Raw genomic sequence first — 71216 nt, 5'->3', positions numbered from 1 at the left:
TTGTACCTCGCGCCCTTCCAGAAGAAATCACAAGACCATTCTACCAGCTGTCACTTGTACGAACCAGACGCTGTTTCCTGGTATGGGCAAACTAACTACTAGAGTCAATTTAGTTGGAGACAGTGTGGTGAGAGGCCAACTTACGGAGTTTTGTGGTCGGAATACGTTGACACGGCAGCGTTTCTGTATCCCCGGAGCCAAACTGGACGATATTGAATCAGCTGTCGATGCAGTTTCAGTAAATGCGAAGGACGACACAGTGTATCTGATCCATGCGGGAACCAACGACCTTCAGTCAACTCAAATTCAGGACCTGTTAGCAAAATACCGTCAAGTCATTCGGAAATACAAGACCAAGTCCCCTCACATCATCGTCTCTGGAATTCTACCGAGTCAATACGTTCGCCGGATACAACAACAGTAAAGCGTACGGCGTCAACACTAGTCTAAAGCAGTTATGTAACGATGAAGGCGTAGGGTTCACGAACGCATGGCATCACTTCAACCAGCGCCCAGATTTGTTTTGGGAGGACGGACTCCACTTGAACGAGGTTGGTTCGGCGCGGCTAGGAAGGCTCCTGAACGATGCAGTTGAAAGCTTCTCGAAAAGCTATTCAAAAAACTGGAGGCGAGGGCAAGGCAAAGGCAACCCTTGATCAACCGAACCGTAGCGTCGATGCGGCTTGCAAGAAACTGTGTAACCAACGACGCCTCCGACAAGCGAACTCATTCAACACGACGCGGCCAAACCAGTAGTCACATTTCCATTTTGTACACAAATGCACGCAGTCTATTACCCAAAAAGGACGAAATTAGGGCGTATATTGCAACTGAGAAACCAGATGTGGTAGCCATCACAGAGACTTGGGCCAACTCTGCACATCTAGTATCTGAACTGTCATTTCCCGGGTACGAAAGCTTCCAAAAAAATCGAATGCACAAGAAAGGAGGAGGAGTAATTTGCTACGTAAAAGTACGCTCCCTGCCATAAAATAGACAAACAGGACGCAGAGAATTACGACTCCGTCTATGTGGAAATAACTGCGAATAATAAGAAACTAACACTTGCGACCGTATACAGGCCTCCAAAACAACAAGCAGCCGATGACACTGCCCTGTACGAAGAGCTTCACTCTTTAACACAAAGTAAACAAGCAATAATAATTGGGGACTTTAATTGCCCTAACATTGACTGGGGACAATTGACTGGAGATCAAGAGGGTAACAGGCTTATATAAATGGTGGAGGATTTGTTCCTCACTCAAGTTGTAACTCAACCAACAAGAGAAAACAATCTGCTGGATCTGGTATTAGTAAGCGACCCCGACCTCATTCGCGACTGTGAAGTTGGTGAAAAAATTAACGGTTGCGATCACCACTTAATCCGTTTCAATGTCTACATAAGTCACAAACTCGTAGACAATCCGTCAGTGATACCAGACTACAAAAAAGCAAATTTCAACCTAGCCCGTGAGCTGCTTCCCTCTGCGACCTGGGACCAACTTCACCTAACCGACAATACAATCGACAACGTGTGGAACAACTTCAAAGATAAGCTTTTGGGAGTAGAAAAGGCTACAGTGCCGACGAAACCCAGGCGAGTAAATGGTGCCGTAGATCCACCGTGGATGACCAGAGAAATAAAAGGGCGGTAAACTTAAAAAAGGAATTATAACCTAATGAAAGAGAATGACACGGCCGAAGCCCGTACTCAGTACCACAACAGCCTCAGAGCTTGTCGCACCCTTATTCGGAGTAGTAAACGCAACTACGAAAAACAAATAGCGCGTGACATCAAGACAAACTCAAAAAAATTCTTCACATACATCAGATCGAAAAAGAAAGTAAAATCCAATATTGGTCCCCTGACAGACGAGACTGGAGCTGCAACTCAGGACAGTAAACAGATGGCCAGAATCCTCAACAGTAACTTCGCATCCGTATTCACAGTCGAGAACATCGAAACCATGCCCGAGAACCCTGACCCGCCGAGGGAAATCACGCCCCTGAAAATTGACTCAATATGCGACCAAGAAGTGAAAGAGTATTTGGATAAACTCGACACGAACAAGTCAACAGGACCTGACGGTTTGTCCCCGCGGTTATTAAAAGAGCTTAAACAACAAATACTTCAGCCACTCACTAACATATTCAACCAGTCTGTTCAATTGAAAAAGGTCCCGGAAGACTGGAAGATGGCGAACGTAACACCAATTTTCAAAAAAGGAGACAAAAGCGTTGCATTAAACTACAGGCCCATAAGTTTGACATCAGTGGCAGGAAAAATACTCGAAAAGATTATTAGAGACAAACTTGTTAAGTTTCTAGAAGACAATAATGTAATCTCCGACACCCAGCATGGCTTCAGAAACAAGCGCTCCTGCCTAACGAATTTATTAGACTTCTTCCAAGGTATATATAAGAACTGGGATGCCCACATCCCCAGTGATGTTATATACCTGGACTTTCAGAAAGCCTTCGACAAGGTACCGCACGAGCGACTCCTTAAGAAACATCACTCGGCGGGCATCGGAGCCAATCTGATCGCGTGGATAAGAGATTGGCTCACCGACAGAAAACAACGAGTACTACTCAACGGACAGCCTTCCGATTGGCTTCCAGTCACTAGTGGAGTGCCTCAAGGGTCAGTGCTGGGACCCATTCTCTTCATCATATATATCAACGACCTCGAAGCAGGACTGAAATCCACAATATCGAAATTTGCTGATGACACTAAGGTGGGGGGAAAGGCCCTCACAAAGACCGACTGCGAAATCATTCAGAAAGACCTCAATCACATTATCGAATGGTCGGAAAAATGGCAAATGTCTTTTAATGTTGACAAATGCAAAGTCATGCACATTGGGTCCAGAAATAGTAACCACACATACATCATGAATGGGAGGCCTCTGCAAGCGATGCAGGAGGAAAAGGATCTTGGAGTCACTATCAGCAGTGACCTGAAACACGCGAATCACTGTAAAAAAGCATACAACAAAGCCAACACTATGCTCGGGTTCATAGCGAGGAACATCGAGTGTAAAACGCCAGACGTGATGCTATCCTTGTATAATTCCATGGTAAGACCGCACCTCGAGTATGCAGTACAGTTCTGGTCTCCTAATTACAGAAAGGACATTGATTTACTGGAAAGGATTCAACGACGCGCCACGAAAATGATACCAACCTTAAGGGCTCAACCGTACGAGGAACGACTCAAGCGACTCAATCTCTTTACATTAGAGAAAAGACGCCTACGAGGAGATATGATTCAAGTCTTCAAGTATCTGAAAAAATTCAATAACGTCGATTACTCCAATTTCTTTGAATTGCAAACCAACCTAAGAACTAGAAATAACGGTTTACCCATTCAGTCTAGTCGATGTAACACAGACATCGGAAGGAGTTTCTTTTCAAACCGAGTCATCCGTCACTGGAACAATCTTCCTTCAGAAGTAGTAAATGCGAATACTATCAACTTCTTCAAATATAGAATCGACCGTCACTTCGCTGCGTCGGGAGTAAACTGAATATTGAGTTGCTTTCATCTGCTCCTCAATATCGAGGCGCTTTCATCTGCTCCTCAATGTCGAGGTGCTTTCATCTGCTCCCCAGGCCCCAGGCTGTCGAGCAGATTAAATCACCAAAGCGGGCAACCTCGTAATGAGCCAATAGGCTTTCTGTTGCCTGCGTTTCCATGTTTCCATGTTTCCTCCTCCTCCTCTCATGTTTATTAAGTATATTTCAGTTAGTCTTCATTCCTCTTCTCTATTCTCCTCTTCTCTCTCCTCCCTCTCCTTTCTCTTTTTTCTTTCTTTTCTATTGTACCTCACACTTCAAGTCCTCTTCTTTCCTCCCCTTTCCTCTCCTCTATTTTCTTCTTTTCTCCTCTCCTCTTCTTTTATTCTCCTCTTCTTTCCTCTCTCTTTCTCTCTTATGTTATTTTCTCTTTTACGTCTCATTCGTTGTTGTCTACTTTCCTCCCCTCTCCTTTCCTCTCTCCTCTCTTCTTCTCTTCTCTCTTCTCTCTTTCCAGTATCTCTTCCGTTACCGCCCTGCCCTCTCTCCTCAATCCATTCTTTTTTATCTTTTCTTTCCTCCTCCTCTTCCTCCTCCTCCTCGTCCTCCTCCTCCATTCTTCGCTTCTTGCTTTCTTCTTCTTCATTCTCGTTCTTTCCTCAATTCCTCGCTTCCTTACCTTCTCTCTTTCTTTTCCTCTCCTTCCTACACGCATTACTGTCCTCTTCCTTCTTCCTCAGGCTCCTTCTCCTCCTCTTTCCCTTTCCGCTGTTTTCCCTCCCGTGTTCTTAAGAGAGAGAGAGAGAGAGAGAGAGAGAGAGAGAGATTCACCTTTCTTTCTTTATCCTTTTTAAACTTACTAGAAAAACCCTGTGAATAATAAGATAAGGTAGAAATGAATGAGTATCTACTACTACAACTACAACTACTACTACTACTACGACTACTACTACCACTACTATTATTACCGCTACTACCACTTCTACTACTAATGTTACCACCGCCATCACCACCACCACCACTACTACTACTACTACTACTACTACCACCACCACCACATTTAGTCAGCCTCACTCAACCATTACTAGCGGCCGCGGGATCACACTTATTACCATTACTTACGCTCCCCTTCCCCCCTCTTCCCCGTCGCCAGCTGCTTCCCCCTGTCCCCCTCCCTCCCACCCAACCCTCCTTCGCCATAACACAGAGCCATGGAGCCATCCCTCATTCCTGCTTGCTCTCCTCTCTCTCTCTCTCTCTCTCTCTCTCTCTCTCTCTCTCTCTCTCTCTCTCTCTCTCTCTCTCTCTCTCTCTCTCTCTCTCTCTCTCTCTCTCTCTCTCTCTCTCTCTCTCTCTCTCTCTCTCTCTCTCTCTCTCTCTCTCTCTCTCTCTCTCTCTCTCTCTCTCTCTCTCTCTCTCTCTCTCTCTCTCTCTCTCTCTCTCTCTCTCTCTCTCTCTCTCTCTCTCTCTCTCTCTCTCTCTCTCTCTCTCTCTCTCTCTCTCTCTCTCTCTCTCTCTCTCTCTCTCTCTCTCTCTCTCTCTCTCTCTCTCTCTCTCTCTCTCTCTCTCTCTCTCTCTCTCTCTCTCTCTCTCTCTCTCTCTCTCTCTCTCTCTCTGCACTTTTCAGGGCTTAAAATGTCACTTTTTCTCGTGCATTATTTCAAAGCCCTTTACACTTGCTCACTGTGTATTTAGCATCACTAGTGGTGTGGGGCATATTCTTCGCCACCTGTGAGCAGCCACTTTTCCCTGCTGGGTGGACATTTCCCTCACTGTTGGCCCTGCTGCAGTGAATGTGTTTCACAGGCGGGACACCCTGGAGGTGAAGGTCCGTTGGTGCTGGCTGGCGCGTGACCTCCACCCCGACCTGCTCGTGGCTGGAGAGTACCGTTCTCTCTCACAGCCTCTCGCGGGGAGCCTCAGTCTCGCCAGGTGTGGTACTCCTTGTACCTGGGCCTTGTGGAACACCACCAGCGCAGCGACGTCCAGCGGTGCTCCAGAGTGTCTACATGTATAATATCCTGAGGGGGCGGCTGGGGGTTGTTCTCCTGTAACAGTCGCTGCACCCGTCGCTCCACCTTGTCCAGTCTCTGCAGGTGTGTGGCAGCGCTGGACATCCAGGTCAGAGCCCCGTACTCCAGGTAGGATCTTACTTAGGCCTTGTAGAAGAGCATAATTCCTCGCTTGTCGAGGAAATTAGCCACTCTACGAAGGGCAGAGACACGTAGGGAGGCTTGGTGGGTGACGTGTTTTAGGTGGCGGTCGAAGCGCAGCTCTCGGTCCAAGTCCACTCCGAGGATCCTGACGTAATCCTGGAGCGGAAGGGTGATGGGGCCAAACATCACCCTTCCTTCGACAGCTTGTGTGGCTGCCGGGGACTGAGAGATCACCATCGCCTGAGTCTTCTCAGGAGCAAAGTTCACCTGCCGCTCCCCACTCCCGTATCAAGCGTAGTTGCTGGTTGACCTCAGCAACCGCTTGCTGGCTTTCTTGGTGAGGGTAGGAGAGGGAGAGCGTGCAGCCGTCAGCGTATGCAGAGACTGCTGGCAGACTCCTGAGAAGGTCGTCGATGTACAGATTCCAGAGGACAGGTCCCAGCACAGACCCCTGAGGGACTGAGGCACCCACTGGGAGGTCCTTGGACTGCTGGCCGCCGACGACGACGTGGAGGCTTCTTCCTTGAAGGTAGTCGCTCATCATCATCAGCAGGTGTCCTTGGATGCCTTTGGCACGAAGCTTCTCCAGCAAGCCCGCGTGCCACACCCGGTCAAAAGTACCCGCGATGTCGAGAGCGACGACAATGCCATCCAGGCCGGTGTCTAGTGAGTCCTGCCAATCCCTGGAGAGGAGCAGCAGGAGGTCTGAAGTGGAGCGGCCAGATCTGAACCCAAACTGCTGGTCAGTGATGAGGGCGTTGTTCTCGAGGTGGCGGGTGATGGCCTCCACCACTATTCTCTCGAAGATTTTTCCAACTACAGACAGGAGGGAGATAGGCCTGTAGTTGGCAGCGTCAGATCTCTCTCTCTCTCTCTCTCTCTCTCTCTCTCTCTCTCTCTCTCTCTCTCTCTCTCTCTCTCTCTCTCTCTCTCTCTCTCTCTCTCTCTCTCTCTCTCTCTCTCTCTCTCTCTCTCTCTCTCTCTCTCTCTCTCTCTCTCTCTCTCTCTCTCTCTCTCTCTCTCTCTCTCTCTCTCTCTCTCTCTCTCTCTCTCTCTCTCTCTCTCTCTCTCTCTCTCTCTCTCTCTCTCTCTCTCTCTCTCTCTCTCTCTCTCTCTCTCTCTCTCTCTCTCTCTCTCTCTCTCTCTCTCTCTCTCTCTCTCTCTCTCTCTCTCTCTCTCTCTCTCTCTCTCTTCTTCCTGTCCAACCTTCCTTTCTCTTCCTGTTTTCTGCTGTTTTCTGTCTTCCTTTCTTTTCCCTTCTACTTCTTCTTCAATTCTTTATCTACTCTATCAATGTCTCTTTTTATCTTTTTTTTCCTTTTTCATGTTGTCTTTCTCTTCCTTTTTCTCTTCCTCCTCCTTCTTCTGTTGCATTTTTTCCCGTTTCTTCCCTTCTTCCCTTCTTCCCTTCTTTTCCTATCCCCTTTCACATTCTCCAGTACCATCTTTCCTCCTCCTTTCTCCTCCCATTCTTCTTCCCTTCTCTCCCTCTTCTTCATCTTTACCTCCTCCTGCCATCTCCTTTCCTTATTAATTCCTCCCATTTCCTCCTTTATTTATCTTTTTCCATTTCTTCTTCCTATCCAAACCTCTCCTTATCTCCTCCCACTTCTCCTCCCTTCTCCGCACTCTCTCCTCTCTCCTTCGACGCCAACTACCCTCCCTCCTCCTCCTCCTCCTCGCCCCGTCCCGTCCCGCTCCTGGCAATATCTCGCGAATAAGAACCATCTGTTGTACCGCAGGTGGCCAGACGAATGGGCCGCTGGGTTACTCTTGTCCTCCAATGAGAGAGAGAGAGAGAGAGAGAGAGAGAGAGAGAGAGAGAGAGAGAGAGAGAGAGAGAGGAAACATTATTGCTTGTTATCAATAATTTCACGCCGCCGCTCCTCCACTCATCTCCTCCGTCCTTCAATATAACCAATTCTCTTCCTCCTCCTCCTCTTCCTCCTCCTCTTTCTTGTCCTCCCTCCATTCATATTATTACTCCTACTACTACTACTACTACTACTACTACTACTACTACTACTCCTCCTCATTGTTCTACTGTTGCAAATATTTATTATTATTATAAAGTAATGTTAGAAAAAATACATCAGGTGAAAAAAATTCATGAAAAACTGAAGGAGGAGGAGGAAGAGAAGGAGGAGGAGGAGGAGGAGGAGGAGGAACAGGAGGAGAGGGAAGAAAAAGAGGAGGAGAAAGAAGAGGACAGGAGATCCTCATCATCTTCTAACCCAAATCTCTCTCTCTCTCTCTCTCTCTCTCTCTCTCTCTCTCTCTCTCTCTCTCTCTCTCTCTCTCTCTCTCTCTCTCTCTCTCTCTCTCTCTCTCTCTCTCTCTCTCTCTCTCTCTCTCTCTCTCTCTCTCTCTCTCTCTCTCTCTCTCTCTCTCTCTCTCTCTCTCTCTCTCTCTCTCTCTCTGTTTTTTTATTACAGTAATATATTGTAACTGATATTATTTTCGGCTTCATTAATATTCATTCTTATTTTTGTTGTAATCTTTTATTTCCCAAACACTCAATTACTTTCATATTTATTTCTCTCTTCATTCTATTACCCTTCCTTATCTCCTGCCTTCCTTCCTTCCTTCTTTTCATCCTTCAAATCCTCACTCTGTCATTTTATCCTACCACTCCTTCCTTCCCTTCCTTCCTTACTTTTTTCCTTCCTTCCTTCCTTCTTACCTTCCTTTCTTCCTTCCTTCCTTCTTGCCTTCCTTCCTTCCTTCCTTACACTTTTCCCTCAGTGTCCCGCGTGACGACCTGATTAACATGTCCTGAATATGAATATGGTGAGAGAGAGAGAGAGAGAGAGAGAGAGAGAGAGCAATCTAGACCTCACAAACCCCATATTCTAAAGAGCAAATAAAGTTTTCTCTTCATTAACTTATAAGAGAGAGAGAGAGAGAGAGAGAGAGAGAGAGAGAGAGAGAGAGAGAGAGAGAGAGAGAGAGAGAGAGAGAGAGAGAGAGAGAGAGAGAGAGAGAGAGAGAGAGAGAGAGAGCTTTTACAGACATTTATTTATATAATACTCTTTTTCTTTACACACACACACACACACACACACACACACACACACACACACACACACACACACACTCCCTTCCATCCTCCCCCTCCTCCCCTCTTTCCCTCTCCCTATCTTTTTCTTTTTCAATCTCTCTTATTATTTAAGTTGACTTTTGCAATGTTTACACGTACGCACAAATGTTCAACGTTACTGTTTCCCGGTGTTTTGTCAGTGGGTTGCAAATAGCTTTTGACATAAAGGGCGACGCCACCGCCTCTACGGTTTACACGATCTTTGTTGAAGAGTCTGTAGCCATCTATGTTGTATTCGGAACTTAAATCAATATTTGTGGTGTCGATTAATGTTTCGGTTATAGCAATTATGTCAAAATTTTCTGTTAAAGCAAGACATCTCAGTTCATCAAATTTGTTTCTTAGGCTACGCGCATTGAAACTAAGGATTTTTAAGTTATCTAGAGGCTTGGTAATAGAGGTGGTGGTACTTGCGGGATCATGGTTACGGGTTTGTTGTGATGCACGGCGTCTATTTACACGGGCGGGGTGGAGGGACGTGGCCGTGACTCGTTTTTTGTTCGGATGACTCGCACTGCTTCGTTGAGGAGCCTTCCGAGTCTGGCTGCCCCGATGGGAGAAAGGTGCAATCCGTCCCTGTGAAAGAGTTCATTTTGTCCATAGAAATTGTCCCATGCGTTTAGGAACTCCACTTCAAGCTCCCTACAAAGAGTCTGTAAGCGGTTGTTTAGGCTGAAGGCCTTACTGAAAAAGTCGCTCTCCGCCCAAGTCCGTGGTAGAACTCCTGAAATCAAAATGTTAGGGGATTTAGTCTTATACTGCTGGATGAGCCTACGGTACTTCTCCAGGAGTTCCTCAGACCGGGTCGTGGTGACGTCGTTCGTACCTGTGTGAATAACAAACAGTGAATCATTAGTAGCCTGGGGGGAGATCTCCTCAAGAGCAGCAGTTATGTCGTCGATCCCAGCACCAGGATAGCAATAGTTCCGTCTTCGACGATCATAAATTAGTGCGCGTCGACATTAAAGCTCAATCATCAGTGACTGAAAATAAAGTAAAGGTGCCCAATTTCAAAAGAGCTAACTTCGTAGAAATCCGACAAAAACTAACAGAAATACAACTATCAGATGACGGCAACGTAGAGGAAGCCTGGCTAAGCCTTAAAATCACTTTCACTCAGCAGAACACATTCGTCCCTTGTGCGAGAAGCGAATTAACACTAATAAAAGCCCACCGTGGTTTAATAGCGAAATTAAACAATCAGTCAATGAGAGAAAATTGTTTTACAGGTTAAAGAAAGAACAAAGCACGCCCGAAAACATTAGACTTTATAATGATGCCAGGCGACGAGTAAAAAGACTAGTAGGTCAGGCAAAGCGTAGATACGAAGAAAATATTGCAGCCAACTGTAAAAATAATCCGAAATCTTTCTTCAGTTACATAAACAACAGAAAGGCGATCAAAAGTGGTATTGGACCTTTAACAAACAGCGACGGTGCACTAGTGACTGACAGCCAACACATTGCAAACCTCTTAAACAATTACTTTTCCTCGGTGTTTAATACTAACAGTCTTCCTCTCGCTACCACCAACACCAGTACTATTGTAAATCTCGAGCATGCATTGCCTAATTTTGAAATAACAACCGATGAAGTCCTTAAAGCTCTCCATTCACTTAAAACAAATAAAAGTCCTGGACCTGACAAAGTATATCCAACTCTGCTGAAAGAAACAAAGAGCGAAATACTCTCCTCCTCACAACCGTATTCAATATGTCCTTGCGACAAGGCATCGTCCTTCAGATTGGAAAAAGGCTAACGTGACACCGATTTTCAAGAAAGGAGACAAAAAAGTACCAGGTAATTACAGGCCCATTAGTCTAACTTCGGTTGTAGGTAAGCTACTTGAGGGCATAATTAGAGACAAAATTGTGAATTACCTTGAAAGCCACTCATTGATTGGGGACTCACAACATGGCTTCCGAAACAAAAGATCCTGCCTATCGAACCTATTAACCTTTTATAACGACCTCTTCACTGTTTATGACGTAACCAAATCACTGGACGTAGTCTATCTTGATTTCCAGAAAGCGTTTGATAAAGTCCCGCATCATAAATTACTTTACAAATTAAAGCAAATAGGTATTGACGGTCAAGTAAACCAATGGATCGCGAATTGGTTGAGCAACAGACAACAAAGAGTAGTGATCGACGGATTTAACTCAGAGTGGGCGCCTGTCACTAGTGGCGTCCCTCAGGGCTCGGTCCTTGGCCCAGTGCTCTTCATTATTTACATCAACGACGTGGATGTTGGACTCAATAACCGCATTAGTAAATTTGCAGACGACACAAAGATTGGCAACTCGGTTCTCACTGACGAAGACAGGCAAAGCCTCCAAGAGGATTTGCACAAAATTTCAGCTTGGTCGGATAGATGGGAGATGCCCTTTAACGTAGACAAGTGCCAGGTCCTTCAAGTTGGAACGAGGAATAAGTTCGAATACGAAATGCGCGGCGTTAAACTCAAAAGCGTTCAATGCGTCAAAGACTTGGGGGTCAAAATCGCGTCAAACCTCAAATTCTCACAGCAATGCATCGATGCAGCAAATAAAGCGAACAGAATGTTGGGCTTCATTAAAAGAAACTTTGTATTCAAGAATAAAGATGTAATACTCCCGCTCTACAACAGTTTAGTCAGACCCCACTTGGAATATGCGGTACAGTTTTGGTCTCCCCACCATGCAAAGGATATTGCTAAATTAGAAGGTGTTCAGCGTCGGGCAACGAAAATGATCCCTTCCTTGCGCAACAAATCCTACGAAGAAAGGCTTTCTACCCTTAACATGTTCTCTCTTGAGAAACGTCGCCTCCGAGGAAAACTGATCGAATGTTTTAAAATACTTAATGGTTTCACGAATGTAGACAGATCAACATTGTTTATGATAGATGACACTTTGCGCACGAGGAACAATGGCGTAAAACTCAGATGTAGACAAGTAAATTCAGACTGCACCAAATTTTTCTTCACCAACGTTGTAGTGCGAGAATGGAATAAGCTTCCACCGTCAGTGGTCCAGTGTAACACGATTGACTCCTTCAAAAATAAGCTCGACCGTCACTTCCTTCAACTTAATATCAACTAGAGTAGAAATGCAACGTGGAGTCTTCTGATTAATGTAAAATCACTTAGGTTTAAGGACAGACCACCAAGTCTGGACCATGGGGTCTGTGTGGTCTGATTTTCTATGTAAATCTCTCTCTCTCTCTCTCTCTCTCTCTCTCTCTCTCTCTCTCTCTCTCTCTCTCTCTCTCTCTCTCTCTCTCTCTCTCTCTCTCTCTCTCTCTCTCTCTCTCTCTCTCTCTCTCTCTCTCTCTCTCTCTCTCTCTCTCTCTCCTCTCTCTCTCTCGATCTCTCTCTCTCTTTTTTTTTTTATTTAAACGTGTTCAGTACATTAGTACATGGCAGTATTATTTGTCTATGCTAAAGTTCCCCCGACCGTTGGGGAGCTATTTAAAAGCTTCTGCCGATTATATTATACAATTATTATACAATATATTATACAATTATATATATATACATATTTACGGTGGGTGTAGGAGTAGCCACCTGTGGGACGCAACCTTCATCTGCTGAGTGGACAGTTGTGTCACATCCACATCAGCAGTGAGGTTGTTCCACCACACCACCGCTGCGATGGAGAAGGCACGTTGGTGGGTGCTGGAGCGGGCCATTGGCACTTCCAGGAGGGAGGCGTTGCTCAGCACCGTTCTCGTGCTGCGCTCAGACCTCCTCCAGGTAGCCCTCAGGTCCGTCAGGTGGGGCACTAGGCCCACTTGTGCCTTGTGTAGCACCGTCAGGGCAGCGACGCGGCGACGGTGCTCCAGGCTATTCAGCTGGTTCGTGGCTGGTCTTGCCCTTCCTTCGTGTGGGTGTTGTTGTTGTTGTTGTTGTCGCTGTGTCTCCCACTGGCTCGGTCGGTGGTGCTGGGTGCCGTTGATGAGGCGTTCAGCCCTCCTCTGCACCTTGTCTAGCAGGTTGAGGTGGCAGCGGGCGCTGGCCATCCAGGTGAGCGGTGCATACTCCATCACTGGACGGACTTGTGCCTTATAGAGGGTGTTCAGGCCTTCAGCATCGAGGAGGTTCTTCATGCGGCGCAGGAGGTTCACCTTCTGGGAGGCTTTTTGCGCCACCCTTTCAAGGTGACGGTCAAACCGCAGCTGGGAGTCCACCTCCACGCCCAGGATGTCGACGCTGGACTGCAGAGGGATGGTGTCATTCCCGAATCTCAGTCTGCCGTGGAGTTGCCTCGCGTCCTCCCGAGAACGTGATATTACCATGGCCTGGGTTTTGTCAGGGGCAAACCTGACTTGCCACCTCTTTCCCCAGGCCATTATGTCTGCCAACTGTCTGTTGACGGACTCTATCACGTCCTGGGCTTCCTCCCTCTTGTATGTTCTGGAGAGGGTGCAGTCGTCGGCGTAAGCGCTTGCTGCCGGGATGGTTTGCAGGAGGTCGTTAAAGTATATGTTCCACAAGATAGGTCCGAGGACGGACCCCTGTGGAACGGAGGCTTCCACCGGGAGGCTGGTCGAGGTGCTTCCATTGACTGCTACGCGGAGGCTTCTACCTAACAGCCAGCTGGAAAACAGCCGCAGTAGGTCCCCCGTGATGATTAGTTGCTTTAGCTTCGCCGTAAGACTGCGATGCTACACGCAGTCGAACGCCCCAGCTAGATCCAGGGCGATCACGAGAGAGGGTGGCTGTCATCAAGGGCGTCATGCCAGGACTTTGAGAGGAGGAGGAGGAGGTCGGCAGTGGAGCGGCCCTTCCAAAAGCCAAACTGCTTGGGTGACTGTAGATGGTTCTCCTCGAGGAAGGCTGTCACTTGCTCCCCGATGATCCTTTCAAATATCTTGGTGATGATTGAGAGGAGCGAAATTGGCCTGTAATTGCCTGGCTCAGACCTAGATTTTTTCTTATGTACGGATGTGACTCTGGCCCCCTTCCACTGTGCAGGCCACACCTGCTCTGCAGGCAGCGCCGGACGATCTGGGCGAGGGGGCGGGGGAGCTCATCGGAGCATCGCCGCAGTAAGGATGGACTCACGCTGTCAGGGCCTGGCGCCTTCCGGGGGGTGACGCCCCTCAGATGTCTCCGGACAGCGTCCTCAGAGAGTAGCACATTCTCGAGGCGTGAGGCGATGAGTTGGGGAGGTGGGCGGCTGCCTGTCTGGCTCCTGGGTTGTCATCTTTTGACTGAAGTGACAGGCCAGCAGGTCAGCCTTTTCCCGGCTGGTGATGGCCAGGTCTCCGTCAGGTTTCCTCAGGGGCGGGATACGTTCCTGGGGGGTATGGCCTTGCTGTTCCTTCACCAGCCCCCACCACTGTTTCGGGTCGGTTTGGTTAGAGGACAGCTTTCTCCTCCTGTCGGCGTCCCACTTTTCTTTTGCCCACTTTGCTGTCCTCGTCATATTTTTGCAGGCTCGTCTGTGTTGGGCCTTTTTTTCCTGCGTGGGGTGTCTTTTATATCTTGTCCAAGCCTTGTATTTCCTTTCGGCTGCAATACGGCACCTGTACCCGAACCAAGGCTGGTCTTTTGGGCTGGATGAGTATGTGCGGTGGGGGACGTGTTGCTGCTGGACGGTATTGAGGACAGTGGTGAGGGCGGAGACGTCATGTTGTGGGTCACCGTTAAGGACTGTGCCCCAAGCAGTCGCTGCCAGGGCCTGCCTTGCAGCCGTCCAGTCCGCGCGGTCCCACAGCCAGATGACTCGCTGGTGTTCCTCTTCACGCGCTGGGGCCAGGCTGATGGTGGTGAGTATGGCATTGTGGTCGGAACTGCCCACACGGTCTAGTGGGCAGCACAGCACGCAGTCACTTGGCAGGTCTGTGAGCACAGGGTCCAGGGAGCCTCCTCGCTGATGTGTCGGGAACTCAACATGGTTGTGCAATCCATGCACCGCTGTGAGCTCGGTGAAGGCCCTCGCCACCAGGTGTTGATTTAGGTCGCCCACAACCATCGCGTACTGACAGCTGTGGGCAGCCATAAGGTCGTCCAGGTGCTCTGTGAGGTAGGTGAGGGGGGCGCTGCCTTGCCACTGTGGCCGGTACATGGCACAGAGTAGCAGAGCGCTCCTGTCCTCGAGAATGATGCGGAGGAACATCATCTCCATTTCCAGGGGAGTGTCTGTGGTGAGGGCGTCCATCTGCAGGCCGTTTCGGTGGCAAACAGCAATGCCTCCCCCCTGTCCTGTGTGGCGGTCTCGTCTGGCCCAGTGCGAGTACCCGGGGATCTTATCACAGGTGGCGGCATGTGTCGTCCAGGAAGGTCTCCACTGTCACCACTATGTCGATGTGGTGCCTGAGGACGAAGGCGTGTGTCAGCTCCCCGATGTTGGTCCTAAAGCCTCGTACGTTGGCGGACAGAATCTTGAGGCCGCTGGTGTCCGTATCGCCTTATCGGATCAGCGGAAGGGGTGTGTGCGGGTGATGAGGCCAGGTTGGGTAGGGCGGGGCGTGCACCGCTTGCTGGGCGTGAGCAGGCTGGGTGATGGGTGGCTCTCTCTCTCTCTCTCTCTCTCTCTCTCTCTCTCTCTCTCTCTCTCTCTCTCTCTCTCTCTCTCTCTCTCTCTCTCTCTCTCTCTCTCTCTCTCTCTCTCTCTCTCTCTCTCTCTCTCTCTCTCTCTCTCTCTCTCTCTCCTCTCTCTCTCTCTCTCTCTCTCTCTCTCTCTCTCTCTCTCTCTCTCTCTCTCTCTCTCTCTCTCTCTCTCTCTCTCTCTCTCTCTCTCTCTCTCTCTCTCTCTCTCTCTCTCTCTCTCTCTCTCTCTCCTCTCTCTCTCTCTCTCTCTCTCTCTCTCTCTCTCTCTCTCTCTCTCTCTCTCTCTCTCTCTCTCTCTCTCTCTCTCTCTCTCTCTCTCTCTCTCATAAATAGTTCCCGCATAATACTAGACTAACCCGCCCACTCCCAGCACAGACGCAGCCGCTGGAAGGAACACAGCCACAAGGAGTTAAGGAGTTACACACAATGAGCCCAAGAAGTTCTGTTTGTACATACGAGACTTGAATACCTAATAGAAACCTGGTAAATGGCATGTTCTGGAGGCTGGTAAAGGTGAAGGCAGACCACTCTTTATGTTCTTGAATTAACTATGCTATACTGTGCTACGTAATGAGCTCAGGAAGTTGTGTTTGTTGATACGATACTTGAATAACTGATGGAAAGCTTGTAAATGTCATGTTCTGTCGGCTGGTAAAGGTGAAGGCAAACCACTATATATGTGTTTGAGTTGACTATGCTATGTTTTGGTACGTAATGAGCCCAGGAAGTTCTGTTTGTTGATACGATACTTGAATAACTGATACAATGCGGGTAAATGTCATGTTCTGGAGGCTGGTAAAGGTGTAAGCAAACCACCATATATGTGTTTGAGTTGACTATGCTATGTTTTGGTACGTAATGAGCCCAGGAAGTTCTGTTTGTACATACGAGACTTGAATAACTGATACAATGCGGGTAAATGTCTTGTTCCGGAGTCTGGTAAAGGTGAAGGCAGGCCACTCCATGCCACTCTATACTCTATACGCTATAATCTGCTGTGCTATGCTAGACAAGGTGGTGTAAACACAGTAATATCACGAAGGGAAAGGTGTATATTTAGTGGCAGTCTTGACGTACTGCTCTGAAACTTGGCTCCTCACGAAAGAATTAGAATAAGAGTTTAGAAGCGCCCTTTCCTCCTCCTTCTCCTCCTCCTCCTCCTCCTTCCTTGTCCACCTTGTCTTTTATCCATTATTCCCTTCCCTCCTTCACTCCCTTTCCTCCCCTCCCCTTCACCCTCTCCTCCTCTCCCTCTCTCTCTGTCCCCTTGATTTCCATCCCTTTCCGTCTTTTCCTTTCCCTATCTCCCAGCCCTTACCAGCCGTCTCCTTTCACACCTCTCTCCCTTTTCTTCCCTTCTCTTCATCCCCCTCCTCCTCCTCTTTTTTATCTCCCTTCCCTATCTCCCTCTTTTCCATCCCTTATTCCCTTTCTTCTCCTCTCCTTCCCTTTCCCTCCCTTTTCCCAACTCCTTACCAGCCGTCTCCTTTCCCACCTCTCTCCCCTTTCTTCCCCTCCTCTACATCTCCCTCCCTTCCTTGTCCCCTTCTCTTCCATCCCTTTCTCACCTCTCTCTCTCTCTATCTTTCTCCCCCTTCCCATCACCCCCTCTTCCTTCCTTCCCCGGCCACAATCAGCGCCTTCCCCGCGTGCCTTTCCGTGCGAGGATGCAATGCGATTATGCGACCTTGGGGGAAGAGTCAGGATTGAAGGCGGCCGAGGAATGCTAAATACAGGAAGGGAAAAAATATATAATGGCCAGAAAGTCCCGCGCGAGTTTTAATTGTGCAGTTAAATTTCTTTGTTGTTTTTTTATGTTTGATGATGATGATGATGTGTTTTTAATGTTATAGTTAAAAGGTGCATATGTATTTCTTAACGGTCTATCACTCTATCTATCAATCTATTCATCTATCCGTCTATCTATCAATCTATCTGTCCTTAATGTCTGCATATCGTCTCCTCTTCCTTCTCCTCCTCCTCCTCCTCCTCCTCCTCCTTCTTTTTTTTCTTCTTCAACCTTTTCTTCTCCTTCTTCTTCATTTTCTTTTTCATCTTATTCTTATTTTTATTCTTATCTATGCCGCTCTATATCGTTTCGTTGGTATGAGAGTAGAGCGAAGAATATTTCCTTGAGTTACTGGTACAATTTGTTTTCTACGAGTCAACCCGGTGGAACGCAGAAAACGAGTTCATGGGTAACAAAAGTAACTTGGTATAGTTATAAATAAGTGGCCTCTGTTATTTATTCATCTATTTTCTTCAATTTGTTACCTATCTTACTACGTGACTCCCTGTTTACATTATCAGGAACACATGATTTACCTCACCACCTCATGTTTCTTTTCATTTTCAGCGGCTAAGGTACATTTTTATTTTCTTATTAGTATCTGTCACATTTCTTCTTCTGCAATGAAGGAACACACACACACACACACACACACACACACACACACACACACACACACGGACTGAAGCGTGCGAAACCAGGAAAAACTGCATGATTTTAATATGTTGAATTATCGTAAATTTAAATATATAACTCACTGTATTCATTGGTATATAGCTCCGGCTAAACTTTCCTCTCTTCTTGATTTCTTGTACTCAGGGAAATTAAGCCTTCATACCAAAAATAAGCTCATATGGTTCTATTGTTATCGTTCATGAGTAAGCCAATTTTATTTATTTATATTAATTTTTGTACACACCATTTTTATGACACCGGTATATCATTTTCCACCAAGAAGGGATTTTAATTTAAACTGAGCGGACTTGAGCAAGGGGAACACCACCTCACCAGCCAATCATGCGTTTCAGGGTCAGAATTTTCCTTCTAGCGTGATCAATAAGCCTTCACTGAGAGGTTGCATCACTGGCTGGCACGGTGGATAAGAGAAAACAAGGGAGGAATTGGAAGGAAAATCAATACCGTAATTGGCAGAGTGAGTTAGAGAAGACGGGAATGGAAGGAAAAGAAAGGGCTAGGTGAGAGAGAGAAAACAGGGGAAGAAAAAGAAAGCAAAACAGTAAATGAATGAGAGAAGAAAAGGGGAAGAAAAAGAAAGCAAAACAGTAACTGGCAGGGTGAGTGAGAGAAGAAAAAAGGAAGGATATAGAAAAGAAGAACAATAACTAAAAGGGTGACTTAGAGAAGAAGGGATCGAAGGAAAGGAAAGAAAAAACAGGGAATTGACAGGATGGGAGCGAGAAGAAAAATGAGAGGAAGGAAAGGAGAGAAATAAAGGTGAAGGAAAAGAAAGAAAAATAGTAACACAGGGTGAGTGGGAGAAATAATAATAACAAATAAAGAGAAATGATGATAATAAATAAACAGAGGAGAAGAAAACTAAAGAAACACAAGAAAAGAAGAATAAAAGGGACGGATAGGAAAGAAAAACAACAAAGAAAGTCCACCAATACAAAAAGATCACAAATGTACGCAAAAATTTACTTATTCAAACACGTCTCTACCTCTAATAAAAAAATAAAAAAATAAGAGAGGAAAAAAAAGGAACGGATAGGAAAGAAAAAAACAACAAAGAAAGTCCACCAATAAAAAAAAATCACAAATGTACGCAGAAATTTACTTATTCAAACACGTCTCTACCTCTAATAAAGAAACACAGTAAGAGGGGAAAAAGAAGGGACGGATAGGAAAGAAAACAAAAAACAAAGAAAGTCCACCAATACAAAAAGATCACAAATGTACGCAAAAATGTACTAATTCAAACACGTCTCTACCTCTAATAAAAAAAATAAAAAAATAAGAGAGGAAAAAAAAAGGAACGGATAGGAAAGAAAAAAACAAACAAAGAAAGTCCACCAATACAGAAAGATCACAAATGTACCCAAAAATTTACTTATTCAAACACGTCTGTCTTTTGTATTCCCATTGTCCTCCCGCCCCGCCCACGACTGCTTGGTGAAACATGAGCCTAACCCTTAATCCGGGGACACTTAAGACCAATGAGACGATAAAGACACTGCTGCGAGCCTGAAAGAATGCTAATGAGGTCTCCGGAGTGAAGTGAAGACGGATCCAGAGCTAATGAGATCACAAAGGGGTGGGTGGGTCAGGTGTCTCGTCTCACATAAGATGATTATTTACCCATTATTATTGACACGCTTATTCTTGTAGTCGTTTTGTTTGTCCACGTGGATGCTTAGTTTGCTTCCTATATGTGATTTTTGATATGATAACGCTGAGGTTGGTATTCTTAAACGCTCTAATGAGTTTTTTTTATAGGTTCATGGTACAGAAACTACCATATCCTACTTCCACCAGGGTCATTCAGCTACCCCTGGAAATGCTCCAAAGCCCCTACGAAAGTCTTGTCGAATATGTGAGCTTGGGCGCCGGTGTTAAATAATGCACCACTGAGTTTCTTGCTTCTTATGTTCACCCTAAATAGTAATATATGCTTTCATTACGGCTTCTCGCTCTAATAGAAAAATAAAGAAGTGTTGCAATGTAATGTAACGCTGAGTCTCTTATTTATATGTTCACCGTAAATGGAACATATATAAAAACAAGACAAGAACGAGAACGAGATCGAACGAGATACATTACATAATATTATAGAAGCGTGTACATGTCTTGATTCTTGAATCTTTTGGGTGTTTGTATTACGACTTCTCGCATTAAAATAAAAAGAAAAAAGTATTGCAATGTAGTTGTAATCTGGTCAGGTAGATAAGACAGGATATATAGAGCCCTTGCTTGGACATGGTCGAGCATGGTTGACTCAGACCTTACACATGCATATGACGTTATCTATGCTTTCTTTCCATGTCAGGCAAAGTAAAATTTTCCTCGTATAGCAGCAGGAGGTACGTAGCGTTATGAGTACCCTTTACCCTTAAAACGTGGCTTCCGAGGCTCAGTTAGTGGGACAAAGACTGTTCTCTGTTACACGACCACGGCACAGACGAGGCGTAGTAAACAGACGAGGGAAGCTAAGATGTGAGGAGTTGGTACAGAGGAATTATTGTTCCACGCCCTCATCCATGACGTCCCACACACACACACACACACACACACACACACACACACACACACCTCTTTTGCGCCCGGCTAACCAAGGGAGGAATGTTTATACGGATTCAAGGACATAATTGCTAGTATCCTTTCGAAGAAATAGACGGGATGGAGAGTTTTGTTACCGAAGGAAGAAAAAAAGTAAAGAAGAAAAGAATGGGAAAATAAATAAATAAACGTGTATATAGAAAATAAATAAAAATAGGTAATGAAGTAGGTTTGAAATTATTCTTATCATAGTATATATATCACATAGCATAAAACACACGAAGAAAAGAATAAAGAATAAGTAAATAAACGGATAGGTAGAAAAATAATAATAAACAGATAATGAAGTAGATTTTGACAAAAAAAAAGAAAAAAGAAACAAACAAAGAAAAAAAGAAGAAAAAAGGAAAAATGAAAAAAATAGAAGGCGAACAAGGAAGAGAAAATAATAGTAAAAGAAAGAATAAATAAAAAAAGATGTGTAAATAGAAAAAAATAGACAACAGTAGTAGCAGTAGTAGTAGTAGTAAATATCTCATAATACATTAACTATGATTCACAGTGACTCAATCAGTTCTCGCCGCCTCGCTTGACGGTCATTATCGGCGGCAATGTTATCTTATGTGCAACCAACAGCAGATTACATGAAGCACAGCGACAGGACATAGCCAGAGAGAGAGAGAGGGGTGGGGAAAGGGGTTGGCAGGAGAATATTATGACAGGGTTGAGCCATGTGAGTTGGCTGGTCACCTGGATAAAACGTTTTCTGTCTAATATTCGTCAACTGCTCTTCGATGGTAGCCAGGCAGCCTCATAAATTTTATAGAGGGGCTGCAATAAACATGTTTCTCTTGTGCCTATGAGGCCCTTTAGTATGTTATAGTTCATTATACGATGACTTACAGTGTGAACAAAGAGAACTTGAATGGATAAAGCTCCGCATCAGTCCTTTTAAATGGTTAAGTTCCTTTAAACAAATTTTAAAAAAATACCTTTGCCGCAAAGGATGTAGCTGCCGGATGTACGCTAACTCTCCATCTCGTGTGTTACATTATTTGATCATATTGACGCTTACTTAATGGACAGATATGTATGGTATGGTTATTACTAGTGTTCATATCAAGCTTTGGAGTGTTAAGGGAACGAGGGGGCTGCGTGGAAGTATAATAATGGTAGAGGGAGGCGGGTGGCAGCGGGACGCCTGCGCACACGGGGCTCTTGTGCACTCTGTCTCTGGCGGCCCCGCTGTCCTGCCTCAGCCTGAGCCGCGAGGGACTTTGTCGGATTACTTGTGCACTGGACGAGATGGCGGAGATGGACGACTTGTCTATGCCTGTGAGTATTGCATTGACCCCTTGTGTGCATGGAGGGACCATAGCTAGGGCCAGGGCGCCGTGCTGGGCGTGCATCAGGGTATTTAACTGGTACGAGTGGACTCTGGCTGTGGCGGTGAAGATGGCTGCTGCTGCCCAGACTAAGTTCGTACGTTGAACCCGTTTCCTTTCTAAGTGGAGCACGTCTAGTTTAAGGAATATCGCTGCCATAGTGAAGTATGTGGTGTATGCCGGTGATTGAATAGTAATGAGCGCCCTTGTGTCTTTCAGGGAGGCGGAGGGATGGCGATATCCAACGGTAAGTAGAGGCGGCCGGGCCGTGTGGAGACAAAGTCCCCCCACAGCTTGGGACTTTGTTTCTGGCAGCCTCATGGCCTTGGTTGTAACACCACTCCATTACACCCCTTTCCTCAGCCCAGATTCATGTTTTGTCCGTGTAGGCAAGGTGCAGGGGGGGCATTTACTCGTGTGGGTTCCTGATATAGGGCAGAAGTATGGTAGTAGGTGGAGGTTTAACGATTTGTTGGAACCCGGCCTGGCGAGAGGCTAAGTCCAACACGGCGTGGGGACTTTGTCTCTGGCGGACCCGCAGCACCACGCACACACCCGCCACCCTCTTCCACCCTACACACCGCCTTTTCCTTAGCAATTATCCTTTATTTCATGATGGGAAGTGATGATAGGAAGGCCAGTGACATACGTTAGGAGATTTAATAGCCATATATTCGTTTTTCCCCTCTCTTCCACACTTCAATCCCACATCCTTCCTCTCACCTTTTACACAACACCTTTTCTTCACCTATTATCCTTTATTTCACGGTGCAGAATCTTGATGGGAAGGCCAGTGACATACGTTAGGGGATTTATTAGCCATATACTCGTGTTTTTTTCCTGGTGAAACCTCAAATAAGGTGTGCTTTATGAAGCAGATAATATATTTATTGGTGCAGGTGACAGCGTGGTATAAGAGAATGCCACGAAAGCCACCACAGGGGAGCTAAGTTTGTGCTGGCTGAGGGCCCGGCCAGGCATATGTGTGGAGACTGGAGAGTGTGTCTGTGTGAGTGTGTGTCTGTATAGGCGAGTCGGGTACCTTAGCCCGAGGTCACAGTCCCTTGCTAGGTAACGGAACTTACCAATGCTGTAAAAAAAATGCAGACAGACTGACGTTTGTAGATTCGATTTGGTGTTATGGTTACTAGGCAGCCTCAATGCATATGTCAGCCTGATTAAATACCGTACTTTCACTATTTCTGTGCTATGAGGGTCGCTTTATAGTCCCTGCAGGGTATAATAAGGCTAATAAACGTGTACTGGGATGCATAGGCACGCGTGCATTGCCGTTGGTATGAATCATGTTAGTTAAGTAGACTGAGTACATTTAAAAGCCCGGCTAAAAACGCAGCTTTCACTCTTGTTTCGTAAGCCATGGCGATAGGAGTGTGGCCACATACAATGCACCAGCTGGTCATAGTCCCGTATCGGTCATAAGGTGGTGGTGGGTTGGGACTCATGTGCTGCCAAGTGTCTCATCCCCAGCCCTCCCCCAGTCCCGGGAAACCCCCTCACTCAGTCATCCACCGGTCACCCTCCCTCCCCTTCCCCTTCCACCTCCAACCTGAGACCCCAGTCCCCACCTCTCCCTGCTCCCTCCCGTCCCTCTCTACCTGTCCCCACCCATCCCCTCACTTCCCCCTCTCCCTATCCCCTTACGTCCCCCCCCCCCTCCAGTCCCCTCCCTCACGTTGCCTCAGACGTCATCAAGACCTTTTCTGTGTTCGAAACCGTCCTAGCAGCCCTGACTTGGCCTCACCTCATGGACTCATTTTAACTCTTACTCACTTTTCACATACCCAACATCGCCATTTCCTCACTTTCCCGTGTTTACTGTATTAGGAACGTGATATTTCCTCAAGTATTGGCGTCTTGGGAGTATAACATTGTCTTCAAGGTTAAGTTTATCCACCCGTATACGGTCCACGTGCTGATTTGGAGGAGGGGGAGTGGGAGGGAGAGTGAGATATGAGTGTGGAGGAAGGGAAGGAAATGAGGAGGGAGAATAGTGTGGAGGGTAGAGGGAAGATGAGAAAGAATAGAGATGCAAATAGACTCAGGGTAACGCCAAACGGAGAGGCAGGAGGAAGATGAGGAAGAGGGAGATATAAGGGAGAATGAGTTTTGTGGAGGGAGATTACTACGAGGGAGAATGAGTTTGGAGGATAAAATGAAGGATATGGGAGATAACTTGAGGAAAGGGGAAAAAAAAAGATAAAATACCCGAGATGCAAATTTAACTCGCGCCCGAAGGCAAAGTTTTCATCAGAGAGCTTCACCAGTGCGTAGTTATTTATTTTTACAGCAAAGGAAGCAGCTCAAGGGCAAACAAAGAAAACAATAATGGAAAAAAAGGCCGCTAATCACTGCCCCATTTATTATTTGGAAAGCGCCTTCGTAGCGAGATCTGATTATGAGGGAATGACTCAACGGAAGGTCTGTGGTCTTATACGGGGTTACATCCGTCTCCATGCCTGTAACGACGTAGTGTAGCCAGCTGCTGTCCCTAGTGTTAGAGGTTATGGCCAATATTTACCGAGTTATGCGAGTCTTTATAATTGACTAGCTGGACCGGTGTGACGTTAAATTTTGTTGGTTGATTATATAGTTTCAGTATAACTATGAATATTGTTGGTTATTGAAATAGGCAGCAAGTATGCCCCCATGCCATTCACTTATGGTTTTAGAGGTTATTGAATGAAGATATATTTAGTGTATGAAAACTATTAATTTACCCACTTGTTTGAGTTGATTAAGCAAATGGGCCACATATTCTAATCATGGATGAATTATTGGTTATTGGATGTATATTGGTAGCTGATGAACTATCATGTAATATTTGTTGTATATATGATAATGAGTTAATTCAGTCCACTGATTGCTATATAGTAGGACACATAGTGAACCCTTGATTTGAATGACAGTATCTCAACCCTAGTGTAGATTAATTATTGACAGCAAACAAATAACTATACAATATACTAAACTTATGATTAAGCCTTTTTTTATCATTTGTACCACCATTTCAACTTTGCTATTGGATGGGTTGATTCACACCCATACTATATCCTTATCTGTCTCATTGTATCAGTTTTTAGCAATGTTATCAACACTGGCAGCACTGTTTTCCTTCATACTCTTTGTGTTGAGGGTATGCACTTATTGTATCTTAGTGTACTTTGGTTACCCTAGTTATGAGTGCTATGGATAGATTATTTTCATAAGATCCAGAATTTAATTACCAAATTCCTATGAACTTGAACTTATAGAGTTAAGGGTTTTCTTCACACCTTTGTATTCTTGTTTATCATGATTACACTAGTTATGAGTGCTCTGGGTAGATTATTTTTATAAGAACCAGACTTTTATAACCAAATTCCCATGAACTTACACCTCAGACCTGTTCAAGTCCAACGCAATGTAACCGCCCAAACCCAACAACTCTCAAAGTTTGCTTAACTCTCTACAAAATACTAGATTAGAAAGTTTCTTTTGTATTTGGTGTGTATAGAGAAGCTAACAAACTTGGAGATACTGTGAAAGATATATCCAGTCATGATTCTTTAATATTGTTTGGAAAGCCACTGTGTTGAATAGAGGTGCTGAGAAGCCCATACCATATGTTTAGTTTACTGTGTTGCCAGCCTACTAACCACATCCATATGATACTTCAGCACCTTTGGAGCACTTTAGTTGATTAAAACCACAAGGAATAGTACTAACTTTTGCCAGAATACTAAACAGACTTCTCATTTGTCACTATTGCACTCCTAGCTACAACTCGACAGGCCCAGGTTCAAATACTGGCCTGGATAATTTGCCCACCTCACCTAGCTGGTCATCCTCCTATTTGAGCTGGTCAATAAATGGGTACCCAGGGAAACCTGTAGTGATTTATAAGGTACAGGTAAAGTTGAATTGTGGCAACCTGGACATCACACATATGAATATACCCCCAACTTTACTTATAGGGAAATGCATATATTTACCTTATTTGCATTGTATTGTGTATGTGGATATCTTATTGTAACTGGAATACAGATTTGGAGAGGAACTAGTGTTAGAATAATGAAGACTGAGTGTGACTACCTTCTATACTTGATTCCTCTTTTTATTCTGGTAACTTATATGTGTTATCAACTTTCTTTCCCTCCCCTGGAATGTCTAACAGCATCTCAAACAGGTTAGAAAAAGAAAGATTGAGGATGACTACCTTCTATTCTTCATTCCTATTTTGACTCTGGTAACTTATATGTTATCAACTTTCTTTCCCTCCCCTGGAATGTCTAACAGCATCTCACATGGGTTAGAAAAAGAAAGATTGAGGATGACTACCTTCTATACTTCATTCCTATTTTGACTCTGGTAACTTATATGTTATCAACTTTCTTTCCCTCCCCTGGAATGTCTAACAGCATCTCAAACAGGTTAGAAAAAGAAAGATTGAGGATGACTACCTTCTATTCTTCATTCCTATTTTGATTCAGGTAATTTATATTTTTCATTAATGTTCTCTCCCTCCTTCAGGAATGTCTAATGGCATCTCACACGGGTTAGAAAGAGAAAGATTGAGGATGACTGCCTTCTATACTTCATTCCTATTTTGACTCTGGTAACTTATATGTGATCAACTTTCTTTCCCTCCCCTGGAATGTCTAACAGCATCTCAAACAGGTTAGAAAAAGAAAGATTGAGGATGACTACCTTCTATTCTTCATTCCTATTTTGATTCAGGTAACTTATATTTGTCATTAATGTTCTCTCCCTCCTTCAGGAATGTCTAATGGCATCTCCAATGGGACCTCCGAGCACCGGGAGCACAAGGAGCACAAACACAAGCACAAGGACAAGGACCGTGAGAGGGAGAAGGACCGCCACAGGGACAAAGACCGTCACAAAAGCTCTCACAAGGACAAGGACAAGGACAAGGACCGACACTCATCTAGTCACAAGAGTTCCCACAAGGAGAAGGACCGCGACAAGGAACGCAGCAAGGACAAGGACAAGGAGAGGACCGACAAGGACAAGGAGCGCCACAAGGACAAGGAGAGGAGCGACAAGGACAAGCACAGGGACAAGGACAAGCATAGGGACAAGGACAAACATAGGGACAAGGACCGAGAACGCAGCGACAAGGAAAAATCGCGAGACAAGGATAAGGAACGGCATCGTGAGGAGAAGAAACACAGCGGCAGCGGGGAGAAGAAAGAGCGAGACAAAGACCGCCACTCGTCCTCGACACACAAGAGCAGCCACAGAGATAAGGACAAAGAGCGGGAGAGGCATAAGGAGAAGAATCGCGAGAAGGAACGGAAGGAGGAGAAGGTGAGTTCGTATTACATAAAATTATCGTACAATATCACCCAACAAATGATAATAGTTACCACCTCTAACTGTTCCACTTCCTTCTGTTGTAATAAGTGTTCTCAGTTTCCTCGTGCTTAACAGAGCATAACTATTCCTCTTCCTTCTTGTCATGTTTGTAAGGTTAAGTGTTTTCTGTTTCCTCATTCTTAACAGGGTGTAACTATTCCCCTTCCTTCCATCACCTCAGGTTAAGTATGAGATGGAAGACACAACCTTGCGGGACTTTTACGGGGCTCCCGAGGAGGACATCACTGTGAAGGACGAGCCCTTGGAGTCTGAGGAGGAGGACAAGCTAGTAATTAATGAGCCCATGAAGGACGAGCCCCCTGAGGAAGATGAGGAGGAGATGCCTCTGGTGAGTAAGCTGGAGCCAAAGGAAGAGCCAGAGGATGAGGAGGAGGAGGATGATTTGCCATTGGTGAGTGTTTTTTTGCTATTGGTCGTAGGAGGGCAAAATCGTCCTCATCTACGGAGGTCTTGTAGGGAACACTTCGACTCTACTCTTCTGTAAGGTGGCTCGTGGACTAACACTAAAAGTTGAGTATTTCTTGTGTTCTATCCCTCTTGGTAGCTTATAAAAGTTTTCGTCTTTCTGTTTCTGATTTTACAAAGACCATTTTTTCGTTCTTTCTCTGTTATTAGCTTATGAAACTTTCCTTCTTTCCATTTCTGATTTTACGTAGCCACAGTATTTTTTTTCTCTCGGTAGCTTATAAGATTTTCCTTCCTTGCATTTCAGACTTTACGTAGCCACAGTATCTATTTTGTTCTTTCTCTCCCGGTAGCTTATAAGATTTTTCCTCTATCTGTTTCTGATTTTATGTAGCCACAGTATTTTTTTATTCTTTCAGTAGCTTACAAAAATTTTCCTTCCATCTGTTTCCGAATTACATAGCCACTAATTTTTTGTTCTTTCTCTATTAGAAGTTTATAAAAATTTCCTACTTTCTCTTTCTTATATTACGTAGCCACAGTATCTTTGTTTTTACTTTAGCTAGCTTATGTAATTATCCCGTTTTTGTTATTTTGTTTTGATATATTTCTGTTTTATAATCGGCATGAATCTTTTTGGTTTGCTTTCACTACTGGGGGCAAGTTGTAGGAATGAGTTAATTAACCGAATGTCTCCGTGTTGCAGTCACATCGCAAACATGTCAAGGAGGAGAATGAGGATGATGATGACAAGCCTTTGGCCATGCGCAAGAAGATGAAGACGGAACCCAAGGAGAAGAAGAGGAAAAAGGTTAAGGACGAGGATGAGGACGAGGACTTCAAACCGGTGAGGGACTTTGCGTTTAACATTTTCTTCGCGTTTTCTTCTTCTTCTTCTTCTTCTTCTTCTTTTTTTATGGAATATCTTGTGTTTTCTTTATTTTTTCCTTCTTTGTTTTCTATTCTTCTTGTTTGTTTGATTTTTTTTATGGAATATCTGGTTTTTCTTTGTTTTCTTTCTTTGTTTTCTCTCCTTTGTTTGTGTTTGAGTTTTGACGGAATATCTTTCTTGCCCAATAAACATCCAACCATTAATGACACAAAAACCTCTATTATTTTTCCTTTCTTAGTTTTCTCTGTTATTCATTGAGGTTTTGAGTGCCATAAATATCCCACAAACAACCACTAGTGACACAAAATCTCCAGTGTGTAGCGGGCTTCTTTTTTCACATTTGTTTCCTTATTTTTATGCCCTTGAACTGACTCCTCTGCTGTAAAAAATAATAATAATAATAAATAATCGGAAAGTTTTGAGAACCGTAAGTATCCTCCCCACAACCAACGACTATTAATTAACACATCTCCACAACAGGAAAAGAAGAAGGTGAAGAAGGAGAAGAAAGAGAAGAAGGTTAAGCAGGTGAAGCAGGCTGGGGGCGGCGGGCCTCCCGAGTCACCCACCAAGAAGGGCAAGAAGGAGGAGGAACCCGTCTGGAAATGGTGAATGCTCTTGACTCCTTTGATAATCCTTTTAGCACCCTCAGCACACAACTTACCCTACTAACTCTTGATTCTTTGACAGAGTTTCTCATATGATGGTGAATGTTTGGAGGCCCGTATCTTTAACCCAGTAGCAGCAGGGATCATGTTTCTTAATGGTCCCTCTAAGCGAGAAAAATAAGTAAAAATCATCCCTCACACAAACCATTTCATAATGTATATCAAAGCATTTGTGATCAGATTATGTATCATCTATTCGGGGGGTTTATATCATGGCACAAATTTGGCCCGTCGCTGCTACATGGTAAAGCCCCAAATTTGGCCCGTCGCTGCTACCGGGTTAACTGTATTGCTGCCTCAGTTTACCTATTTGAAGTCTCTCATAGAAGTTTCACCGTAAAAGTTCCAACACAAAGCTCCCAGTTGCTTTGTCTGAATAGTCTTCCCTTCACTCATTCCACTCGTTTTGTTCCAGGTGGGAGGAAAACAAGAGAGACGATGGAGTGAAGTGGACCTTCCTGGAGCACAAGGGCCCCCTGATGGCTGCCGCGTACGTCCGCACGCCCAGCAACGTCAAGTTCTTCTACGATGGCAAGCAGATGGATCTGTCAGAGGAGACGGAGGAGGTGGCCGGCTTCTACGCCCGCATGTTGGAGCACGACTACACCACCAAGAAGGTCTTCAACAGCAACTTCTTGAAGGACTGGAGAAAGGTACGTCGATCTGTTGTCACCCTTTATGATAAACTCTGCAGGGAACTTTTCTTTACAGTACAGAAAAAAAATGAGTGATATCTATTTTAGATCCCTTATAGAAAGCATTATATACTACCCATAGGTATATCAGTAACTGCTTTATATGTTTTAGAAATTCAGTATTTGTGTGTGTGTAGGAATGATATCTACTTTATTAATAGTTTCTTCATGAAGGAACTCAGTTAATTTAGTCATTATCTTTTTCCCATAGGTATATCAGTGATTAGTACTGTATATCTTGTGGAAATTCAACATTCTTCAGTAATCTGTTCTTATAAATAGGAATGTTATCTGTTCCAGTAATATTTTTATCATGAAGGATGTCAAGTACTCTACTCAGAAGGCTTGGGTTCGATCCCCGGCACTCAGTGGTGTTCATTAAGGGATATTTTCACTGTGTTATTGCAGTTTCTCTAAAATCAAATAACCTAGTAATATTTTTTCTTGAAGTAACCTAGTAATATTTTTTCCCCAGGTCATGACTCCCAAAGAGAGGGAGATCATCACCGACCTCTCCAAGTGCGACTTCCGGCAGATCCACGCCTTCTACGTGCAGCAGAACGAGGACAGGAAGAACCGCACCAAGGAGGAGAAGAAGGCCCTCAAGGAGACCAACGAGCGCCTCATCGCTGAGTACGGCTGGTGCAACATTGACGGACACAAGCAGCGCATCGGCAACTTCAAGATCGAGCCGCCAGGACTGTTCCGAGGCCGCGGTGAGCACCCCAAACAAGGCATGCTCAAGAAGAGGATCATGCCCGAGGACGTGATCATCAACTGCTCCAAGGATTCCAACATTCCCAAGCCGCCAGATGGACACAGGTGGAAGGAGGTGGGTCACAGTTGGTCACTCCTCTGCACTTTACTTTCTTTTTATAGGAGCGGTGATTAGTGGGCTTTTTTGTCTTCATTTATTTTTCCTTGAACTCCTTCCTTTGCTGTAAAAAAGGGAGGCATGTTCTGTGCATACTAGGGTGAAAATGTAACTCAATAAGACTTAACAATGATCTCTCTTTCCTCCTCTTTTTTTTCTCTTTCCAGCTTTTTTGATTCTGCTTCTCCAATTTTACTGCTCTGATTCTCTTCCTCCTCCTCCTCTTCTTCTTCCTCTTTACAATGTGTAGTAGGTTATTTTGACAAGTTTATAATGCACCCTTCAATAGTTATTTCCATCTACCTATCTGTTTATATATATCTTGGTGCCCTCTCTTATGGGAACTACTCTTTACAATGTGTAGTAGGATATGTTGACAAGTTCATTATTCATTCCTCTGTAACTATTCTTCTTCTTCGTCACTTTGCCCAGTGTCTATCTCAATTTGAACCTTCTATTTCCACCCCACAGGTTCGGGCAGACCCCAACGTGACGTGGCTCGCCTGCTGGGTGGAGAACGTGCAGGGGCAGACCAAGTACGTCATGTTGAATGCCGCGTCCAAACTCAAGGGCGAGAAGGACTGGCAGAAGTACGAGACGGCGCGACGGCTGCACAAGTGTGTGGACAAGATCCGTGAGCAGTACCGGCTGGACTGGAAGAGCAAGGAGATGAGGATACGACAGCGTGCAGTAGCGTTATACTTTATTGATAAGGTGAGCGAGTTATTCTAAAAAATGGAAGAGCTGGGCGTGTTATTTTAAGTGCTGTAACTGGGCAGGTTATTCTTAATACTGGAAGAGCAAGGAGATAAGGATACGACAGCAGGCAATGGCATTATACTTTATTGATAAGGTGAGCGCTTGGCTGTCTGTCTGAGGCTGTGATTTTAAGTGGGTTATTTTAAAAAGTCTATTAATCTGGTCGTGTCTGGTATTTCAGATCTTATAATTGCACTATGTTGATTCAGAAGAGGATTTCAGATGATGTTACCCTTTATATATGAAGACAGGACAGGAACTGATGCAATGTTTACCTCCCCAGTTAGCTGTCAGTTAATGTAGGAGGGGATTTCAGACCATATAACTGCCCTTTGTCGATACAGGTGAATGTACATTATGAATCCTAAAACATGGTTCTACGTAGGTCCCCCAGAAGACAGGAACGGGGTCCAATGTAATGTTTGCTTTCCCAGTTGGCTCTCAGTTAATGTAGGAGGGAATATTAGACCATGTAATTCCTTATGTAGATTCAAGACTTATGTAGTAACCCATTGTAGGTACAGGCGAATGCACGTAATGGATCCTAAAACATGCTTCTATGTAGGTCCCCCGGAAGACAGGAAGGGGAACTAATATAATGATTGCATCCCCAGTTGGCTCTCAGGGCGGGTAATGAGAAGGACGAGGACCAGGCAGACACTGTGGGCTGCTGCTCCCTGCGTGTTGAGCACATCACCCTCCACGAGCAGAAGGACGGCAAGGAGTACGTCGTGGTGTTCGACTTCCTGGGTAAAGATTCCATCCGCTACTACAATGAAGTGTCCGTCGAGAAGAAGGTATTCAAGAACCTTCAGCTCTTCAAAGAGAACAAGGAGGAAGGGAATGACCTCTTCGACCGCCTCAATGTGAGTTAAGACTATAGGGTATTTAATGTGTGTGGAATCATAGTCTTCTTGATTTATATGTTTACCAAGATGCATGGATGGATCCTGAAGGGTGTAGATCATTGTTGGCTGTGGAATGGCAGTTTTTCTTGATTTACACATTTACTGAGATACAAAGAAAGAGTGAGTTGTGTAGGTCAGTAATATGGAAGAAAAAGTAATCCATTTCAATACCAAGATCTCTATAACTGTTGATCTTCATTACGTTGTTAGTTAACTTCTCATGAACTAGCAATTTGATTTCATGCTAATTAAAAGTTGCTATTTTTGACTACTCCACAGCCTTGTCATTTAAACAGTTAACTCTACTGTCTGATTGATTCACTGATTTCATTAGTTATTGATTCATTAGTTTATTACCCTTAACTCTTCCTTTCCAGACTCAAATCCTCAACAAGCATCTGAACGAGCTGATGAACGGACTCACGGCCAAGGTATTCCGTACATACAACGCCTCCCGCACCCTGCAGGAGCAGCTGGAGCTCCTGACAGACCCTGACGCTCCCATCTCTGCCAAGATCCTCCAGTACAACCGGGCCAACCGTGCCGTGGCCGTGCTGTGTAACCATCAGCGCGCTGCTCCCAAGAGCTTTGACAAGTCCATGGCAAACCTGCAGAAGAAGATCAGTGACAAGAGGGAGCAGGTTGATGAAGCTGAGAGGGAGTGCAAGCAGATGAAAAAGGCTGCCAAGTCTGGAGGTTCCCAGAAGGAAAAGATGAATTACGAGAAGAAGAAGAAGGCCGTAGAGCGCCTGAAGGAACAGCTGGAGAAGCTGGAGCTCTCGGCCACAGACAAGGAGGAGAACAAGACCATTGCCCTGGGCACCTCCAAGCTGAACTACCTGGACCCCCGTATCTCCGTGGCCTGGTGCAAGAAGTTTGACGTCCCCATCGAGAAGGTCTACAACAAGACGCAGCGGCAGAAGTTCCAGTGGGCCATCGACATGGCCACGTCGGACTACAACTTCATGGGTGAGCCGATGAACATCACCAAAAACAGTTCTGATGGTGAGGGAGAAGAGGAGGACTATGAGTGAGCTCCTCAGCGCCGAGGCTGCCGAGCCTGACCAAAGATTGCACAACCGAGGACTGTTCTCTAGGATCATGCCATTCACTCACCAATGTTTTAGAAGGTCATTTTATATCATGTAATTTGCTACATAAAAGGGGAAGTGTAACTATGGGTACTAGGGATGTTAAAGGGGGCTGATGTGTATCACAAGTATTTATTACACAGTTGGCAAATAATTTTATTGAATTTTATATTTGGTATGTTTTGTTGGAGAATTTGTTGAGGGCGTCAGTGGTTCAATCCTTCAAGGTTTCAGAAACCCGTTGGAGTAAGTCTCAGGAGGTGGCTATCTTTATGGCAGATTTCAGTGACATGATTTTTATAACTCAGAAATCTCAAAAGCAGGAGAATGATTTATGGTAACTTTAACTTTGATACTTAATAAATAGTGAGACCATTAATTATTTTAGTTTTCTACATTGGAGAGGCAGATAAAATAATGTACTTTGTGATAAATTTATTTTAAGTGCCCTGAGGATGCCCACTGCCTCATCAGTATATCGGTGTATCTATTTAATATTATTTTTTATGAGTATTTAAATACTGCATTAGACTATATTGATAACATGCACCAAGACAGTAGAGCCTCCACCTGTGTGTTGGTCAGTGGCTGGGGGAGCCGGCTGCCTGGCACACATGGGTTGAACCAGATATATTTTTATCTTGATGTGGTCGTGTTTTCTGACTGACTAGTGGTAGGGGCGATTTTTCAGAGCAAGTGGGAAGAATGTTGATGCAAGTAGTTAAGAATCTTGTGTGTGTGGGTGCAAGGGAATGGCAGCCAGTCTGGTGTTAGTGAAGTTGTGTAAGCTAGTATTTGCACCAGCTTTCTCAGGAACAGAGCCAGGAGGTGACCATGTGGCAAGCAAGGGTTAGCAGAGCAGTGATTCACCTGATCTCTGTTCAATTTCATCAAGTGAATTACGCAATCTATTAATTTCCGGGCAGGGTGGCTCAGTGGGCGTGGTGCCTGGCTCATGACCCAGAGGTTATGAGTTCAGTCCCAGCTCACAGCAGCTTCTGGTGAGAGAGAGAGAGTAACTCTATGAGAGCTGTATGGTCTTAGCTACTTAGTTTATGGAGATTCTTCAGTTCTGAAGCATAGAGGAGGTGGCTGTCTTGCCAGACTTAACTAAACAGTTGTTTGTCAGATTTCTACTCAGTTTCATGGTCAAGTGAATGTTTAAATTTTGATTCCAAATTTAGAGAAGATGACAGCCAGTGATGTGATTTGGTAAGGTGCAATAATAGGGTCAGGTTGAGGATGTATTGTTATCCTTAGTGCTGAAAGCATTGGGTGTTGCAGAATTGGGTTCTCCTGTTGTGCAATTTTTAAGTGTTGAAGAATGTGAGGCAGTGAGACGGTGACAGTGGCAGCAAATTGAAATGGAGTGGGTTGTGAGGCAGGGCTAAAGTGACTGTGTGGGTGACATATCTCAGACTGCCCTGGCACTGTTTTAATGGTTTTAAGTCTAATGTAAGCATCAGTGACAGTAACCTTCACATTGCTGCAGTTATGATGTGAACCCACCTTTTTGTTGCAGTTATAGGACATAGATGTTATTTCTTAGGTCTGACAATTGAGCTTGACACTCATCAATTTCTGTTTGGTGTGTGTTTATTTAAGTGGCCGTTTATTTATTCTGTTATCCACAATAGTACAGCTCAGTTTTCAGGTGGCAGAGAGGCATTAGGAGCTGGAGCAGGTCAGTGTGTGGAGCATTTCATTATTATAAAGGAAAATAAGCATATAATGGAAAATGATGGGGGAAAATTATTTTGCTTAAAAATTGTTATATATCATGTATTGTTCATTATTCCATTCTCAAATTCTGTAGCTGCAAGACACAGAGAATTAAGGATGCATGTAGAATCGGCTCGGCCATACATCATTGCTGCCGGCTGCCCATGGTGGCCGCAAGCTAAGGTAGACTACTAGGTTTTTATAGTTATTCTTGGTGTAATTTTTGGTAGTGTTTGTGAATTTGTGTAAGTTAAAAAGTGGACTTGGGGTGTATGTGAAGACATGACATAGGCACGGCGGTGCATTTGACGAAGGCCTGGCGTATGGAATCTTGGGACCATTCATGCAATGTCGGAAAATAGTTTTGAGTATCTGGGACTAAAGTATTTTGTTTGGTGACCTAAACAATTAATCTTGGCCTGTGTCTTGCCAACATCAAATTCACTTGAGATCTTCCCAGTTCAGCTGGTCATTCCATACCATTGTGTGATATACACCATGTACATACTGATAATTCATCAATAAACCATCATGGCAACAAGTAGTACTTCATGATTATTGGGAAGGATCATAGTGCTGTGTTTGTGTGGGGAGTCGATAGTGGTTCAGCTGGCACTCTTAATTCAGCTGGTTGACATTCCTTGACCAAGTTATCAAATGGAAAAGTTCATGACAGTATAGAGAGGCCTGGATAGCAGACATGCCAGCAATTTCCTTCAGCATTTTACGGAGACAAAGTATTGCTGGAAAACTGGTACATAGGAAGAAAGTAAATGAATGACTACTAGAATATGATTTTCAATACTTAAGAGAGACCTTACATTGCAGGTAACAAGAGGATGCAATGTGAAGGTTATTTTAGTATTGATTCCTCCTTGATCATGTATTATAGGTCTGCCTTATGAAGTTATAAGTAATTTAAGAGTCAAGATGTCAGGGATTGGGTAGCTCACTGGACATGGTGTGGCATATCATAAGTGTCCATAAAAGAGGTTTGGCCTTAGCTAAGAGTTTTGAGGGGGACTTCAAATCATTGTGGAATAAGATAAATGAGTGTGGTTGTTAGATAAGTTAATTGCCCCTTACTAATCAGATAGACTTTTACTTATATTGCCCACTGAAACGCCCGTCCATCAACCAGACACGCCCATCAGTTACTCAACCACGCCCATCAGTCACTCAAACACGCCCATCAGTCACTCAAACACGCCCATCAGTCACTCAAACACTCCCATTAGTCACACACACACCCCCATCAATCACACACACACACACACACACGCCCATCAGTCATTCACGCACGCCCATCAGTCACTCAAACACGCCCATCAGTCACTCAAACACGCCCATCAGTCACTCAAACACGCCCATCAGTCACTCAAACACGCCCATCAGTCACTCAAACACTCCCATTAGTCACTCAAAAACTCCCATTAGTCACACACACACGCCCATCAGTCACTCAAAAACTCCCATTAGTCACACACACACGCCCATCAGTCACACACACACACGCCCATCAGTCATTCACGCACGCCCATCAGTCACTCAACCTCGCCCATTAGTCATTCACACACGCCCATCAGTATATCAACCACGCCCATCAGTCACTCACGCCCAGCGGTATAATATCAACCACGCCCTTTGCATTCTTTTATATATATTTTTTTTCTAATTTCGTTTCCAGTTTCCAACCAAGAGTGTTTTAAATCGGTGCCTTCAATATACCAAACACTTCCCTTCATAATACAAGTAAAGAAATAATTAGAGAAAGAAGGCAAGAAGAGATAAATAAGTGAATAAGTAAATAAAAACATTAGCCCGGTAGTCTCTGTCTGATCAGCTGTTTGTGACGTCTGCGGGCGGAGAAAGAGAGAGAGAGAGAGGGAGAGGTCACACCCAACCTGGCCTGACCTAAGCTGAATACGAAGGAAGGAAGGAAGGGAGATCAAGAAGTAAGGACCTAAGAAGCCATAAAAAGCGTTAGAAGCCTACAGAGGAATGAGGAGAAGCTAGGTGGGCGTGGTCAGACTGTACAAGATGAAGAAAACCCTTCCTGCCTCACTGCCCAAGACTCCACTCCCTCCGCACCAGCCTCAAAGCATCCCTAACCAGACTCCACACCCACAGGACAACTCTAGAGGACGGTAAATATGGAGGATCACTATGCGCGCCTCCATTATTGCCCCCACGAGAATAATAATAACCTTTCCAGGGTTTCACATACTGTTGTACTTCTCTAGTTTTACCGGCGCATCAAACATATACTGCGTCTGCAAGTGATGATAAGAAATAACAGATGTTACTCCTCTCCCCTTCAACAAACTTAAAACACTCCAGAACAAGAAGAGAGGACACTATTACAGGAGATGGTTCCATGGCCTTCCCAGCCCCCTAAAGCACTGAAGAAGGCAATGAGGATCTCAGGTATGATCACAAATAGAGTTAATCAGTTAAATATAATGTTGGTAGGAGTCTGTGGCGAGATCAAGGGGTGGGTGTACCATATGTTTGTCTCAAAGGTAACACTACAGAGAATTAGGGAGCATTACACAGTTGTTTTGATGTCTACAGTCTTTCTAATGACTTTCTGGGAGGTTCAAAGGTTACTACAATACTTATATGACAACAGAGGAGCACTTGGTTAAATAGGAAACTGAGATATCATCATGTTAATTTAATAGTGACAGTCTTCAGGGAGGAATGGGACAGGAGGTTAGAGAAGGAGAACAGAGCAATCTGTATGGTGTTATGGATATATGGAGGCAGGGAGGAGACTGAAGTACTGTAAACTTAACAAAAAGAGTTGTTTTTGCAGTGCTGGGAGACAAGGGCACAAATGTATAAGTCAGGGGAAAGACTAGATAATAAGTGATGTGTTTAAGATTAAGGAAATGGGTCCATACACTAATGAGGGAGATGCAGACAAGGATGGCTAGATGCTATATAGTAACCCTGAATTGTTTGTACAGTCGCAGGCATTGATGTACTTTATCTAAACTGCCTTACCTATTGAACAAACTGAGACGGCTGAAAGGGCATATGGTGGGACTCAGAGATGAGGATGGCTGGCAGTTGTGAAATCAGTAGTTGGATACACCTACTACTGGTCCGCCCTGAACTATGGTGCACAATTTAGGAGGTAGTTATAAGCATCTCCAGCAAACTACAGCCATTCCTAGTTAAGATGACTCTGATGTATGTATGAGTGAGGCTGCAGCACACTTTGGGCCTCGTGTTATATAAAACTGAAGAGAAGGTCCTCCACACCAAGACCAACAATGGTACAGGTGATAGGAGGCTTATGGATGAAATAGTGCAGTCTGTTCACTTGTGTGGCGAGACCAAAAAATGTAAAAATCATGACAGAATTATAGTGTATTAATGACGCCACCTAGTGAAGGCAGGGTAAAAAATGGCTACCGGTGGCAATGCTTGTAGTAACTCTCAAGGTTCAGCTAAATTTCCAAGTCTGGTGCTTTATCTTTGCACAAGTAGCAGTCCTCAGGCAAATTTTTGACCTCATTGGTTTGGATTTTGCCATTGCACAAGGCTCTGTTGTACCCTCTGCCCTAACCGTTGTATGTATATATACTTTCTTGGCACACTACGTAACTTTATTCCAACTGTTACAATCACACATACTTCCTTTTCCTTCCAGCCTTTCAGCACCTCACTTGGTCCCATGCTAGATTACTCACCCACAACACTCACTGTACTGTCTCAGTCTTTCTGCTGTTATGTCATGAATGTCAGGGGCCTTTCCTACTTAGAATTTCTTTATATCCTTATCTGTTAGTCTTACCCATCTTCACCTCTTGATTTTACTTTTTGAGTCACAGTGTTCATGTGGGATGAGTCAGGTTCTTTTGCTGTCTTGATTTGCTCCCTTACAGTTATATCCTTATTCTCATGCAGTCCTTTGAAGGGATAATGAAAGGGACGTATTGACTTTTCTTTTTATTTGGTCTTTATTATTCCATTACAGATACAGCCAGGTGACATCCTGTGTAGAGAGAAGAGAGGAAGAGGAGAGAAACAAGGAGAGAGAGAGATGTATTGACTTGTCTTTTTATTTGGTCTTTATTATTCCATTACAGATACAGCCGGGTGACATCCACAGGACATGGCACCACCAGCGACAGTTCCTGAACACCTACGGCGGCTTGTGGAACACGCTCCTTGCCTCGCAGCAGAACCTTGAGGGCGTGACTCTGCAAGGCTTCAAGGAGTGTGCGCACCAGTGGCTATTGGCAGGTTGACGGGGGTGAAAGGACACAGGGCAGGCCTTAAGATAGGCAGTTGTAATGAAGCTGCCTTTGGCCTATAGTGATATGTGAACTTAATTGATTATGTAGCACTCCCGTATTGTGTAATGGTGGAGAGAGAGAGAGAGAGTGGGGGGGTTGCACACTTTATGTGGCTGGGAGAATGAAGCTGGGGGGTTTGTAAACATCCTGTGGGGTGACATCCTGTGAGAGGGGGGGTTGCACACTTTATGTGGCTGGGGAATGTAGCTGGGGGTTTGTAAACATCCTGTGGGGTGACATCCTGTGAGGTGACATCCTGTGAGGTGAGATGAGATGAGATATATATATTTATATATATATATATATATTTATATATATGTATATATTTATATATATATATATATATATATATATATATATACATATATATACATATATATATATATATATATATATATATATATATATATATATATATATATATATCCGCACACCTTGTGTGACTTGTATGGGTCACAAAAAGTTAATTAAATATTCCCATAAGGAACACTGGTGATAGGTGCAGTTGCATTTAGTATGTGATACATGTTCTTGGAGGAAGAAAGCCAACAGAACTGAAAAAGATAGTTAAATTTACTTGACATAACTTTATCATTATAAATTAATGTTTTCTGTCACATGCATCACTTCAAACAATTAGATAATTATACTGTCAACTTAATTCAGCTCAGTATAAATAGTCTTGTATGACAATGATACAGAATCAGAGGTGAATCAGAACACTGACTGACTAAGTGTGATGCAGGGAATGCAGGGTCCATTAGTTTCATTACTGCATTCATGTAAAGTGAACTCTGTTACAGTGACTTACATCATTTGTGTATAGATGCAAATATGATAAATACCTTATATAAGCTGTTGATTTGTTGTCTTTCAGGCCTAGCATGAGGTAACTTATAGCAGGTCTTGGCTGTCCCCATCTGCTGAGTAGCCACGACTGACCCCTCTGGAATGTAAGTTAAATATAAATAAATTGAGTCGCAAGTTTTTTGTTTTCCTGTCCATCTTTTTGATTGTTTACCGGTGTCTGAATGACGAAATATGTAAACAAATCAATCAAATGGGGGCATACGCCAGGGGGCACGTCGCCTCACCCACCCTATGATGCCAAGTTCAGGGGTCCCTCCATGCATGTCTCTATGCCGACCCCTTTCTCATCCAAGTACCTTATGGCAGGATCTACCGACCTGCTCATGCCACAAACTCTGTGGGTGTCCCTTAGCCTACTCCACTCAGGACTGTCCCTTACAGAGACAAACAATGCAGACATTGTCACTGTGAATAAAGTGTCTGGGTTTGTTGCAAGTTAATCAGATTAAAAGAAAGCTACATCACCTGAGTTTTCTTTTTTCTGTCCATCCATTTGTGTATGCCTGGTCCCTAATCATGCCAAATTTATCTGCTAATAACTCAACTCCCTGGTGCTGTGATAAGCTCCGTTGTGGAATAAATTCAATCACAGGAAAATAACTATAAAAATGGGCTCCCCAAACTTGGCCTTCAAAAAAGTTAATATGACTGACACATACACACAAGTATATATAGTAAATAGTATCAATAATATGAATAATATCAACTTCAATGAACTCAGAATAATGGTTAACCTGGTAGCAGCGACGGGCCAAATTTGTGGCTTTACCGTGTAGCAGCGACGGGCCAAATTTGTGCCATGATTTAAACCCCCCAAAATAGATGATACATAATCTGATCACAAATGCTATGATATATATTATGAAATGGTTTGTGTGAGTGATGATTTTTTCTCATTTTTCTCACTTGGAGGGACCATTAAGAAAAATCATCCCCGCTGCTACTGGGTTAAGTTTTAACTAGAGCAGACTGAGACTGAGATCTTAGTGAGTGGTGAGGAGGGTGAGGGGCAGAGCCTGGTTATCTTTTCTTCTGAGCTGATGTGGGAGAGTGCAGCCAAAGCCATTTCTGTGGTTGACAACGATGAGGAGGACTCCCGACCATGACCAAGTGGCGGGTTTTCCCCCAGGAGAGCTGCAATGAAGGTTGAGAAATAAATATTAATGTTTTGGCTTTGTTGAAGTAGTCACAGATATACTGGAAAACTACAAATCTACGGATCTTGACTCATATTATTAAATGTATCGGTCTCCCATTATGATTATTTCCCAAGGCTACAGAGAAGATTAACCAAGTTTTTATGGGTGATTTTCCCACTCAAGATACATAAGCCTTGTAACACTATCACTGGGATCACAACACAGTCCCTGAGAAGCCCAGCAACTTATGTGAGAGGCTTTTCAAACAGGCGAACTGATCGAGGTGCCAATCTGTTTAAAAATTAAGGCCTTTTGTCTCCTTTCTTAGTATTTACCTACTATATATGTGCAGTAACAAAGCCTGACACATGAAATATATGATAAGTCACAGTGGACTAGGCTTCCACCTTGTAACAAAGAAAAACATATACGTATACAGAAACAATAAACAAATACAAGTAGCTATTTAACTCATGGTGGGGGATAAGATAAGAGGGCACAAAATTTGAGAATGTAAAAGGAAAAGAAAAAAATATATGGCAATCTGAGCAAGAATTAGGAATTATTGATGATATTCTCGCATACTTTCAGCTCTCACAACCAGGGATGGAGTATTTATATTCGATATTTGTATTTGAATTATGTGTCGGCTCAAAAAATTCATATATGCTTCCTTACTAATGAGACTTTCTACACAGAGTGAGGTAATTTTTTGTTGATTTATACCATAAAGTGCTGGCTATCATGTGTTTGAAGATACCCTAAACTTGACCTAACCTAACAAAACTCCAGACAGTTACTGTAGGTCTTGACTCAGAAAATTCATATATGATTCCTTACTAACGAAACTTTCTATACAACAAAGTGAGGTCATTCTTTGTTGATGTATAGCACAAGGTACTGGCTATCATGTGTTTGAAGATACCCTAAACTTAACCTAACATAATACAATAAAACCAAAACGGTTACTATAGGTCTTGACTCAGAAAATTCATATATGCTTCCTTACTAATGAAACTTTCTATACAACAAAGTGAGGTCATTCTTTGTTGATTTATACCATAAGGTGCTGGCTATCATGTGTCTGAAAATACCCCGAACTTAACCTAACCTGACAAAACCCCAGACAGTTACTATAGATCATTACTCAGAAAATTCATACATGTTTTCTTACTAATGAGACTTCCTATAAACAAAGTGAGGTTATTCTTTGTTGATTTATACCATAAGGTGCTGGCTATCATGCATCTCAAGATACCCTAAACTTAACCTTACATAAAAAAAAGGTCACTGATGTAAGTATGAAAAGAGTCTGGATGTACTAAATAGCAAAGATTATCCAGTTATTGAAAAGCACATTGGTATATCAGAGAAAAATATCTGTGGAAACTAAAGAATAGAATATCTGGACTTCCCCAAGGAAAAAAACTAAGCTAATCAACCTGCCCTGCCTAAAAATGACCTACCTGGGAATGGTAACCTATCGCCAACATCAAGACTACTCTTAAACGTCTCCGCACCTCAGTTTGCCTGTTTGGTAGCAGTGACGGGCCAAATTTGTGGCTTTACCGTGCGCCAGTGACGGGCCAAATTTGTGGCTTTACCGTGTACCAGCGACGGGCCAAATTTGTGGCTTTGCTGTGTACCAGGGACGGGCCAAATTTGTGGCTTTACTGTGTACCAGTGACGGGCCAAATTTGTGGCTTTATTGTATACCAGTGATGGGCCAAATTTGTGGCTTTACCGTGTACCAGTGACAGGCCAAATTTTTGCCATGATATAAACCCCCAAAAATAGATAATGCATAAACTGATCACAAATGCGTTGATATATATTATGAAATGGTTTGAGTGTGATGATTTTTTCTCATTTTTCTCGCTAAGAGGGGCCTTTAAGAAACACGATCCCTGCAGCCAATCTTGGTTGTTGCGAGGGGTGAGTATGGGCAAACACTAGAATAATACCCTGTTTTGTGATGCTGGTGATAGCTGTACATGACTTCTGCACCTTGAATAGGAAAATCACTGAAACGCCAGAATTTTCTCTCTTACTATACTCCCACACGGCCACAGCATGTAACGAAACACACGAGAAATTAATCCAGACAAGGAAAGGTTCGCCGGCGTCAGGGATCGAACCCGCGACCAGCGTAACGGGAGAGCCACTCCTTTACCAGTCGGCCAAAGAGGTACCCCCCTGGCAGAGGGAGTTATGGGAGGCTTGCCCATCAGGCTTATCTATTTTCACCGTGGCACTACATCACCACCCACGAAAACCTGGTTAATCTTCTCTGTGGTCTTGGGAAATAGTTATGATGGGAGCTTGATATGTTTAAGAATATGAACATTAGTAAGTGTGGCCAAAGGAAGAAAACTAACCTAACCCAACCTCCCTGACTAACCAAATCTACAATAGGAATATCTTGTGAGTAAATAGTAACCTAGTGTCTTCTCTGTGGTCTCAGGAAATAGTTGTGATGGGAGCCTGATATGTTTAAGAATATGAACATTAGTAAGTGTGGCCAAAGGAAGAGAACTAACCTAACCTAACCTCCCTGACTAACCAAATCTACAATAGGAATATCTTGTGAGTAAATAGTAACCTAGTGTCAGTGAATGGCCCCCCTACTAACCAGTCTCCCTTTCTGGCAGGTCAATAAAAAAGCTAAAGCAAGTAAACTGTAGTGTAGGGGTAATGGGCTTCCTCCCACCACAAACTCAAGGGTCAAAAATAGGATGGAGCAAATTAATACGTGAATAGGCAGGAGAGGATCAGGCAATTATTTGTTTTTGATTATAGCACTTAATTGTACCCTACCATTGTACATGTCAAGAGTTGTACATTTGCTTTCCTGTTTTCTGCTGTCATTTTACGGGTCTTAGTATTTCTAGCTGACAGGAGAGAGAGAGAGAGAGAGAGAGAGAGAGAGAGAGAGAGAGAGAGAGAGAGAGAGAGAGAGAGAGAGAGAGAAGTTAAAAGGGGAATGATATATATACCTAGCTGACAGGAGAGAGAGAGAGAGAGAGAGAGAGAGAGAGAGAGAGAGAGAGAGAGAGAGAGAAAAGTTAAAAGGGGAATGATATATATACCTAGCTGACAGGAGAGAGAGAGAGAGAGAAGTTAAAAGGGGAATGATATATATACCTAGCTGACAAGAGAGAGAGAGAGAGAGAGAGAGAGAGAGAGAGAGAGAGAGAGAGTGTCCACGGCCTGCAAATCCATCCATATATGTAGGCCTATTGCCGGGGTCGAAATACGCCGTGTTCCTCTTTTCCTTTGCTTTCTACTCTTGCAACAATAAACCAACTATCACAATCAGTCACAGAGAATAAATCTGCCAACTTATACCAAGAACTTACCCAAACAAGACGAAAACTTAGAGGAATCTTTGTTGCAGCCGCCGCCTTTTCTCCTTCTTCTTCTTCTTCTCTTGACCTCCTCTTGTGTCTATTCACGTACTTTGCTTTTCAATGGCGTTTTATCCTTCCCTTGTTAATTCTAGCTTTCAAATGACTTTCTTCCTTTGACCTACTCCTCTTCATTCTCTCTTCTTCATTAAATGTCAAACCAACCCAGCTGTTCAGAGACCCAGAGCAGCATGATGGCGGGACTTTTAAAAGATGGCCCAACCTATTATAATACTAGACCTCTTCCCTTGTCTATGCAGAATTGTAGGATGTAATTAATCTTATAAATCAACCCTTACCCGTAGTAGAAGCTTCGCTCGCTGATCATTGCTAAATTATTAACTAAAACAACTCTTTTAATAGATGGCCAAACATGGTAACACAATACAATTCCTTTTCTATTGTCTATGCAAGATTTTAGGATATAAATTACTTGTAAATCACTCCTTGCCCACGGTACTAGCTTCACTAGTTTGCCATTAAGATGTGACGGCGAGCAAGGTATGGTCGCCCCGTCTATCCTCGTCGCGTTAGTAATAAAATCAATATCAACCGTCGAGGAAATTAAACATGAATAAAAACACATTAAAACTAATACCTGAAACATGCTTCGTCCTCACAATAATAAGGGAAATATATAAACACTGAAGTCATCCATTCAGAAACAGATTATATAAGTCTTTCACGGGTAGGGGAGAGCCGGTATGATTCGGACAGTGGGATGGTCCGGCCATCGCACTTATTGTAAAGTGTATGGGACTGAGTGCCGCGAGATTTTGTGTGAATGTGCAAAACTTTGTTGCCTTGGCCCACAAAGGGACAACCACGCCCTCAGAGCTGTTATTTTCGATGCAATTCCTTTTTTATGTTTTTCTGCATCTCGTATGAAATATTTTCAGGGTGGATCATAAGCTCTCGCTTCAAAAACGTGCCAATTAGCGAGATGTAAATTATTTCGGTGACGCAGCGATGCACGGCGAAGGTATTGCCGTATAACATAATCACCCAGCTCTCGTGCTGGAAAAGGAGTGTGACCACACATTTGCTTTTTTATAGTCGTGATTATTCGGACGGTTGATTTTTTTCATGATTTTTATAAAACTTTTATGAATTTAAACATTATAGGTGTTGCAACGGTTATATAAAGGTTAATTTGGTTGATTTATATTCAGATAGTATGCTTGTGAGAAGAGAAGGAAGCCATAATACCAAAAATTTTGAGATGTTTCTTGTAGTTCTCCTTTTATTTATTTCCCCTCTAAATATTGAGAGGATACTTTGTCCTTATATAAATGTTTTGTAGAAGATATAATCTTGTTTATTAGCCAATCAAACTTAAGTTATATTAATATTATGACGAGTATCATGAGTGTCCGTACCATCCCACCTCCCAGGCCGAACCATCACCACGGGTGGGGATGGTTCGGACGATTTAGAAACTTGTCTTTCACCACCTACATCTGAAAACTGGAAATAGCTACGAGTGTCATATTAGCAGCCTAAAGAGCCAAAGGATGGAGGAACATTTTGAGATCAACAAAATTACACTATTACTTAAACTTCTTTTTCTAAAAATATTTCTCTAAAAAGTGTCCGAATCATACCGGCTCTCCCTATTTATGAAAGCCAGAAATGACAGATTACCGGAAAATAATAACTGGAATAAATAAAGCAATGAGAGAATAAAGAAATACTACTAAAGGAATAATAAGTGAAAAAAAGGAAAATTATAGCTGGAATATTAAGCAATGAGAGAATAAAGGAATACTAATAAAGGAATAAATAAGCCTGCCAGCCAATTAATTATATAGGCCTTTCGAGTATATTAAACGAAACTAAACGCTACAAATTACCTCGAAAATAATAAAAATAATTATAAAAAAAAAACATTAATCGCAGGAATAGTTCAGTTTGCCCTCATAACACACACCATTAAGCCTTATAACGTGACCACTTCACCTCCCAGCCATTGCCTTACCTTAATTAAGCCCTGCTGTTGCCTAATAACCTGGGTGCGGCCTTGTAATAATGAGTATTTGGCGCCATTGTGAGGAGTGTCTCGCTGTACGTCTGCTTCTGATGGAGGTCGCCCTGGGAATGGCGCGAAATCCTGCCTCCCCGCCAAATTATGTCTCATCTCCGCCACGCTTACTATTAAACTTACCCTGGTATAAACTACAAATAAATGACTATGAAAACATGATGATATAGCTAGTAACCGTAAAACTAAAGGACATTGAAAGTAGACTAATATATATGACCCCCAGAGTTCCCGGTAATAGTGCAAATTCTCGCTTATTAATGATCTTACACAGGAATGAACTACAAATATATAACTATGAAAACACAATGATATAGCTAGTAACCGTAAAACCAAAGGACATTGAAAATAGACGAATATATAATCACCCCCAAATCGAGTTCCCGGTAATGGTGCAAATTCTCGCTTCTTAATGATCTTTCGCAGGACGTTTTATGGCTCTCGTCCATTCTACCCTGTTTTCTGCCCGATGCTCATCCAATCCCATCAATGCCAAGTCTCCCTGTATACACCTTTTCCACGTTTTCCTAGGTCTACCAACTGGTCTCCTTCCTTCTACCTCCAATCTCTCCAAAACTCCCAGCACTGTATCCTCCCCTGCTCTCTTCACACGTCCAAACCATCTGAGTCTTTCCCTTCTGAGCACTGTTTCCAGGTCCTCTACATTGATAACACACAACAAAATCCTTACAAATACCTAGAGGGCAAATGATGTAGTCCTGGGTGGCATAGCATTGTATTATATTTCCATAAAATGTATATAATCAATCAATAATAAATAAAGCATTCTGAACTGTCAATATCAACTGACTTACACTGAGAATACTGTCCATTGCTCTCTTTGACCTCAGTTGACCCCTCCACCTTCACACACATACACACACACACACACTGAGGACAAAATGAGCTCTCTTACACACACACATAAGGAAAGGCTGTGACATGGTTAGGCTATACAAACATGAAGGCAGGCAAGGCTTTAAGGAGGCAAGCAAGATGGATTTCCTCAGTCATTAGATCCTTAAGGGCACAGGTCATGAGGATTATATTAAGCTGCCTCTGTGGTGGTCATATGATCAGTTACAACTACTCTCTGATTCATAACTTCCATCTTGCACTAGCTCCTCAGAATTCCCAAGACACAAAAACACACACTCCAGATGTCAATAAGAGGAGCTTAAGGAGGCACTGGGGATCAAGTTGAATGGTTACAAGCTACAAAATCTGCCTGCACTTTAATTCATCTTCTCTATCTTGCACTGGGCTCCATAGAATTCCCCAAAAGATATAAAAAACACACTTCAGATGTCAATAAGAGGGGTTTAAGGAGGCACTGGAGATCAAGTTGAATGGTTACAAGCTACAAAATCTGCCTGCACTTTAATTCATCTCCTCTATCTTGCACTGGGCTCCTTAGAATTCCCCAAAAGATATAAAAACACACTTCAGATGTCAATAAGAGGGGTTTAAGGAGACACTGGGGATCCAAGTTGAATGGTTAAGAACTACAAAATCTGCCTGCACTTAATTCATCTCCTCTATCTTGCATTAGCTCCTCAGAATTCCCAAGACATAAAAACACACACTCCAGATGTCAATAAGAGGGGTTTAAGGAGGCACTGGAGATCAAGTTGAATGGTTACAAGCTACAAAATCTGCCTGCACTTAATTCATCTTCTCTATCTTGCACACAGCTCTTCAGGATTCCCCAAAGATATGCATAAACACACTTCATTAAATATCAATAATAAGTGTTTAAGGAGGCAGTGGGGAGAATGTAACCTTTCTAGACACATGATCAAGAGTTACAACATCGGCACTATGATTCTTTTTCTCTATCTTGCACACAGCTCCTCAGGATTCCCCAGAGATATGCATAAACACACTTGCTAATATATCAATAGTAAGTGTTTAATGAGGCAGTGGGGAGCATGTAACCTTTCTAGACACAAGATCAGGAGCTACATACACTCTGATTCACATATCTTGCACACAGCTCCTCAGGATTCCCTAGAGATATGCAAAACCACACTTCCTTTAATATCATTAGTAGGTGTTTGAGGAGGCAGTGGGGAGCAAGAAATCATTTTAGACACATGATCAAGAGGTACAACAACTGCATTTTGATTCATCTCTTTAATCTTGCACACAGCTCCTCAGGACTCACTAAGATATCCACACTCCACCACCTGCTGACTTAACCCGGTAGCAGCGACGGGCCAAATTTGTGGCTTTACCGTGCAGCAACAATGGGCAAAATTTGTACCATGATATAACCCCCCCAAAATAGATGATGCATAAACTGATCGCAAATGCTTTGATATATATAATGAAATGGTTTGTGTGAGTGATGATTTTTTCTCATTTTTCTCGCTTAGAGGGACCATTTAGAAACATGATCCCCGCTGCTACTGGGTTAATATCATGTCTGGTTTGATGGCAAGGAATGCGCCACCAGTATTTCTGACAGACTTGCTGATATGTTCTAAGGCTATGAAGGACCTATGCTTAAAATGGCTATTGATACGTGCTTCATAGACCAACACTATTCATATTCCACCACTTAATATCATCTCTAGTTTGATGGCAAGGAATGCACCACCAGTATTTTTGACTGACTTGCTGATATGTTCTTCAGGTTGTCCCTCAGCCATAAGGTTGTTTAGGATCTATGGTTGAAATGTCTATCAATGCATGCTTCAGAGACCATCCTGCTTGCTTAATATCAAGTCTGGTTTGATGGCAATTAATGTATACCACCAGTATGAAGCTGTTAGTGTGAAGGCCCAAGCATTTAGAAGGCAGAGTGCTATTCATGCGTGACTCAGACCCAAACTGTTCACACTGATTCATCTGACGACATAATATCATATCTGGTTTAAAACTTAATAATGTAACAGTAAGTACATTCAATAAAAGGTAACAAGTCATTAAGTAATTGTTCGCACAGACGTGGTGAGAACTTAGGCAACGATAGACATGTTAATAAAGAGTTCTATACCAAAAGTCTTTTAATCCAATAGTTTTTTCGTGCACTACAGACTTCTGCTGTTTATTATTATTATTATTATATATATATTTTTTTTTATATTCTTGCCTTCCGAAATCTGGAATGTTCTTTTATTCATACTTTCCTTTTATCAAGATTTTGGACTTGTGGAATTTCTTGACCATAGGAATTTAGATTAACAAATTTACTGAATCAAAGACTTCTACTGATTATTATTATTATTATTCATTATGTTCTTGGCTTCAGAAATCTGGAATGTTCTTTTATTTATAGATTCCCATTATCAAGATTTTGTACTACTGGTCATTTTTTGATCATAGGAATTTGGATTAAAGGATTTTTAGTTTATCTGAACAAGGAAATCCTGCATACTTTCTGTCCATACACATCAAGATTTTGTACTAGTGGGATTTTTTGATCATAGGAATTTGGATTAAAGGATTTTTAGTTTATCCGAACAAGGAAATCCTTCATACTATCTCTCCTTATGTCGCTCAAAACTAAAGCTCCAAGCAACCCAAACAAAGGTATCTGGTATTAGTGGTACACGGTATACCTTAGCATAACAAGCTAGTTTGATTAACATGTTCCTACCACTTTTAGCTTACACAACAAACTCATGACAGTCCAGCTATGTAAGTACCTAAATGAGTAAGTACCTTGAGATACACTAAGTCACTATTGCGGGAAAATGCAAGCCGGTAAAAGACTAACACGTGGTCTACGACATTGAAAAATATAGAAAAATAAACTGTACTCAATCACATGACATCACAGAGTATTACTGACTATCACTTGATCAGCCACTTTGACATGTAGGTAAGAACACTGAGACACACTACCCTGTATCTTCGTTCCTTCGGCCACACCCAACACCACCAACCTGACAACCCAAAGGAGATCTCACCCTTACTAATACTTGTTCCATAGATGCCTGCCTTGATTCCCCCTTCCTACTGTCTGACTCTTCCTGTTACAACCCTTGCCTATACTGATGCCTGGCCTGTATCCCTCTTAACACTCAAGTCCTCCCATGACAAGCCTTACCTATACTGATACTTGCTCCTAAGATGCCTCCCATTGTATCTTTCCTCCTAGCAATCAAGTCCTCCTATGACAAGCCTTGCCTATCCTAATGCCTGCTTGGAACTCCCTCAAAGGGGTAGCCATAACAAGTCTCAATTTGCACTTGTCAACGCACTACATCCTTGCATACTCAGGCTCGTTCCCTCAGTCATCTATCCCCTCCCAGACTACCCACCCGTTCCCATCTCCAGCTCCACCCTCCACTCTTCCTCTCCTTGACTACCCATCCATTCCTGCCTCCAGCTCCACTTTTCCTCTCCCTAACCACTCATCCTTTCCCACCTCCAGCTGTTTCCTCTCACTTTGCCACCTTTCCTCTTCCTGACTACCATCTCCCATCTCCAGCTATTCCCTCTCACCTATCCTTCCTCTCCCTATCCATCCATCCCATTCCCACCTCCAGCTGTTTCCTCTCCCTAGCCACTCATCCCATTCCCACCTCCAACTCGACTCTAAAATTCTTCCCCAAGGTCGTCCATCTGCTCACACACCCAGCCCACCCAGTCCAGCATCTGCATCAGTGTGGAGTCGTCCTGGAACTCCTTCTGCTTGAGGGCCGTGCGGGTGACTCCCTCGATGCACACAGAGATGCCCGACAAGATCTCCTGCGGACGGGAAGAAATGATGATAGAGGAGGTCAGGACATGAGAACATTTGAGGTGTCTAGAGGAGAATGAGCATAAGAAACAAAGCAATTTCTTTTCTAGTATCCACTAAGAAAAAATATGTAAGTTGCAAGGGAAAAGTGACCCTCGGTACACCATTTACAAGGTCACTTTTCACTTGCAACTTGTTTCATGTTTTTCCTGTAATGTGTAGCCTGCCTTTCTTGATGCATATGATAAAAAAATGGCTTAGTCCCTTATGCCCTTCTCCTACAGACACCTCGGTCAGTATTATAAGAAACTTTCGCTTCTGACACCAACTATTTCTAACGGTCAAAGAAGTGATCTGTCCGGTTCTAATGAGTGTTTCTTTAGGCTCATGGTACAGAAGAAGGGTCAGACTACCACCAGGGACATGAGACTACTCCTGGAAATGCCCAAAACTCTTACGAAAGCCTTGGCAAATGTGTAAACTTGGGCGACGAAATGTTTAGTAATACGGCCCCTCATGTCAAGAATTTATCCAACCTCTTCTGGAAGGTATCAGCATCCCCTTGCCTAAACAGAGTCAGTCCTTCCTAAGCCTTCCCTGAGAAAAGCACTGGAGCCACCACTGCCACAAAACATAGCACGGAGTTATTACACTAAACAACAATACTCTACCTGTGGCCACGAGTGTCTGAGCAGGGCGACAGAGTGGTCCAGGAGGGTGGCTGGGGTGAGGAGCTCTGCAGTCAGGAGGAGGCATATCAGCTCTTCAATCTTCTTCCACGAGAGTCTTTGGTGGGCTGGGTCTGGGTTCTGGGCAACTAGCATTACCGTGCGGGGACACAGGATGGAGCCCAGGCAGGAGGGTGTGGGCAGGACTCCCCCCAGCGCTACAGGACGCCACAGAGCCACGAACTCCTCCTGCATCTCTGTGGTCATAAGTGTCGGAACACACACGGCTGCCAGAGAGGGAGGGAAGGGCAGATATTAGGAGCAGATGGGCAGGTAATAGGAGCAGATGAGCAGGTAATGGAAGCAGATGAGCAGGTAATGGGAGCAGATGGGCAGATAAAAAAAATAATAGAAGCAATTTAGCAGATAACAGGAGCAGTATAATAATTTTTTTCCTTAGTTTTTATTTTTTTTCAGTAAAGGAAGCAGATGAAGGGAAAAAAAAGCCCACTAGTTCCTGCCCCTATAAAAAAGAATATGAGTAGAAAAAAAAAAAAAAGGTCAATTTCGCGCCACTTACACTCTCAAAACAAGACGATAAACTAAGTAGGAGAGGCCACCCCCTAGCCCTTGATACTTTCCTCATTAGAGAAAAAAAGCCTGCTGATTACTGCCCCTAAAAGAGTATAGATGAGTGACCAAAAAAAAAAAAGGATCAATTTCAGGCCTCCTATACCCTCACACCAAGACAATACACTAAGCAGGAGAGGTCAGCCCCCCAGCAGTCCACTCACCCAGCACCACCAGGAGGTCAACGGTGAGTGTCTCAAGAGCCCGGTGAGCTGCCAACATCACGTCCTGTCGTTGGGTGAGGCTCCTGCGCACGTCACCCACCACGCCTGACACCACCTCCCGCGTCGCCACCCCAGAAGACTCGGCTGTCCCTGGGCTCGACGTAACCTCCCGAAGGATGCTCTGAGGGCGTAGGAGTGTGAGTGTTAATATAGGAGTATTTAAACAACAAGTAATAGCATGGGAGGTACGTAGAGAGAGAGGGCGAGAGAGAGAGAAAAAAATTATAAAATAACAAAAATGAGAGTAAGGAAAAGGAGAGAGAGAGAGAGAGAGAGAGAGGGGGGGGAGTAAAATAAGTGTATAGGAAAACAACATTCTCTCTCTCTCTCTCTCTCTTTCTTCTCTTCTCTTCTCTTCTCTTCTCTTCTCTTCTCTTCTCTTCTCTTCTCTTTCCTTCTCTTCTCCTTCTCTTCTCCCCTTCTCCTTCCCTTCCGTCCCCTCCCCTTCCCTCTCTCCCTGATCATAACAAAGCACTTTCCTACCTTGATGGTGGTGAGGACCGTGGAGGGGGCTGGGGCATCATGGAAGTGTTCCTTGACCTTCAGCGGCAGGCCCTCAGGGGGAGTGGTTGCCTTCTTGGTGAGGAGCTGCAGCTGTCGGGGCTGGTGCACTGGGGCTGTGTGTGGGAGGCAGGGAGGGAAGGGAACATAAGAAAAGGTCAAACACACGATTGCTTATTTTCATGGGAAAGTTAGGACAGCTGAAATGCATGACTGGTTATTATCTATGTGGAACTGGGCATGATGAAATATATGTGGAATGAAATGTAAGTGGAATGAAATTTAAGTAGAACTGAAATATAATCCATAGAAAAGTAGTAGCATCAGAAATATCAGGAGAAACAGTAGTAGCAGTTATAGTAGTAGTAGTAGAAGTAGCAGCAGTAGTAGTAGTACTGCCTGAGAGATATACTTGGCCATAACAAAACAATAACAAAAATCTGACACTGACACAAGTATTCACAGTAAACAAGTAAATGACTGGATAAGTAAATGGGCAGAGGAGACGTACAGCTGAAGGAGTGGTCGAGAGGGGACTGTGGCGTGCGGCTGTGGCTGGGCGTGGAGCTGTCGGCCACCATCACACCGGGGCACACCTCCACACACTCGGGGTTGGAGGGGGTGAGGTCATGACTAGAGGCCTGGGCGGCTGTCTGAAATAAGGAAGAATAAACATGACTAGAGGTTTGAGTGGTGGTTTGAAGTGAGGAAGAAAAAAGGTCTGGCAGAATGAAATAAGGAAGGAAAATATGATTAGGATTTTGTGTGGTAGTTTGAATTGAGGAAGGAAAATGGATGGTCTGGCAGAATGAAATAAGGAAGGAAAAATATGATTAGAATTTTGTGTGGTAGTTTGAATTGAGAAAGGAAAATGGATGGTCTGGCAGAATGAAATAAGGAAGGAAAAATATGACTAGAGGTTTGTGTGGTAGTTTGAATTGAGGAAGAAAAAAGGTCTGGCAGAATTAAATAAGGAAGGAAAAATATGACTAGAGGTTTGTGTGGTAGTTTGAATTGAGGAAGAAAAAAGGTCTGGCAGAATTAAATAAGGAAGGAAAAATATGACTAGAGGTTTGTGTGGCTATCTGAATTGGGGAAGAAAAACGGATTGTCTGGCAGAATGAAATAAGGAAGAAAAAAAATATGATTAGAGTTATGTGTGTAAGTCTGAAATAAGAAGGAAAAACATAATGCTATACCCCTTGAACCCCCTCCTTCTTACCACATCATGTCCGGTGAAAGAATGTCATGATTAGAGTCTTAAACTGTATCTCTGCTGTACCCCTTAAAGCCCTTCCTCCTTATCAGTATAACATAAAAAAATATGATTAAAGAATTTTCATATATCAAATGGTAGGACACACACATATCACAATGCAGTCCAGACCCTCAAGCCTTACCGCCTGGAAATCTGCCGCCTTCTGAGCCTGGCGGAGGAGGCGGTCAGCATCGGCCGTGAGATCCTTGCAGAACAGCGTTGGGGTGAGGTGTGACTGAACCCATGCCGCCACCTTCTCCCGGCTGCAGCGGCTCACCAGTTTCCTGCACACCTCCACGCCCTGTGAAAGCAACAAAACACACTCAAACGCCCTGGCAGTGGAGTATTTTCACCCGTCACCAAGAGGCCTACGACTTAAACTCATTCAAGAGGAGAGTATAAACCTCTCCACCTAAAATTGACCTCTCTCTTGGCCTCTTCTTCTCTCTGCTTTTGTTTGGAGAAGAATTTAGCAGGTTTTTACATTTGTTGTTTTTTGCCCTTGAGCTGCCTTCGTTGCTGTCAATAAAAGAAAAAAGCAGTGAACTGTACCTGTGGGGTGATGTCTGGGGGCAGCAGGAGGGCAAGCGCTGACTCCACCTCCCCGTCGCAGTGCTGGTGGGTGAGCTGAGAGCAGCGCGTCCGTGCCTGCTCCGCCACCTCCTTCCCCACCTCCATCACGCGCTGCTGCACCAGGTCCCGCACTCGCTCCCCCCCTTGAGGAGTGGTCTGGAACTGCTCCTCGATCATGGCCTTCAGCTGGATATGGAAGTGAGGGTGAGACTTGTTAATGAAGAGATATATGAATTTAATTAGTAAACGCATAAGTATTCTGGTTTTGGTTAGGTTAAGTTTAGGGTCTCTTCAAACACATGACATACAGCAACTTATGGCAAAAACTCAACATAAAGACCTCACTCTGTTAGGTAATAATTCTCATTACTGGAGAGGCTTATCTGAATTAACCATGTACACGAATATTATTACAACCCCCCCCCCCCAAAAAAAAAACAGCTTCAATAACTAACACCAACGACAAGACCCTAAAGAAAAGACCAACAAAGAGGGTGAGCTAGAGAGCCGTGACACACCTTGCCCAGCGCCGCCTCCCTGAGTGTGGGCAGCACCTTGGAGCGCAGCGTCTTGATCACATTGGAGGACACGCGCTCCACCACGAAGTCGGTTGTCTTGCGCACCGACGTCGGCTGGTTGTGGAAGAAGTTGTCCTCCAGCTGCATCTGTGAGGAGAGGGTGCAGAGGTGACGGTATGAGATTGACTGAACTAAATTACATCATGATTTTCAATGTCCTCCAGTCTCTTTTCATACAGAGTGACATATTGCAGCCAGCCATTCATTCTTCTTAGCTTGTTTTGCCCTTGTTTTGTCTCTGTACTGTAAAATAAATAAAATAAAATGTTCGTACCTGAAGCTGCAAGTGAGTGTTGGTCCTGTCCGTGGCCGAGTGTGGCGTGATCTTGCGGAAGGTGCTGGCCCCCTTGTTGCCCCCCGCCACCCCCAGCAGGGAGTCGCTCAGCAGGTTCTTCAGCTCACTCACAAAGGGGCAGCAGAGAGTGATCATCTGAGGGCAAACCATTACATCAAATGTCAACCAAGTATACACAGCCCTTACAGAAAATGGATAAATGAAGTGTCCTCTATAAATACAGCTGAAGGAATTCCTACCACTATTACAGCAGATATCAACCCATCATACAGAGCCTTTAGAGGAAATGAATGAATAACCTGTCCAAACCACTCCAATGAATTTTGCTTTGCCTACATAACCAAATAGTCCCCCTTGCATTTTGGTAGAGTTCCCTCCTCCTACCATATAAATGAGGATAAAATAAGACCCTTTGCCCTCCATGTCACAAACTGGCAAGTGCCTCCCTACCTGGTGGTCCACAAAGGGTGCCTCGTCCAGGGTGAGGGCCGTCTCCGTGGCCACCTGCGACTCAGTGCCTTTGAGGGGGGTGGCCTGCGGGGTCTCCACCATGCTCATCAGGAGGGCCTTGGAGGGGGTCTTGAGTGGGGATTGGGAGGCGCCTGGTGGTGGAGGGAGATTTGGTTTAAGTTAGTATGATTCAATTTTTTTTACAGTAAAGGGAGAAGCTCAAGGAAAAAATATAAGCCTGTTAAGTACTGCTGCTATAAGGGTGAATAGAATAGACTCCAGAAGAGGGGGCACTTTTAGATGGAGAGGTATCTTGATGCTCCCACAATTAAACCGATAGCAGCGACGGGCCAAATCTGTGGCTTCACCGTGTAGCAGCGACGGGCCAAATCTGTGGCTTCACCGTGTAGCAGCGACAGGCCAAATTTGTGCCATGAAATTTACCCCCAAAAATAGATGATACATAATCTGATCAGAAATGCTTTGATATATATTATGAAATAGTTTGTGTGAGGGGTGATTTTTCTCATTTTTCTCGCTTGGAGGGACCATTAAGAAACATGATCCCCGCTGCTACCGGGTTAAAAGAGTTCAAGTCATAGGCAGGAGGAAATATAGGCAAAAGAAGGTTGCTCCAGAGTTTACAAGCATATGGGATGAAAGAATAAAGATGCTAGCTAACGCTTGCATGAGGGATATGGACAGCATAAGGATGAGCCAGAGTGGAAAGTCATATCCAGCAAGGCAAAATACATAAAGTAAGAAATAATTTGGAATATTTACTTTACATTCCTTCAAAAAATGTGAAATCTAAACTCATGTGATGCAAGAGCTCACTGAACGACACCCTTTTTGTGTTTCTTTGAGCGTACTACCTTGCAACACATTCTTTGAGGGTGTGGAGGTCAGGGTCTGCTCTTCTCCATGAGGCTGCGAGGCACTTTTGGAGGGTGACATCAGGTCAGGGGGAATGACTCCAGCATCCTGTGCCCCTGACTTCCCCTCCTCATAAGGCTTGCTGGTGACTGGCTGTGCTGACTGGTTGAGGCAGGCGGCACAGACTCGGCCATAATGGGTGCTGAGGGTGCTGAGTGTGAGGCTGTACTCCTGGTGGTCAATGTCTGCCTCGCTGACCTCCACAAAGAAGAGGCCGTCAGGGAAGTTTGGCAGGTCAAAGAGCCAGCCCAGGAGCAGCTTGAGGAGGAGGCTGTTGGAGGGGGCGAAGGTCTTCCCCGGCGAGGGTCTCCCACATGATGGACAGACCAAGCCTCCCTCCGGCCTGCAAGGAAAAGTGATGCAATGAATATCTTGTGGAAAATGAGTTACCACAGTGGACATGTAGGATGTGTTTGACAATCCGTACACTACACAACTTCCAACTAGAGAAATAAACCCTTTATTCTATGTAAATCTATGCACTGAAACTCAAATTTATGAAACTTGTAAACCAAACTGCAAAAAAGTTAATATATTTTGTTTTTATTTCATTAACAATAAGATTTTTTATAACACTAAACAATATATACATCAGTATTTAATAATACTAAATACTGCAAACAATATAATCTCTTATTCCATTTGGTATGCTTCTCATACTCTTCGCATATAACAAACTTTCAAACATAATGTGAAGGTGAAGTTGATAAAGATGAACAGTGAAAAGCTTCTGAAAGGAAGAACTGTGAGCCAAGAGGTGAAGAAAGAAGTGAGGAAAAGCATGATTTTGCTGAGCCATGGACCGTGGAAGTGTTTACAGGCAGCATTAGGCAGCGGTGGGTCCAGGGGAGCTGTTTGTCCCGGGAAGTGATTCACTATCACCCACAGGCACACTCAGTATTTGAGGCTAATCTCCAGATGTTATTCGATTCTTAAGCTTACACAAAATTTTCAAATATTTTAGAGAAAATTGTGGCACTTTTATGCTGAAACTGTGAACCTGTGACCATTAGTTAATAGAGCTAGAGGCTGCAGGCTCTCACGGCCTACATATGGAATAACACTTGTAAAGGTGCATGTCATTACAGTGTTTCAAGGCGCTGATCATCTCAGGATTCACTATTGCACACACTGTGTTGTGTTTTCATTCAGTCTTGATTTGTCCCTTGCCTGTATACACACTAACGCACGAACCTTTCACTCTCATGCATGAACCTCATGTACGCAACACTCCTTTAGCAAAGGATAACTCTTCAACAGCTTGTCGCAGTCACTAACAGAACTGTTCTCAACCAAATGCTATCCGACAAACCTCCTCTTTCAAGCACTGAACTCACACAATAAATATTTGAGTTAGGGTCTCTGAGATGGATGAGTAAGAGAAGGCTTACCTAGAGAGCGAGTCAGCATGGAAGCAAAGATTTAAGTACAAAAGGGAGGAGGGACTCCACCAGGACCACAACCCTTGTGGTTCAAGACCAAAGAGAACAAAAAGGCATTATTAGAAGACTCTCCTCTCAATTATATGAACAGTAAATGGTGGAGCAGTATTAATGCTGCTGACTTGTGGCTGGGCAGCATGTAAAGTGCAGCTGTTAATGTAGCATAAAGTTGGTCCAGCACAGTACAGTGCCATGTGTGTTTCTGGTTAATAATGAACTTCTGTGTGCAGTTAGTGGTCATGTGTGCATAATGAAATATTTTCTCTTGTGAAAAGAACCCTAAACTAACTGAGTCCCAAATAATTCCAGGGTGAAACATGTGAATATATTTAATCTGAAAACTTGGCAGATTCAACACATGTAAAACCCTTATAAATGAAGGTTGAAGGAAGAGAAGATAGCAATGTTTACCATGACCAAGCCACATCCTCCCAAACATCATAAAGCTTTAAAATAACATGGGAATAGAGACACAGAAACAAGACAAAGGTGCCAAGCATTAAACAGGGAGGGAGACAATTGAATACAGTGCTTCAGCAGTGATCTTTAGAGTTATACCGTGTGATTCAGACCAAGTCACCACACCTAGCTCAAGGGAGAGTGAAATAATACATGGTCACTAAGTAAGCTTTTTAGAGGCCAAATAGCCAGCCAGATATGACCCCCACAGTCTGCCCATGGTAAGTTGGTAACCCTCACCTATACATCTAGAATGGTAGACAGAGTGAAAGCTTGAGGAATATTTGACAAACTAAAATGAAAATGATACTGCTGGGAGATAAGTACAGCCTTAAATGCATGAGAAAGCCTTAGCAGTGAACAGGCGCATGACAGAGACTAGCAGAGAAATGGTGTGAGTGGCTAATAAGTACATATATCAAAGAAAAGTATAAAAGTAGGTCAGCTCTTGAGTAAAGTGCCCAATGCCTGTATAGCTAGAACTGGTGTCCATGGGGCTATCTAGGAAACAGGTCTTGATCCCGTCTTGTGAAGTAATTGCTGATATAACGCAAAGTGATTTCAGTGATGCACCATGTCTCTATTTTCTTGTTCTCTTCCTTCCTCTCCCTCCTCTCTCTCTCACCTGTCCACGTGGAGCAGCCTGAGCACCTCCCTGAGCGCCATCACCACAGTCAGGTAGTGGTACGAGTGCAGGGCCACGGGGTCCACCATGCTCAGCAGCTCCACCACCCAGGTCACCCCCACCACCAGCTGGCCCAGCGTGGCACACCGACGCAGGGCACCGCATAGGCTCACGGGTGGACAAACCTGGCGGGGGAGGAAGGGGAAGTGAAAGGGAGAATAGAGGAAAACTAACTAAGGAAAGGAAGCACGTATGAATTTTCTGACCTAGAGTAACTGTTTGGGGTTTTGCTTGGTTAGGTTAGGTTAAGTTTAGGGTATCTTCAAACACATGATAGCCAGCTCCTTATGGTATAAATCAACAAAGAACGACCTCAATTTGTTGTATAGAAAGTAGACTGTCCTACCTTGCTTCTGAGGGCCACTTGGCAGGCCAGAACGCTCTCAGGCAGGTGCTCGCTGGTCTGGTACGGCAGGAACTCCAGGAAGCCGAGGAACTTGGCCAACAGACGCAGGTTAAGGACCACCGAGCGAGCCTCCTCCCGCACCATGATGTCCACTGGGTCTGCAAGGGAAGGGACACTTACTACCCTTGTATTGCCAACTAGGGAGAGAAAAAGATGTTGTTGGGGTTTGCAAGGAAAGGACACAAGCTCTGCAATATCAATGAGGAGAGATAAAGAAGACTTATGTCCACTGGGTCTGCAAGGGAAGGGACGCTTACTACCCTTGTATTGCCAACTAGGGAGAGAAAAAGATGTTGTTGGGGTTTGCAAGAAAGGACACAAGCTCTGTAATATCAATGAGGAGAGAAAGAGAGAAGACTTATGTCCACTGGGTCTGCAAGGGAAGGGACGCTTACTACCCTTGTATTGCCAACTTGGGAGAGAAAAAGATGTTGTTGGGGTTTGCAAGGAAAGGACACAAGCTCTGCAATATCAATGAGGAGAGAAAGAGAGAAGACTTTTATGTCCACTGGGTCTGCAAGGGAAGGGACACTAGCTTTACAATATCTACTTAGGAAAGAGAAAAATGACGTGCATAGGGTCTGCATGGGATGGGACACTCACTACCCTTGCAAAGCCAATTTTTGAGAGAGAGAGAGAGAGAGAGATGGATAGCTGCTTTACACTATTAGATATACATGTAGCTACAATAAAAATCCATGAAAAAATTAAGACTGTTACTGACATTATTAGCTTATCGGGTTTTTTGTTTTTTGTTTTTGTTGCCCTTGAGTTGCTTCCAATCCTGTAAAAAAATAGAGAAATAAAATAAAATATACTAAAAAAATCATTACTGACTCTCCCTCCAGCAGCCTCACCTCCCTCCTCCTGCTCCATGGTGAGGAACTCCTGCTCGCTGAGGCTCAGGATCTGGCTGACGAGGACGTCCTTGAGGTGCCGGTTGAAGGTGAAGTTGGCGGCCGTGATGATGAAGTCGCGGAAGAACTCCTGCGAGCCGGAGAAGGAGGGCGCCGGGCAGGGACCCCCAAGCTGTGCCGGGGTGACCAGGCGCTCGTACAGACGCTTGTACTTTTCAGGGTGTTGCCTCTTGAGCACGGTCAGCACCCCGAGCCCTGGGTGACCATGGAAGAAATAAAAGGCTTTAGGCTCTCCACTTCTGTTCATTTGAGCCTTGTATACACTACCCCCAAAAATAGAAATGTATGGGAAATGATGTGGTAAATATATAGATGTAAAAATATAGAGAAAACTAAGCAAACAAGTATATATCAATGTGTAGCAGAGTCCCGAACAGTGTGAAGTTGCAAAGCGTGGTTTCTGAGCAACTAAAATTTGTAAATAGATGTAGAGACCAGTCCAAGTGTGAAGCTGAATAGGACAAATAGTAAGCCACAAAATATTTAATAAAAAATGACGAAGCAGGGCATGGTTTCAGACAGCACAAGCAGCAGTAACCAAGCCCTCCCTAAGGTTGATATACAAGACTCAAGTTGGAGGTGTAACTATAACAAACTTTAATGTGTTGGCAGCCTACCTTCCTGGTCCTGGTTGAAGTGGCACTGGTCATCATCGCCGCGACACATGGCCAGCAGCTGGGACTGGAAGAGGCGTGCGAAGTGGACCATGTTGGTGGGGCTGGGGCAGGCCTTCAGCAGGTTGTAGATGCGGGAGCCCAGCACATGGCCAAAGCTCCAGCCTGGCGTGAGGTGGCCGTCCTCCCAAACACGCAACATCTGATAATGACAACAACACACTGAACTTAGAGGTGGCAAGGTGAGGGACCAAACAGGGAGGAGAGGCAGATAGCTAAGGGATGAGATATTGTTTAGGATAGAAGAAAATACTCACAAGAATAAACATGCAGCATCTGACAACAACAACAACACACTGCATTGAGAGAAGGTGGAGTGGGGCCAAACAGGGAGGAGAGGAAATGAAAAGAAACTAAGCAACTAATGAATGGCTTCCCAGTTTTGTCATTCTCTCTGAACCTCACCCAACACTCCTTATTTTCTATTTGATATTTGGAAGCTCAACTTAATGAATAGGAAGAAAAAGAAGCAGAACAGTCACATGATTCAAGTCATTACTGGTTTTCCTTTTCATTTATATTTTCCAGGTTTGAAGGAGGAAACACTCTAGGTAATTTTTGTATCTTTTTTCCTTGCCCTTGATTTGATTATGAGCATGAAGAATTACCTTAAGTCTGCCAAGGCTCTCCAACAGACACTATGACACCCCTAGAGAGCTTGATAAAGGCCTGACATGCTCCACCATCTCTGCCAATTTCCCAAGCTATTACCAGAGGCTACTCCCACTGTCCTCACTCTTAACACTGCCACGATAATCCATGACTCACCTCGTAAAAGGAATCCCTCTGCTTCTTGAACAGCTGGAAGGTCAGGTCGCTGGGGAAGTTGTTGCGGTTGTCGGTATCAGACTGGAATGAGACGCTACCGATGGGGGACTTCGGGGCCTGGGTGAGACAGGGTGCGGGGGGTGGCCTCTCCAGGTGGTTGAGGAGGAGCTGCTGGAGAGGCTCGGAAAAGGCTGCCACGCGAGGGTTTTCGTAGAGCAGCCTGAGTGTGCCTCGGTCCAGGAGCTTCACCAGGCTGGCCACCCTCAGCAGCACACTAATGGCAAAGTACACACAGTTATGCCCCGTGCCCAGCGTGGTCTTACAATCCTCCTGTGGCTGTGGGTCCTCAGTGACGGGTGCCGTGAGGAGCTGCAGCGTGTAGTACAGCTCCACCATGAGGTTCGGGGCACGGCTGCGGAGGATGAGGTCAGCATACACCTCCGTCAGGGCATCAAGACGGATGTGATCTGTGACTAGCTGTGGCGAGGCATGGATAAGGTCACTAAGCTTCTCTGCAGGCCTCTGTGCTATTGACTCTTGTGCCGCCAGCTTCTCCGCCCTTCCTCCACCTGCTCCTCCTTCACCCTGTCTCTTAAGGCGCACCTGCCGCAGCAGCTCCCTCTCCTCCTCCATGGTGTGGCTGCCAGCGCCCTCCCCAGCCATGAAGGGGGAGCTCGGGTCCTGGCAGTGAGGGACGCCAAACACCGCCTTGCTGCCCTCACCAAACGCCCGTCCCTTGCCGTGCTGCTGTATGCTGCTGGTGATGCTGAGGGTGGTGATGCGTGTGGGGTTTATCCTGCGCTTCTGTCGGTCCTGTGGGGTAGGCGCTGCTCCTATGACGGGGAAGGCATCCTGGTCACTCAAGTCCAGCACCTGAGGGGACTCCTGCCTGCGGAGTGACCAGCTGCCTCCCCCTGACCTGCCGGAACCCTGGGGGCTGGTCAGGTCCTGGTGAGGGGTCTTCTTCTTGGTGTTCAGCTTCACCTCTGGGGATATGAAGTCCCCCAGCACTAGCCGCTGCTCACTGTGCTTCCCCTCCCCGTGGTGGCCCCACTTCCCCCCGCGGTGCTCAGACCCGCCAGAGCTGTGGCGCTTGTTCCGGGCGGGGCGCTCCTGGGGCGACACTCTGGCCCCAGCACTGGCCCACCCTTGGCTCTGGCTGTCACCTATGCCAAAGGAATCTCGTAGTATGTGTTCCAAAGCCGGCACCTTGCTCTCCTCTGAGGGGCTTGCATTATCCTGTTACGTCCAATGTGTTAGTGTTATTATTATTGAGATCTATGAAAGGGCATCACGGGAAAATAAAAGAAATGAAATAGGTCCAAACAAGGTCCCCTCAATGAGCATAGATATGAGAACAAGATAATGACAGTAGAGTAAGAAGAATAAAAAAGAGAAGAGAACAATACAATCAAATTAGGTGTGCTAAAATAATTTAATTAACAGCACATTGGCCGTTTTCTTTTTTGCCAGTAGTACTCTGGTGTTGAGGCTTACTAAAAATGCTGGCCATTGGTTCAGAAATGATGATTCTCACTTATATTGGTCAGGGATGGCAACCAGCATAAAAGATAGAAAAACAAAGAAAAAGAATGGTACCTTAGTGCAGGTAAGTGTTACTTGTGTGGCTTACCTTGGAGGTATCCACAAAGGTAAGGGTCTTGGCGCGTGAGGGGGCAGGGTTGTGGCGGCGCTGGCCTCTGCCAGGTGGGCGCTTGTTGGGAGAGACATACTTGGTGACTCGCACTGAGCTGGGGACCTTGTTAGGGGTGACTCCACCCTCTGAACTGCTCTGTAACACACTGCAAAAGCAAATAAAGCTGAGTACAATGTGCAGTAAATTCTCCATTTTAAAAGATAAACTGAGGCAAGGAACATCAAGTTGTTGTATCCAGAAGTTCAATATGGCTAAGGTATGGGCAGATATACAATACATGGTGCTCTGTTTGCTCTGCATTTATTTTATGTCAATGCAATGAAGGATATTGGGTGCAGTTTTCTTTCACTTGTTTGCCACACACCTGCTTGACTGCTCCCGCAAGTAGTTCAGGAACACCGGCACAAACTCCACCCTCAGGGGTTCAAGCTCCTTGGAAATGCCATCCTGTGAGGGGGAGTAAGAACTGTATACAAAAACAAACAGATAAACAGGGAGGAAGGAAGTGCATTGGTTGTGAAGAAACAGAATATATAGAACATTTGGATATGAGAATGCTCACTTTACTTAATGTTAAGGTAAAGGTAAAGTTGGGGGCATATGCTTTAGCTGCGCATGGCCTCGGTGCTCATCTCCGTCACATTAGCCCTTGAGCCTGTGGTGGGAGGGAGCCCATCACCCCGGGACACTGGGCAAGAGTGACATCCGGGCTACCACAGTTTACTTTCCCCAGATACCCATTTACTGACCTCGCAGAGCGCTACACTAGCAGAGGAGCGGGGACTGAAACTTCATCAATGGTAAACGATAACAGCTGGGTGAGCTGCACGCTGCCGCCCAGGCCGGGACTCGAACCCGGGCCTGCGGTTAATGCACGACTGGACCCGGACAGGGAGCCCCACCAGGTAAGGTAAGCAGGTAAGCCAGGGTGCCACTGAGCTGAGGTGGCGGCCTGTAGAACTAATACTAATAATAATTTTAGTTGACCTCTCTTTACTCTTGTCTATTATGGGAGCGGTGAGTAGCAGCGGGCTTTTTCTACTCTTTTTGTTGCCCTTGAGCTGTCTCCTTTGTTGTAAAAAATAAATAAATAAATAAAATCGCCCTGTCTCGTCGAGGACCATAACGCGCCATAACCCAGCATGCCCACGCCCTGGTACAACATATACAGTAATTCCTGGCGTACAGTTTGTATTACGAAGGAGAAATAAGACGTAAGCTCACCCACGGGCCTGATAAAACCCCTGGTAATGACCGCACCGCTGGGCCATGGTGGCTAACGAGATGGGTGCGGCGACATGGCCAGTGTAAGAAGCCCTCTCACCACCCCCACGAGGCTTGACCCACCGTTATTTTTATCTCTAACTATCCTCCATTAATCAGTCTGTCATTTAACTCACCGCCGGCGCCCCGTCCAGCCACAGTAGCAGGTCAGCGGGACATATTTTGGCCTGGAGCAGCAGGTCAATGAGCGCCGCCATGTCTCCCTCTCGGCCCTTCAAAACAAATCAAACTGTCCACAAACCTCTAATGTATAAATAAAGGACAGTTGGTCATTAATAAGGTACAAAAATAAAGTAAAAAATTAAGTTCTTCAATGTTACTTCATAAGATTTAATGGGAAACCTGAGAATAAGACCATACGAGAATATACAGGCCTCAGCATAACAAACCTCTAATGTATAAATAAAGGAAAGTTGGTCATCAATAAGGTACATAAATGAAGTAAAAAAATATGCTCTTCAATGTTTCTATATACGATTTAACGGGAAACCTGAGAATAAGAAAATAAGAGAGTATCTAATGTATGAACAGAGGAAGGTTGGTTATCAATAAGGTACAAAAAAAAAGTATAAAATAAAGTTCTTTAATATTCCTAATGTAAGATTTAACGGAAACATGAACATAAAAGAGAAATAATAGACATGCTTCTTTTCGTATATCCCACCTCTTCCTCTTCCTCTTCCTCTTATTTCTAGGTCTTTTTTATATTTTTTCTTCTATATTCTCCTTCTTCTTCTCTCTCTCTCTCTCTCTCTCTCTCTCTCTCTCTCTCTCTCTCTCTCATTATTGCTTTATTTATTGTATTTACCTTAATATTTCCCTTTTTATCTCCTATGGCAGGGGTGACTAGGCAAAGTAAATCAGCCTTTCAAATTCTATATATCACGATGTCAGCCAAATATTTATTAGTTTTCATACTGAGAACATTATAATAGGAGAATAAATGTGCCTGTTGATGCTTTGCCAAAGACTCAAATTGTTCGTTATCTCACTATCTCCCATTAACCAATCTCAATTTAGAGCTATCTCACTTTTTCTCACACCATGTCACTCATCAACACTCATATTTTAGTCTTTGAAATGTTTTGTTTATCTTTAACCCTCATTTTCTCTAATTAAAATTATCTCTAACTCGCTCTACCATATATTCCAAAACTTAGTCCAAACGTTCTTAAATTCTAGGAGGAGAGGAAGAGGAGGAGGAGGAGGAGGAGGAGGAAAAATATTATTAGAAATGTCATAAAAAATATTACAAATGGTGAGAGAGAGAGAGAGAGAGAGAGAGAGAGAGAGAGAGAGAGAGTTCACCCATACCAAGTTAGCTCACTTTCACCCATAGAACTAGATCTAATCTCGCCTTTTCTTTTAAAATGCTGTATGTTTTTTTATTAGTGTCGAATTGTTGTCTAAAAACAAACATAGAAGAAGGGAAATGAAATACGTACAATGAAGAACTTTGGAAATAATAGGCTAACGTTTAAGGATTTTTTTTTTTTTTTTTTTTTTTTTGGTATTTCGTTGTTAAAGAAACGGAACTCAAATTGTTACTTTAAAATGCTCTCTGGGTTTCTGTGTTAGTGAATCGTTGTTATCAAAAAATTAAAACAAAGAAGAGGAAATTAATAAATACTGCATTCAAGAACTCTGGAAATAATAACGTTTAATTAATTAAGGAAGGAAACTGGACTCAAATTGTTACTTTATAATGCTTTACGGTTTAAAGGTTTCAGTGAATCGTTATCTAAAAATTAAAACAGAAGAGAGAAAATAAATACGACAAGGAAGAACTCTGGAAATAATAACGTTTAATTAATTATGGAAAGAAACTGGACTCAAATTGTTACTTTATTATGCTTTACGGTTTAAGTTGTCAGTGAATCGTTATCTAAAAATTAAAACAGAGGAGAGATAAAATAAATACAAGGAAGAACTCTGGAAATAATAACGTTGAAGGCTTGTGAAGGAAAAGAAGTAAAAATAACCATTGGAAAAGGAGCTTGAGGACGTACGTTACAAATGCAATATTTAATTCCTATACTGTTTTTATATCTTTTTATACTCCATTAATATACCGATTATTCATGTTCTCGTGGTAATTGCGTAATATTAGAGCAATTTCAGGATATAGTTCTCAATTTCTGGACATATTGGACCCTGTTAGAGATGTATACTTGATCGATCTATTAAAAAAGAAGAGAGAAAAGAGAATAAGAAAGAATATTAATTAAGGAATAACAAATAACATAACCATAAGAAAACGTAATAATTAGAAGAAAAAAATAGTTAAAAAAGGGAAAATAAGAAGGAAAAACAAATATGGTGATGGAATGAAAGTTAAGAGAGAAAGAAATGTAAAGAAAATGAAACAAAGATGTATAAGAAAAAGCGCGAGAGAGAGCGAGAGAGAGAGAGACTCGTGGACGCTGGTCACTGGACAGCAACACACGTGGCATACAACAGGAAGGTGAGTTATCATACTAATCCTCCTATTTCTTTGCAATCCTCCATCGTGCAGTAACGTGAAAGGATCGACATTAAACTACAGCGCACGGGGAATCTTCTGGTGGGTAGGGAGATAATATGAGGCGCAGGAGATAGAGGATATTGCAAAAAAACTGAGACAAGGTGGAATGGGTTATGGATGTTTCGGTCAATGGAGATTCGTGTGTTTGGTTCCTCATCTGACATCAGCGTTGCCAGATGGTCGTGCTCAGCCTCTTATATTTGCCGCTTTCCGACCCCAAAACTGTCTCCTCCACCTCAATAGTTAGATTTATTTATAGTCATTGTTGAAATGGTTAATTATTGGTGTCTTCCTTTTGCAATAGTTGTGGGAAAACCGAAAAATACGATGCTTTGAGTACGATGATCTGGGAACGCTGTCTGACATGCCTTTCCTCACTCAACAGGTTAATTTATTGGGGAGTTTGATCCTCTATGTGCATCCTGTGTCACAATACTATCGGTACGGGTCATCATTGGTTTGGTTTTACAGAATTGAGTCAGTTGAATGTTTCTTTTTGTATATCACACTGAAATCTGAATAATGTAGTTTGTGTACGTGTGTGTGTGTGTGTGTGTGTGAGAGAGAGAGAGAGAGAGAGCAAGGCAAGTATATTCTCTATACTTGCCTTGAGAGAGAGAGAGAGAGAGAGAGAGAGAGAGAGAGAGAGAGAGAGAGAGAGAGAGAGAGAGAGAGAGAGGCAAGCACAGAAATACGCTAGTTGACAGCCTAGCTACACATTTTGAGGTAAAAAAAAGACTTATTTCCACCATTGTACAACGTAATATATTCATTCAGTTATTGGCAATTGCTTAGACTACCTTCGTGATCGCACTTGTTTTCTTGTAACCATTGACACACACACACACACACACACACACACACACACACATACACACAGGATACGTTTTCTTCTAATGAGAACAGAAGAATACAGAGGAGTTAGACTAAGAGATTAATTAAGTTGGTTTAGTACGAGAGATAGAGTCGCGCCAAGGGGATAATGTAAAGGAGATAAGTTTATATTGACATTAGGGTAGTTGTGGAGTTTGTCCTCATGATGGCAGCACCAGTAGGCCTGCTCTTGCTCTTGCTGTACAGGTGACCCGTTGGAGAGTCAGGCCTTCATATCAGCACAACCTGTAAAAATAAAACAAATCAAGCAGTGTCCATTACAGATCTTCCAATTCCCTATTTCTTGCACACCACATCTTTTCCAGAAAACTCTTCATGGCTTCTATAATTCTCTCATTTGCTTCATCACTCAGTCCCAGCAGCAGCAGCATCCATTCCCTCTCCGTTCTTGCAATCCTCCCATTCACACCCCAGCCCATCTCACTCAGTGCCACCCTCATCATCTCCGTCCCGGTACCTCCCACACACCAGTTCACATGCGCGACAGTTTCATCCACACCCCTGTCACCGTTCACAGATGTGCGATAATCATTTAAAAACACGATACTCAGATTAGCATGCGAAACGTCGATTTATCCTTTCCACTCGCAAAAAAGTACAAATAATTAATGGTTTTAACAATAAGTATGAATGAATACCGTGATTTGTAAAGGTGTTACAGTTGTAGGTCGGAAAACAGCAAATATTATGTGATGAGTACGACAATGCTGCTTCTGTATACAACCTGTCCCTCACTTGTATACAAACACCTTCGCCTTCAGCCACTCGATCGGTCGTTGTGTTTATGTTCCTAGTGATGAGCAAATTTCACGCCAACCATGAACAGATTACCATAGTGCCTGTTGCTGTATATAACACGTCACCAGTAGGAAAGATAAAAGGAGAGGCCACCAGTCTCCACTCTACTGCCTCCCACCTTCACCTCTCCTCACCCACTCAAACACAGACGTAGACACCTTCAATATATCTTCTGCGCCCAGTCTCCATCGGGGTGACGTACCAAATGCCAGAGCTAAAATATATAATGCTTTCACACTTTTACAACCTTTATCACAGGCATAGACACCTTCAGTATCTCTTCTACCCAAACACAGACAAAGACACCTTCAATATCTCTTCAAAATATAGTCTCCATCGAGGTGACGTACCAAATAAATACCAGAGTTGTATTATATAATGTTTTCCCACTTTGCAACTCATCCTTCTGCCTTAACTTGTGCCTTTGTCGTCTTATGGACCCTTCCCTTTCCATTTGGCATGTGAAGAGTTGCTAGCTGGGCTGTTGGCGTTACGGAGAGCAGTAGGCAATGTGGTAGGCTATTTATGGTTGGCGTGAAATTTGAGCAGCACAAAATTTCTACCTGGCTCGGTGACTTAACGCAGATTCCAGGGCCATGTTTTGTATGCATTTGATACACTTGATATCAGTCGACTCGTCAAAACTCTAGTGTTTGTCCATAGTTCCCCCTCTACCCCAAAACAAGCTTAGTGATATGACAAGTTGGAAAGGGTGTGTAGATATAAAAATAATCAAGTTACCCTTACGGGGTGTCGTTTTCTCTCTGCGGATGTTGAGCGGAGTTTTTTTTTTTTGCAGCAGCTTTGGAACTTTGATGAAAAACTCCATCTTCTGTATGTAGTCTGCTTTAGTGGGGCTCACGTCCAGGTCCCAGGGATAAAACAGACAGTAGGGGGATCAGAGTTTGGAGGGGGCTCAGAGAGGGGCATATATACCCAGTTTCAAGTATATACCACTTCAAATGCATTCAGATACCGAGCAATATGCAATTTCAGTACGA

At 43.9% G+C, this 71216-nt stretch overlaps 2 protein-coding genes and 2 long non-coding RNA genes across 6 annotated transcripts; 2 read left to right on the top strand and 2 right to left on the bottom strand.

Annotated features, from left to right (window-relative positions):
• The first annotated feature begins 21534 nt into the window (after positions 1-21534).
• Positions 21535-35675, top strand: LOC126988065 (DNA topoisomerase I, mitochondrial-like). Of its 2 annotated transcripts, none has more exons than XM_050845867.1 (11): positions 21535-21673; positions 21943-21970; positions 26501-27051; positions 27281-27448; positions 28232-28372; positions 28898-29025; positions 29501-29738; positions 30256-30612; positions 31126-31368; positions 32028-32279; positions 32699-35675. In XM_050845867.1, the coding sequence occupies exons 1-11, from the start codon at positions 21644-21646 to the stop codon at positions 33353-33355; spliced, it is 2793 nt and encodes a 930-aa protein (XP_050701824.1). In that variant the 5' UTR covers positions 21535-21643; the 3' UTR covers positions 33356-35675. The 2 variants fall into 2 exon arrangements, with proteins under 2 accessions (XP_050701824.1, XP_050701823.1); XM_050845866.1 differs by having other exon boundaries at positions 27281-27511.
• A 1275-nt stretch (positions 35676-36950) lies between these two features.
• LOC126988063 (uncharacterized) lies at positions 36951-39608 on the top strand. Its single transcript, XR_007741412.1, has 3 exons — positions 36951-37281; positions 37475-37561; positions 39235-39608. It is a non-coding gene; the product is annotated as an uncharacterized LOC126988063 (long non-coding RNA).
• Positions 39609-39842: 234 nt separating this feature from the next.
• On the bottom strand, positions 39843-44915 carry LOC126988064 (uncharacterized). Its single transcript, XR_007741413.1, has 3 exons — positions 44813-44915; positions 41084-41448; positions 39843-41048 (listed from the first exon to the last, which is right to left on the bottom strand). It is a non-coding gene; the product is annotated as an uncharacterized LOC126988064 (long non-coding RNA).
• A 2710-nt stretch (positions 44916-47625) lies between these two features.
• Positions 47626-66238, bottom strand: LOC126988062 (codanin-1-like). Of its 2 annotated transcripts, XR_007741411.1 has the most exons (20): positions 66116-66238; positions 65080-65162; positions 64692-64860; positions 63059-64297; positions 62234-62432; positions 61557-61811; positions 60640-60797; positions 60234-60418; positions 57647-58050; positions 56772-56923; positions 56301-56456; positions 55967-56113; positions 55428-55634; positions 55018-55176; positions 54129-54270; positions 53600-53733; positions 53057-53237; positions 52266-52549; positions 48281-51602; positions 47626-48134 (listed from the first exon to the last, which is right to left on the bottom strand). XR_007741411.1 is itself a non-coding variant. In XM_050845864.1 (19 exons), the coding sequence occupies exons 1-19, from the start codon at positions 66194-66196 to the stop codon at positions 51450-51452; spliced, it is 4488 nt and encodes a 1495-aa protein (XP_050701821.1). In that variant the 5' UTR covers positions 66197-66238; the 3' UTR covers positions 47626-51449. The 2 variants fall into 2 exon arrangements, 1 of the variants encoding a protein (XP_050701821.1); XM_050845864.1 differs by having other exon boundaries at positions 47626-51602.
• Between the last annotated feature and the right edge of the window lie 4978 nt (positions 66239-71216).

This window comes from Eriocheir sinensis, chromosome 67 (genome assembly GCF_024679095.1).
Source record: "Eriocheir sinensis breed Jianghai 21 chromosome 67, ASM2467909v1, whole genome shotgun sequence".
Lineage (NCBI taxonomy): Eukaryota > Metazoa > Arthropoda > Malacostraca > Decapoda > Varunidae > Eriocheir > Eriocheir sinensis.
This window is presented reverse-complemented; position numbering and strand designations above follow the sequence as displayed.

What these genes read in the sequence shown, in the direction of transcription:
- LOC126988065 (XM_050845866.1), top strand. Translation starts at nt 21,644, where the DNA reads ATGGCGGAGATGGACGACTTGTCTATGCCT. An exon ending in AGGGATGGCGATATCCAACG is followed by an intron (nt 21,971 to 26,500) that starts GTAAGTAGAGGC and finishes TCCCTCCTTCAG; the next exon opens with GAATGTCTAATGGCATCTCC. An exon ending in GAGGAACCCGTCTGGAAATG is followed by an intron (nt 29,026 to 29,500) that starts GTGAATGCTCTT and finishes GTTTTGTTCCAG; the next exon opens with GTGGGAGGAAAACAAGAGAG.
- LOC126988062 (XM_050845864.1), bottom strand. Translation starts at nt 66,196, where the DNA reads ATGGCGGCGCTCATTGACCTGCTGCTCCAGGCCAAAATATGTCCCGCT. An exon ending in CATGGAGCAGGAGGAGGGAG is followed by an intron (nt 60,798 to 61,556) that starts GTGAGGCTGCTG and finishes CTTCCCTTGCAG; the next exon opens with ACCCAGTGGACATCATGGTG. An exon ending in AAGTGGCCCTCAGAAGCAAG is followed by an intron (nt 60,419 to 60,639) that starts GTAGGACAGTCT and finishes CTCCCCCGCCAG; the next exon opens with GTTTGTCCACCCGTGAGCCT.